The sequence below is a fragment of the Cryptomeria japonica genome, chromosome 10 (assembly GCF_030272615.1).
Source record: "Cryptomeria japonica chromosome 10, Sugi_1.0, whole genome shotgun sequence".
Classification (NCBI taxonomy): Eukaryota; Viridiplantae; Streptophyta; class Pinopsida; order Cupressales; family Cupressaceae; genus Cryptomeria; species Cryptomeria japonica.
In genome coordinates this window covers 481,559,456-481,631,544 of record NC_081414.1, presented here as the reverse complement: position 1 = coordinate 481,631,544, position 72,089 = coordinate 481,559,456, and positions in this window count along the sequence as shown.

Sequence of the window (72,089 nt, the reverse complement as noted above, 5' to 3'; positions counted from 1 at the left end):
AGTGGGTACTACTACTCAGGAGGAGTAGTCAGTGTGTGATTCCATTGTTCATATTTGTGAGTTTGTTCTAAAGGGGAGAGATTATCTGAGAGATAGAGAATAATTAATTGTATGTGTCTTTTCCATTGTTGTCAAAGGGGTGGAGAAGCATGGGAAAAAATGTCTTATCTATCCGAGGTTGAGAGCTATGTGTGCATGATCTCTGAGGGAGATTCCTGGAGTTGATTTCTTTCTTTGCATTGATTATTTTTCACATTCACATGTTTTCATCAATGCCAAAGGGGGAGATTGTTGGATATAAGAGTTGTTGAAATGTGTTGTTGTCATTGATGTCACCATATTTCGATGTTCTTGTGCTTTAGTATTGCAGAGAGTTGGTTTGGGTAATTTGTTGCAGATATGTTGAAGCGGATTAATGGGTTTTGAGATACTTATCTCTAGTTGAATCAGTATGAATTTTACTGTTCCAAAAGGTGATTTGATATAGCTATGTGATATGGTGTGGTGATCAGTTTTTCTTTTGGTTTCGTATTGCAAAGTTGTGATTTTGGGTTCGTACTGCTCTGAAATTGATTCTTTATGTTGTGTGTGTTGGATATTGTTGCTGCTAGATATGTTGTTGTCATTGATGTCAACACATTTTTGTGCTTTGGTCCTCCGGTGATTATAGAGAATTGATCTAGTTTTCTTATCTATTTGGGATGTTCAATCAACTAGAGATGATTCATTCTTTACTGGTTTCAGTGATCCAAAAGATTACTTGATCATATCATTTGATCTGGATTGAGGTTTGGTTTTTTTGTTCAGTGGTTAGCAAAGTTTGGTATTTCATCCATTATGCTTTGGCCTGATTATATCTTTGGCTACTAATTTGGGAAAGTGTTTTGGATGTTCACATGTATCTTCATTTCATTTGGTTTATGATTTGGTGCTTTGCAAGTTATCTTTATAGTCTGAATTGTTGTTGTTAAGTGTTCTTGAGTGTTAGCATGTTGATTGATGAAGATTTGATTAATTGGTGTTGGTGTAGCTATTACGGATGTTTCTAATGTGCTTGTTAGTGTTTCTTGGTCATGTCCTATCTATTTTGATGGTTCGCATTGATAATTGTGCATGGTATTGAAGATCTTTTGGGTTCGGTGATATTCTTCGTGTTATGTGGTATTTTTGGTGGTGTAGCGTGTTGCAGGTGATCTTGGCGAGATTTTTGGTGGCATAGCATTATCGAGGATTTGATTTAGGTCCATTCTATGTCATCTATTACATTGTATTGGTCCAGTGGTTTATTTATATATCGTGAGATGTAATTTTGTAATTATGTAAGTCGACCTTGTATTCAAGGTTGATGAACTGTATAAATAGGCATTAGATTCATGTAATTCAATTATGGTGGTTGTGTCTACATTATCAGATAGTGGTGTATGTGTGAATAATCGAATTCATCCTTCAGTGTGATGCATTGAGCAAAGATTGTTGCAGAGTAGACAAATGTGCTTAGCCGAAACTGTTATCAGGCATTAGGAGATGCTAATATTTTAGTTCATCTTAACCGAATTGTAATCTGAATATTATTATAAGGTAGTGAACCTTCCCTGAGGGTTGGAGCCTTCTTGGTCATTATATTTTCAGAAGTGAGCTCTAGGCAGTATGCCTGAATGCATGTGCATTCCCCATTGTAATATTTTCACATAGTACTGCATAGTATTATCTCATTGTGGGTAGGTTACCATCGTGGTTTTTCCCTTAACTAGGCTTTCCACATCAAAATATTGGTGTTATGTGTGTTGTTGTTATTATTATTGTGTTTATCTTTAGTCTTGTTGCATTTGATTTGATCTAAGATTGTGCTTAAATTGTTTAATCTAGTGAAAACGGATTCACCCCCCCTCTTAGTTTTCCTTGATTATTGTTGCCAATAATTAGTATTAGAGCTAGATCCTCTAGAAGAAGCTTGACCGCTTGAGGAAATCCATGATGGCAACTTATTCAAGAAGAAGAGTCTGGGATTTGATGGAAATAATTGCACTGTATGGATGGACCAAATGGAAGTTCACTTGAAATGTCTTCGAGAAGAATATCGGAAGATTACAAAAATACCTATAATGTTCCTCAGAATGGACCGGTTATTGCTGCTAAGATCAAGGATCTTGAACATAACATAACAGCTAACGAAGCATTGCTGAGTGCCTTGACTTATTCAGACATGACTAATGTGATGGGTTTGTTGATTGCATGTGAGATATGAGAGAAGTTAGAGACCCTATATGAAGGAGATAAACATGTAAAAGTTGCTAGGCTACAATGTTTGAAGGGTAAATATGAAATGTTGAAGATGGGAGATGATGAGAACATATCTACCTTTATGGCTAAGGTGAATGAATTTCTCCTAGGTACCATATGTGGCAGTGCAACTCTTGAAGAAGAAGATATTTTTCTAAAGTGTTGAGATCTTTGCCTCCTGCTTACAAGCCTAATTTAGCTTTCTTGGAATTTTGGCATTAAGTTGTCACTGATGTCAACCGGCATGATGGAAATTCACATAAGAGTGAGCAGACATAATGAAAGCTTATCGGTAAGGCATAAATCAAGATGAAGGTTGTGTGTGTTAACATGTTGAGCAATAAACTGATCTAGAGGTTGGCTTCTTGTTTATGATGAAGAGGCACAATGTTAAAGTTATCACAAACCACTGGAGGTGAATATGTGTTACCCGTATAGTGTACACTATCAGTTAGCATAAGAAGAAGGCCTTACCGGTAAAGGCGTGTACCAGTATGAGTTTTTTGAATGTTCAAGTTTGAACTGACTATGTGTCAATGAGAAGAATGTTTGACCATGGTGATGCCATGTGGAGCCAAGGTGGAAAATATGTTGTGGTCAATGAAGCCTCTATCGACACGGTTGGTGAGACTGTCAGTTGATATAAATGAAATAGCTACAAATCACAGGATTGTAACTGACCAATGCGGCTCGAGGAAAAAAGAATGACAGAGGAAGATCAGGGAGTAGTTGGCGTCTGGATCAATGCAAAGGAAATGCGATCACAAGAAGATCTCGAAAAGGAAATAACAGTGTTCTATGAGTCGACAAATTTCAAAGTAGGAAATCTTGTATGTGATTGCTATCCTTAGCAAGCATACATTGGGTAATGGGAAACATGTATAGATGCATCCCTGGAGTACAGGATATCAACCCATGACAGACTGGATCGAATCTCATGCAGATTGTGTCATGAAAAGGAAACCCTAATCACTCTGAATTTGAATTGCTTTTTGGTGGGAAACCAGGGTATAAAGAGAAAAGCTCGAGACATAGCAGTTTTGATGATATAGAGAAGAGGAAGAGAAAAGAGAGATTAAGTGAAAAAGAAGAATTGATAGACTTAGAAATTATTCTAAGAGAGTTGCAGAGTAAGTGAGCAAGCATACTGGTGAGAGGGTTCTATTGGCAGTGATTGAGTACTGGTATAACTATAGTTTCACAGTTAAGCTAAACTGGAAAGGTGTGGCAGAGCAGGCAGCATCCAAGTGTGACACAGTGTGTTGAGAGACTGTAAGATATATATATATATATATATATATATATATATATATATATATATATATATATATATATATAATAAAGGCCAAGAATTAGAGAGTGTAATCTCACAACCGGTAGTGTGAGATTTAGTGAAGGAGTAAAGATTGTCAACCGAGAGTAGGATATCTAATCAAGAGTTGTAGAATTCATTTGCAACAAGAATCCTTAACTATATTCAAATTGTATTTCAATATACATCACCAAGTTAGAGCTTGGTGCAGGGGCTGGTGCTCCTTGGGTTGGTGCCCTAAAATAGAAGGGGTTGGTGCTCCTTGGGTCGATTCCCTAAATCTTTGTAATTCAGTGTTTTACCTGTGAGGCTGGATTGGAGTAGTAATCTCCAGTAGCTTTTCTCACCAAGGTTTTCCCACATTGGTTTTCCTCGTACATCTGGTGTTGTGAGTTGCATTTGTGTGATTGATCTCTTTGGCTTTCCTTCTTGCTTTACTAGTTTGATTGTTTAGTACTTAAGTGGTTAACTGATATTCTGAAGTTGCTTTGGAAGTCAAAATATTTAGGAACCATTGATTCACCCCCCCCCCTCAATGGTACTATGTGTTCAACACTTGGTATCAGATCCAAGTTCCTGGTTATCATTAAACCTTGGGTATATTCTGGACTTTGAACACAATGGCAAGAAATGAGTCTTCTTCCTCAAAAGCCCCCATGTTTGATGGTTCTAATTATGCCTTCTGGAGAAGAAGAATGGAGACCTGCATTTCATCTTTGAGATTTGATGTGTGGATGTTTGTCAAGAATGGTTATATTGTTCCTAGTGTTCCTACCACTGATTCAGATGCCAAAAAGGAATATGAGAACAATGCAAAGGCCAAACATGTTATCTTGAGTGGGTTGTTTGATAATGATTTTGTCAAAGTCATGCACTGTGTTTTAGCAAAGGAGACTTAGGATAAATTGTAGAGGTTGTTTGAAGGAGATCCAAATGTCAAAGAGGCCAAGCTCCAAGCACTAAGGGGCCAACTTGAAAGCATCAAGATGAAAGATGATGAAAAGGTTGCAGACTATCTTCATAGATTTGATGAAACTGTGAACATCATCAGAGGACTTGGTGAAGAGATTGCAGATGAGACTCTTGTCAAGAAGTTACTTAGGTCTCTCACACCCAAGTATGATACTAAGGTGTGTTCCATAGAAGAATCCAAGGATCTGAAAACCTTTACAATGGATGAGTTATTTGGCTCATTGGCAGCCTATAAGATGAGAACAGTCGGTGACACATCCTCAAGGAAACAAGCAGCATTCAAAATCACCAAAAAGGGGAAAGAAGTAGCTACTCATGAAGAATCCAGTGAAGACTCTGATGCAGAAGTAGCAAACTTTGTCAAGAAGCTCAAAAGAGGATCTAACCCATATAAAGGAAAGCTAGCTCTTAAATTTTTTCTTTGGGAAAGTCAAACACTTTGCTGCTAATTGCCCTCATAAGGAAACAGGTGGAGATGAGTCAAGAGAGTTCATAAAATCTATCGACAAAGATAGAAAAAGAAATGACTATTGGCATAGAAGGCTACCAGAATCAGAACACTCTATATACTATTGAGGATGATACAACAGATGAAGAAAATGCATCAGAGGATGATTACCATGAGAATGACAGAAAAGTCAATCTCTTCATGGCACTTGGTGAGCCAACTGATGAAGATGAGGAAGAGGAGGACATTGAGGTTGAAGTGGACTTGGAGGGTGTGCTTATCAGTGCTCTTGAGGAATAGAGCAAAACAAGAAGAGAACTCAAAAAGGTCAAGTTTACTACAGTAAATGAACAAGATCTCTTGAAGCAATCCTTAGATGAGTCTGGTCAAGTTATAGCTAGCTTGAAATTGTAGCTGGAAGAAACTAAGAGGATATGTGAAGCTACATCCTCTAATCTAACAAAGAAGGAAAAGAAGCATTAAGAGTTGGGAGCAGAGATAGTGAAGCTCAGAAAGGAGCTTGAAGAAAGTAAGGAAGAAATAAAAATAAGGAGCAAATATGAAGGCAACACTGAGGCCTTAGACAAGATGCTGAGCAAACAGAAGCAATCCAAAGACACTGGTGGTTTAGGCTTTGAAGTAGGTCAAATTTCAACCCATAAAGATAAATCTGGCAAAGAAATAAAGTTCACCTCTTCTTTTGAAGGTGAAGAAAAGAATATATTAAATGTAGGCAAGGATACTGGCAAAAAGACATATGCAAATGTTGTTGGAAATCGCCACTCAAATCGGTATACAACAATGAATTGGAGGCCACACTTCTTGTATCAACATGAAAATCCAAGGAGAAATGCAAGGGTTGATCATGAAGGTTTCACTAGATCCAACAACATGAAGCGAAGACCCTCGATGAGGTAGTCCCATTCAGGACAAAGGCTACCTAACTGGTATGTTTCAAACTTTCATGGTTAATGTTACCGGTGTAACAAATTTGGGCATAGAATGGCTGATTGTAGATTAATCAATAATCCCCCTATGATTTATTAAAGTAGAAATCTATTTAATACACTCTATGATATGAATTTTGTCTAGTATCAGTGCAATTGATATGGTCATATGAGTTTTGAATGTAGGAAGAATAAACCGGTTTCCCAAAATAATTTTAAGGATGTTCCCTTATATGAAGATGTAAAATGCTATAACTATCAAGAGTTTGGACACATAGCAAAGTTGTGTAAAAACTAGAAGATCAAGCAGAAGAAGACAAATCCTGATCAAGAACCTTTGACCAAATCTATGCACAATATAGCAACTGATAAGAAGAAGGAAACCAAACCAGTATGGATTGAGAAAGAAAAGGAAAAGGCATAATCAAGTCTCATAGTACAGACTACCTTACATGTTGAAAGAAAAAATCTATGGGTTGTAGATAGTGGTTGCTCAAACCACATGACTGGTGACAAAAGGAAATTCATCAAACTTGATGACTAGAATGGTGGTCCGGTAAGATTTGGAGACAACTCCTCCATCAAAATAAAGAGAAAAGGCACTCTAAGTATTGATGGAAAGTTGAAGGCACATGATGTATATTATGTGGAAGGCCTTAAGCACAATCTTCTGAGTGTGAGCTAGATGTGTGACAAAGGTTACAAATTCACCTTTGACTCAACCGGTTGCCAGATAAAGAAAGACAGTACTGGTCAAGTTGTGGCAGAAGGAAAGAGAACAGATGGAATTATTTACAATCTGAAGGAGTGCTATGAGTCCCAACGTATGTTAGGACAAGTAGATGAAAGTTATCTATGGCACCAAAGATTAGGTCACATAAACTTTGATAACCTAGTTGCAGTAAGCAAAAAGGGGTGTGTGAGAAATATTTCACCCATCATCAAATTGGTAAGCACACTTTGTGATGAATGTGTGAAAGGTAAGAAAACTAAAGTAAGCTTCAAGACAAAAGAGCACAACACCTCAAGACCTCTTGAAATTGTGCATACAGATATGTGTGGTCCAACTAGGACAAGAGCACTTGCAGGTGAGAGATACTTTATGCTCTTCATTGATGATTACTCAAGAATGACATGGGTCACCTTCCTGCAAGATAAATCATAAGCATTTGAAAGATTCAAGATCTTAAGGAAGATGGTGGAGAAAGAAAGTGGGTGCAGGTTAAAATGCCTAAGATCAGACCAGGGTGGAGAGTTTACTTCAAATGAGTTTGAAGATTATTGTTAAAAGCATGGAATTAGAAGGCAATACTAAGCTCCTAGGACACCATAGCAAAATGGTGTGGTAGAAAGGAAGAACAGGATAGTCAAGGAGATGGCCATAACCATGTTAAATGAGGCCAGATAGCTGGACACATATTGGAAGGAAGTTGTTCATACTATTGCATATACTTTGAACCGGGTTCAATTAAGAAAAAACAACAGAATGACATCTTATGAGTTGTGGTATGACCGAAAGCCTTTGGTCAAATACTTCAAATCATTTGGAAGCAAGTGCTTTATCAAGAAAGATATGGATGGTCTAAGAAGTTTTCACTCCAGGAGTGATGAAGGAATCTTCCTCGGTTACTCATCTAACAACAAGGCCTACAAATGCTACAACAAAAGACTAAGAAGAGTCAATGAGAGTGTGCATGTAAAAGTTGATGAGGATATGCACAAAGGATGTCAACCACATATCAACTAGTATGATAACTTCGGTGATGAAGATGATGAAGCTCAGTCAGACATTGAACCAAAGGAAGCATCCAAGAAGGCCCCCAACCGATATGTACAGTTGAATCACCCGAAAGAGAAAATTCTAGAAAATAAAAGTGATGGTTTGTAGACTAGAAGAAGACTTGCCTGGAATGATGAACAAGTTAACCTCTGCCTCATGACCAAAGTTGAACCCAAAACATTCAATGAGACCAACAAAAGACAAGAATGGATGGATGCCATGGAAGAAGAACTGCAATAGATTGAGAAGAACAAGACTTGGGAATTAGTCCCTAGACCAAAAGACAAGAACATCATTGGCACTAAATGGGTCTATCGAAACAAGATGAATGAAAAAGGTAATATTGTTAGGCATAAATCTAGACTAGTGTGCAAAGGATACTCTCAGGTAGAGGGGATTGACTTTGAAGAAACATTTGCACGAGTAGCTAGATTAGAAGCAATTAGAATGTTTCTATCCTACTCTGCCTACAAGGGTTATAAAGTATACCAAACAGATGTAAAATTTGCCTTCCTAAATAGAAATTTGGAAGAAGAAGTATACATGGAGCAACCAGAAGGGTTTTTGCTGCATGATGATGAGATATTTATGTGTTGATTGAAGAAGGCCTTGTATGGTCTAAAGCAAGCTCCTAGAGGATAGTACTCAAGATTAGATCAGTATCTAAAGGAGCAGGGATTCAAAAAGGGAAGCGTTGATAGCAATTTGTACATAAAGAAACATGGGAACCACATTATCATTGTGGTTGTGTATGTAGATGACATTATCTTTAGAGGCAACAAGGACACCCTCTACAAAGAATTTGTTGATCAAATGCAGTTAGAATTTCAAATATCAATGCTTGGTGAATTGACTTACTTCCTTGGTTTGCAAATATTACAGCAAGATAAAGTAATCTTTATCTCACAAATCAAGTATGCAAAGGAGATATTGAAGAAATTTCAACAAGAAGATTGTAAACTGGTAAGTACCCCCATGGTGACCAATAGTAAATTGAGCAAGAATGATGAATCACCAGTGGTGGATCAAACTCTGTACAAATCCATGATAGGCAGTCTATTGTATCTAACTGCTTCAAGACGAATATATAGTTCAGGCAGTATGCATGGTGGCCAGATTCCAAGCTGCACCAAAGCAGTCACATATGAATGTTGTTAGCAGAGTCTTTAGGTACCTACAAGGGACGCTCAGTTATGGTTTGTGGTATCCTAAACAAGGAGATTTTATCTTGGAAGCATACACTAATGCTGATTGGGTGGGTTGCATTGATGATCAAAAGAGCACAAGTGGTGGTGCATTCTTTCTAGGTGACCAGTTGGTCTCATGGCATAGCAAGAAGCAGGACTCGGTCTCTCTATCTATTGCTAAAGCTGAATACATTGTTGATGCTACATGCTTCTCTTAGGTGCTTTGGATGAAGCAGACTCTCAAAGATATATAGGTGTACACCATTGATCCTATTCTCATCCGGTGTGAAAATTTGAGTGCAATCAACATAGCAAAGAATCCAGTCATGCATTCCAGAATAAAGTACATTGCTATCAAGTATCACTTTCTCATAGAGAAGGTTGAAGGACAGGAGGTAAGGATGGATTATGTCCCTATTAGAGAACAAGTAGCAGACATTTTCACCAAACCATTACTGGTAAGCACTTTTGAGTACCTCTGACACAAGTTGGGAGTTGTGTCATCTATCTAGGAAGGCTTTATGTGGTTCAAGGGGAGTTGATAGTAGTCAAAGGGGGAGCTCGGTATGGATCAAAGGGAAACTGTACAGTACCCTTTGTCATTGTGTCAAAGGGGGAGAAATGTATCAGTATGAAGTGTCTTTCGAGAAGTTGACATTAATACCAAAGGGGGAGATTATTGGCATTTTGGCATTAAGTTGTCATTGATGTCAACTGGTATGATGGCAATTCACATAAGAGTGAGCAGACAGAATGAAAGCTTACCGGTAATGCATAAACCAGGATGAAGGCTATGTGTGTGATAACATGTTGAGAAATAAACCAGTCTAGAGGTTGGCTGCCTGTTTATGATGAAGAGGCAGAATGTTAAAGTTATCACAAACCACTGGAGGTGAAGATGTGTTACCGGTATAGTGTGCATTGTCAGTTAGGAGAAGAAGAAGGCCTTACCGGTAAAGGTGTGTACCGGTATGAGTTTTTTGAATGTTCAAGTTTGAACCAACTGTGTGTCGATGAGAAGAGTGTTTGACCATGGTGATGTCATGTGGAGATGAGGTGGCAAATATGTTGTGGTCAATGAATCCTCCATCGACATAGTTGGTAAAACTATCAGTTGATATAAATGAAACAACCAAAAATCATAGGATTGTAACTGATCGATGTGGCTCCAGGAAGAAAGAATGACATAGGAAGATCAGGAAGTAGTTGGTGCCTAGATCAATGCAAAAGAAATCTGATCACAAGAAGATCTTGAAAAGGAAACAGTAGAGTGTTCTATGATTCGACAGATTTCAAAGTAGGAAATCTTGTATGCGATTGATATCCTTAGCGAGTATGCATTGGGTAATGGGAAATGTGTATAGATTCATCCCTATAGTATAGGAGATCAACCCATGATAGACTAGATCAGATCTTTTCATGCCCAAAATTTAGGGCAAAACACCACTGACAAAATTTTTTTTTTAAAACCCATAATTACATGCATTCATTCACTTTAAATAGTTATGACAACTTAACATGTGGTTCTAACAAATTATTAATTGATATTAAAAACTAACATAACAATTTACGACAGTTCCTAAAATCAAGTGGGGTGAATAAAATTTATAAGGGAATATAAATTCATCCCAAATTCTTTATCATTTCGCTTGCGAATATTAGAACATAAATTTAACCATTTCTCTTAACTAGACATTAACATAATTTACTTGGTTCTATATTAATTACATATCAATTTTCCTCCATCCTGTAAATACGTTCCTTCATAATAACTTAATTTTACAAGGAAAATGGCTTCTATTAATTTAATACCAAAGCTTATTTTATTGCGTTAATATTATCAAATGGAGCAATTACAATTAAAGTGCCTAACATCATTAAGATGTTTTAATTTACGTGATAAAAGTATAGGAGATCAACCCATGATAGACTAGATCGGATCTCATGTAGATTGTGTCATGAAAACCAAACCCTAACCACTCTGAATTTGAATTGCTTTTTGGCAGGAAAACAGGGTATAAAGAGAAGAGCTCGAGACAGAGTAGTTTTGATGTTGCAGAGAAGAGGAAGAGAAAAGAGAGATTAAGTGAAAAAGAATAATTTCTACACTTAGAAATTATTCTAAGAGAGTTGCAGAGTAAGTGAGAAAGCATACCGGTGAGAGGGTTCTACCAGCAGTGATTGAGTACTGGTATAACCATAGTTTCACAGTTAAGCTAAACTGGCAAGGTGTGGCAGAGCAGGAAACATCCAAGTGTGACACAGTGTGTTGAGGAGACTGTAAGAGAGAGAGAGAGAGAGAGAGAGAGAGAATCAGAGAGTGTAATCTCACAACCAGTAGTGTGAGATTCAGTGAAGGAGTAAAGACTGTCAACCGAGAGTAGGATATTTAATCAAGAGTTGCATAAATCATTTGCAATAAGAAGCCTTAACTATATTCAAATTGTATTTCAATATACATCGCCAAGTTAGATCTTGGTGCAGGGGTTGGTGCTCCTTGGGTTGGTGCCCTAAAACAGAAAGGGTTGGTGCTCCTTAGGTCAGTGCCCTAAATCTTTGTAATTCAGTGTTTTACCTATGAGGTTGGATTGGAGAAGTAGTCTCCAACAACTTTTCTCACCGAGGTTTTCCCACATTGGGTTTTCCTCGTACATCTCATGTTGTGAGTTGCATTGTGTGATTGATATCTTTTGCTTTCCTTCTTTCTTTACCAATTTTATTGTTTAGTGCTTAAGTGGTTAACTAGTGTTTTGAAGTTGCTTTGAAAGTCAAAAGATTTAGGAACCACTGATTCCCCTCTTAGTGGTACTCTGTGTTCAACAAGCTTCTATTGATGAGATCCAAAGTTTAACTACTATGACAAGGGACATGCTGGTTGGTAAGCTTGTTGTCTTTGAATTGAGTGAGTTTGGAGAATCACATGGTAAAACTGAGACTATATTCAAAGCCTTTGTATCCAGGAAGCAGAAGTATGATCCGGGAGAAATTTCATGTTGGGTATTCAGATATGAGAGAGAAAAGAGAGATGGAATACCAAGAAAGAGAATTGGATGAGCTTAAAGCCCTTATTGCTACAAGATTGCCTAAGGGAGATGGTAAGTACGATAGAAAGTTACCTTTGAAATGTTTCTCTTGTAATAAGATAGGACATTTTGCTTCTAGGTGTCCTTTAAAGAATGTCTAGGTATGATAAGCATGACAATTTTGAAAGGCATGATAAATCTAATAAGTATGATAGATATCAGAAGCATGATAAGAATGATAAGTCCTATAAGCCTAACTGGAAGTTAAAATATCAGAAGAGATGTTATTATGCTATTGTTGAAGGTGTGACAGATGAAGAGTCTAAGAATGGGAATTCAAAAGATGAGTTTGTATTTATTGCTATCAAGGAAGATGATCTGGTGCCAGTGAATTCTACAAGCTGCATTGTTGAGGAGAAATATTTAGCTATGAAGATTGAAGAGAAATATGACTGGGTAATTGACAACATTTATTCACATCATATTATAGGTGATAATAGAAAATTTGTGAATATGAAAAGGTATGATGGTGGTATAGTGAGATTTGGAGATGATAAATCTTGTGTGATCCGTGGTAGAGGTTCAATTTCTTTTGATGGTAAGCATAATACTGATGATGTCTTGTATGTTGAAGGTTTGAAGCATAATATTTTGAGTGTTAGACAAATGGTTGACAAGGGATATGATTTGCAATTCAAGAATGATAAATGCAAGATTATAAATCCCTCTGGTATAGAGATTGCATCAGGAACTAAAACTAAAGGTAATATCTTTCATTTGAATGCTGGTGAGAAAAGTTGTTTGATTGCTCAGATTGATGAAAGTTGGTTGTGGCATAGAAGGATGTGCCATGTTAATTTTGATTGCATGATAAGGATAAGCTCTACTCAAGCTATTAGAGATTTGTCTAAAATAAAATTGTGAAGCCATCTAATCTGGTATGTAAACAATATCAGTTGGGAAAACTAACTAGAACTACATTCAAGAGTAAGTTGTGTTCATCTAATGGATTGTTAGATCTTGTGCATACTGACTTGTGTGGTCCTACAAGAGTGAGAAGCAGGTAGGGTGACAGATATTTCGTGTTGTTAATTGATGACTATTTTAGGATTATGTGGGTTACCTTTCTAAGGGAAAAATCAGAAGCATTGGAGAAATTCAAGATATTCAAAGCTAAGGTGGAGATAGAGACAAGATTGAAGATCAAGTGTCTGAGATGTGATAGGGGAGGAAAATTTACATCTGGTGAGTTTGATGTTGGCAAATGCACACTCCAATGAGATATTGTAGGTGATTGAAGGTTTTGTCATTGATGACAACCTTGCAATCATATGATACCGGCAATACAATATACTGACACCAGCAACAACAGACTCTACACCGACACATAGAACACCAGCAGTAAAAGGAAGTATATCGGCACCCAGGCCTACAGGAATTTTGTTTATAATATATTTTGTAATTAATTGTAAAATCATTGTAAGCCTACTTGGCAAGTTGTAAAATGACTCATATATGTATGAGAGCATTATAGAATATTTTGTAAGCAAGAAGATAGGTGAAATAAGGTAGACCTATTATGCAAATTATAGGTTAAGGGTTTATGTATGAAGTAGAGCTAAAACTGGTACTGGATCTGGCATAGTAGATGCTATTTTGAAGCAGTGCAAGACATTGGATTTGCATAATCCATTTTGTAAGTCAGTGAGACTTCCCATTTTGTAATTGAGCAGTGAGCTCTAGGCACTTGGCCTTCCTGCATGTGCAGGCCCCTATTGTAGCAGTAATATTCTCTTATTGGCCAGTAAGTGAATATTGTGGGTCACAAATCCCACCAAGGTTTTTCCCACACTGGGTTTCCTCGTTAAACTACTCTGTTATGGTGTTATTTTCATGTGGTTGTTGTTATCTCTATTTATTGCATTACTTTTTGTTTGCCAATATACAGTATTGATATGATTTATATGTTTTATGTTAAGAAAATTATCCAACCGGCTAGATACTGATTCACCCCCCCCTCTCAGTATCTTTGGGAATCCTAACAATTGGTATTAGAGCTTGGTCCTCTATTTTCAGAAGCCTAACAACTTGGGGAAGATCTTGACACTGGTAGAGATGGAAAACTTGATGAAGCAATTAGAAGTAGCTCTCTCAAACTATGATACAAAAAAGTTGAAAAATATCAAACTTGAAGATGATCTAAAGGCTGCACAGGATATTATTCAAGCACTTCAAGAAAATCTTACCATTGCAAGAAACAAGAGAAGAGAACTTTGTGAAAAAATGCAAAATGAGAATGATGAAAAAGAAACTCTTAGTGATTTGATGAATAAGCTGAAACAAGAAAACATGACAACAAAGAATGAGATGCAGGATATCACTATGAGATTTTGTAAAGAAATTGAAGATAGAAAGAAGAATGAAGAAGACTTGACTAGAAGACTGAATGATGCTACAAAAGAAAACACAAGACTTAGTTATGAAAATGATATGTTGAAGATAGATCTGATGCATGCACAAAATGACTCAAATGAACTCATGAGACAAAAAGGTATCTTGGAAAGAGAATTGGCTACTGCAAATAAACACAAGGAAAAATTCAAGAATAGCTTAGAAGAACTTGGTGACTTGCTGAAAAATCAAAAACCAAATGGTGACACTAATGGCCATGGCTTTGAAGTTGGTGAAATCTCCACTACTACAAACACACATGATCATAGCAAACCGGTAAGACAACCAAATGCTTATAAATTTAATGGAAAATGCTTTAACTATAACAAGTATGGTCATAGAGCAAAACACTGTAGATCTAGAAATTATCAGAGCACTAATACACACACCGATCAATGCTCCAAATGCAACAAAACTGGTCATAATTCAAAAAATTGTAGAATGAATGTAAGATGTTATGTTTGTGGAAGATTTGGACACTTATCTAATCAGTGTAGAACACAAACCGGCATAGGATATGGGAAAGCTATTCAAAAAAACAATGTGACCTATTATGCTTGCAACAAGATTGGACATATTGCAAAATTCTGCAGAAGGCATCACCGGCAAGTAATAATGGTGCTAGTTTGAAAGGTAAAGAAAAGGTTAAAGAGGTAAAGCGTGAATTCTCAAAACAATGGATCAGAAATTCAGATCTAAATGTTGATAGGAATACTCCTCCACTGACAGAACAGAGTAACACTCCACCAGTAGGAGACTCTTCATCTAACTGAAGAAAATTCCATTGAGGGTTTAGTAACCAAATGTGAAACATGCTATTATTCCCTCGGTTGATGGTGAGAAGTTGAAATTACTTCTATACCGGCAGATAAGTTATCATTACTTAACCGGAAAGCATTAAATGTGGTGGTTGGCAAAATTAACATTATAAAGCAAGTGTTTTGGCTTCATTTTCATTTCACCGAGCAATCAAATCTTTGAGAGTGCGAAAATTCTAGAGCGAAGGCATTCCAAGCAAAGAAGTGAAACAATTCATCAAGCAATCATTCCTTAAGGAAGATAAAGGTATTTATATCCATGGCTTCTTCATCTGCTCCTAAATTCATTGCAAACCCTACCATTGTTGAAGTTATTAAATGCTCTAGACCTGTATTCCAGTTAGTTCCTGAAATTGCCAAGAAAGATGATAACATTGGTGCATTTCCTAAAATTCCTAAGGGAGTAGTTTTTGTTGAAGACCCTAGAATGTATATACATTGTCATATAGAGGAATTGGGTGATGAGGAAATTAAGAATATGTATAAATGTGTAATTTGTGATGAATCCGGAAATATCAAACCTGAAGACAAGATAGTTGAAACCCTACGTTTCACTAAAATTCTCAGTATCCCGGATTTTCCCAAGGATGTTATAAGGATAGAACTAAGAAGCTTACATGGTGCATTCTTCTGGTTGGAATCACTTCACAAAATCACAAAAGAAGCAGTAAAGGTTGTGACAGGGTTACCTTCCATTGGTAACAGACCTGACAAAACAAAGAAGGTCTCAAATGACCTAGTGATAAACCTAACCGGTGCAACATCTGATAAGAGTTCTTTAAGGGTAAATGATGTAATAGATATCAATGTGAAATTCATTAGTATGATCTTAGGCTACAAAACTACACATGCAAATAGGTTAAACTCAGTCTCTAGCCTATGCATTAAAAGTGCCTATGATATGATTAATGTTAATACAAGAATAGATGTGTGCGAATGGCTTAAAGATGAACTGATTGACAACTTGGGAAAGATAAAGAAAGACAAAAAGAGAACATTCAGATTTGGAAACCTACTTGTTTGTCTAATGTTGCACATAACCAAATAAGTACCCGGTATTGGTATAAGAAATTTTAGTTTTGATATACCGATAGGCAAACAGTTGTTAGATTTACTGAACAGCATGGGAGAGAACACATAAAAGAACATAAATGAGTATTTTCAGGCATTGAAGGCCTGAATGAAGACCAAAGTTAGATTGTCACAAGCAATTGTGGACAAGTATAAGGATGAAATATGTTTTGTAATAAAGAAGGATGAAATTTGGATGGAGGCAGTTATCCCAAGAACCATCTAGGTTACTGAAATGGGGTATGAAACTGATGACCACATAATAGAAACATATGCAAAAGCCCTCCTAGAAGCACCTAAGGAACCTAAAGAAGAGGTATTTGGTAGTGTTGAGTATTGAAAAACAAATTCAATCCAAGAAAAATGTTAAAAAGGTTGAGGCAACAGTTAGAAAAGGATCTAGGCAAGAAAAAGCTATTAAGGAAGATGTACTTAAACAAACTGGTATTACTGAAGATGAGTTAGAAGCACTTCAACCAGAAATTCACCTTTCACCGGTTGGAACTTCTTCAAAAAGTGACATTCCAGCTGCCTTCAATAGAGTTGTGAGAAAAAGGAAATCTTCACCAGTATCTTCACCTTCTCCTAGAAGAACAAGATAGAAACAATAGGCAGTAAGGCCCCCAGCAAAGAAATTAATTCCAAAGAAGAAAAAGGTGACTCCTAAGAAGAAGTCCATAGCTCCTATTGATAAATTACTAGATGAAATTACTGAGGATGGTAAATTGAAAAATATCAGCAAAATGTATAACACATTATCAGATGATGACAAAGATAAAGTAGAGAACAGTGTAATATTGCACTTAGATATTTTTAAGAAATTTTTGATGCAAGTTGTTGATGAAATACTGACAGATCTCTACAACAGACTTGAAGCTAGGAGAGTAGGTATTATTGAACTTGATAAGAAAATAAATATTGAAAAATTATTTTCTATACATCCTGTCAACTCACCTGATGAGATAGATAAATTGATCTCAAAGGCTAACCGGTCAATATTTTCAACTGCTCACCAGCATGTAACACTAATGGCAGGGAGAGTGAATGAGGTAATAGAAGAAATAGCTAATGCATGGGACATATTCCTTGTAGAGAAGGAAAAGAAAGAAGAGTATCGAAGTCCTAAACCCATCAAGGTATATCAAAAGGAAAAGGGAAAAGGAAAGGTTGGTGGACCACCCAGCATAAAAATAATAGAAAACTTATCCCCACCACCTCTAGATACTCCACCAGTAGTTACTACTGACAATCAACTGGCTAGTGAGAGTATGGACATACCACATGAGGACACAAATCATGATTCTGAGGTGTTATATACCATGAACATTGACACTCAAAAAGTCAATATTGTGGTAGATAAGGAATCAATAGGGTAAACAGATGTGGCAATTGGGCCACTAGCAACAGGTAGCACAGAAGAAAAACTGGCAGTGGACAACACTAAGAAATAGGCAGAGAAACAGGCTCCCTCATAGGAACAGGTTCATGCAAAGATAGTGCCACCGGCAACAGCTGAGCAACCCAAACCTTTTCTTAGAGAAATGCAAACACAAACTGACCTACCAGAGGTCACTACAAGCAAAGAAATTACTCACACCAGTGGAATACAGATTGTTTGTTCTTCCAATGCATAATTCAGACCAATACATGTGACAGAAGTTCTTTTGGATTCTATCAAGAAAACAACAGAGTGTAGCTCACAAGCATACAAAGCTATTGATGATACAATCCCAATTTTGAAAATTATATCACCCAAATGTAATGTGGATAATAAAGATTCTTTGAATCGACTTGACACATTGTCTAAGTATATTACTGACAACATTGTGACAGTTGAACAAATAAATAAGAAAGAATTCAAAGAGAAACTAGAGAAGGAAAAACACAAATTCTTTGAAGAGGAAATAAAGAAGTGCATGAGACAATTTGGCACTCTTTTATCGGCACTATGTAATACACTAAAAGAGTTTAAAACTTTGTACAGAGATACATGCAAAACAAACTTTTTGACAGTAGATATAGACAAGAAGATCAGCAAGGTACATGAAGAAATAAATTAATTAGCTAACAACTTCATTAATTCATCTGAACCATTATCAGTTTTTGAGTAGAAAACAACAAATTTTGAGGAGGAACTTCTAAAATTGGAAAGAGAGAAGGAAAGTATAAAAGGAAAGGCAATCCAAGATTGGACTACCTTGCTTCCTTGAGAAAAGAGATATCTAAGGCTCTAGTTCAAGGACACAAAACACCGGAATAGAAAATGCAACACCTCACCAGTACAATTTAGAGGATAGAGGCCACATTAAAGGACAGTGAATGGTTCACTGAGAGCCTGAATCTAGTATTGGCAGACCTTTTTCAGATTGTAACCAACCAGTTACAAGGATGAAGATGGAAACCACACTCAATTGAAACTTTGACAACCTTTGTCATTAATGCCAAAAGGGGAGTAGTGGTAATGAGAAAAATAATCAACAAATGGCTCATCAGCAGGGGGAGCACATATTTTTTTGGGTACACAATTTTTGGTAAGACAATTCTGGCAGATTCTTTTTGGGTGACACTTTTTAGATTTTTCTCATGAGTGTTGCCATCAATGCCAAAGGGGGAAATTGCTAGCAAATGCACACTCCAAGGAGATATTATAGGTGATTGAAGGTTTTTTCATTGATGGAAACCTTGCAATCATATGATACCGACAAGACAATATATCGGCACTAGCAACAACAGACTCTACACTGGCACATAGAACACCAGTAGTAAAAGGAAGTATATTGGCACCCAGGCCGACAGGAATTTTGTTTATAATATATTTTGTAATTAATTGTGAAATCATTGTAAGCCGACTTGGTAAGTTGTAAAATGACTCATATATGTATGAGATCATTATAGAACATTTTGTAAGCAAGAACATAGGCGAAATAAGGCAGACCTATTATGTGAATTATAGGTTAAGGGTTTATGTATGAAGCAGAGCTAAAATCGGTACTGGATCTGGCATAGTACATGCTATTTTGAAGCAGTACAAGACATTGGATTTGCATAATCAATTTTGTAAGTTAGTGAGACTTCTCATTATGTAATTGAGTAGTGAGCTCTAGGCACTTGGCCTTCCTGCATGTGCAGGCCCCTATTGTAGCAATAATATTCTTATTGGCCAGTAAGTGAATATTGTGGGTCACAAATCTCACCGAGGTTTTTCCCACACCGGGTTTCCTCATTAAACTAATGTGTTATGGTGTGCTTTTCATGTGGTTGTTGTTATCTCTATTTATTGCATTACTTTTTGTTTACCGGTATACAGTATTGATATGCTTTACATGTTTTAAGTTAAGAAAAATTATCCAACTGGTTAGATACTGATTCACCCCCCCCCTCTCAGTATCTTTGGGAATCCTAACATTTGATTCATTCTATGAGAGGAATGGAATTAGAAGATGATTATCTGCTCCTAGAACCCCTCAGCAGAATGGAGTTGTTGAAAGGAAGAACATAACTATTTTGGATGCTACTAGGACTATGTTTATTAAAGGAGATGTTGCACAAACCTTTTGGAGAGAAGTTGTTAGCACTGTTGTTTACAAATTCAACTAGGTGCATATAAAAGGTGATTCTAGTAAGACTCCTTATGAGTTAAGGTTTGGTCATGTTCCTACATTTAGATGTTTCAAAATTTTTGGAAGTGAATGTTATATCAAGAGAGATGAGGATATAGGAAAGTTTGATGCAAGATGTGATGAAGGAATCTTCTTGGGATATTCTACTAAGAGAAAGGCCTACCAGACCAAAGAAAGATGTGATGAATGTCATGGAAAGCAAACTAGAGCATGCAAATATGAATCTGATGATCAAGACATTATTTCAAAGCCTGTGCAAACTGAAATCTTAAAGAAAAATGCTCCGGTAGAGACAATTAATCCGGATATTGCTACTATCGGTGAAGAATTTCAAGAGCCTAATTGGTGTAGGAGCACCCTTCAGAGGGCTCCCACCATTTTCTTTTGATTGTTTTCTTGCTTCTTAATGAAGCCATTGTATATAAAATAAGAGCCATGTGCTCATTGGTCCTAGTTAGGGTCCTAGTTGAGGTCTTAGGGTCATGAGTCAAAATTGGGGATTTCTTGGAAATAGAAGGTATGTGTGCATTTGAGGTGTTTAGGGGTCCTTCATAGCATGGTGGTGTCCTTAGGTTAGCCCAATTTGGGTCTAGGAGTCAAGAAAAGCAACATTGAGAAAGTTGCTCAAAAGTTGCAAAAGTTGCATGACAACTTTTAAAAGTTGTCAAGCAACTTTTCCACCATGAGGTCAAAATATTTAATGTAGCATGGACAACCCTAATATGGACACATGGACCAAGGAAAAGGTGCTATAATTAATTTCAAACCCTAAGTTAATGGGTTGGATGTCAAATATTGTACAGCCCAAGCAAAGTGACCTGACTGTGACTACAATTTTGTTGCCAGTCGGCACAAATGGAGTAAAGGAAGATTGTTAATGGATTGATTTTCAAGAAAAACTATGTGGAGTGTCTTGTATGGTGTACTTACTTTCATTGTGAGCAATTATATTAGGTTTTATTTTGCAGGGTGTGTGTGTTTGTAAATATTTTGTAAATTGCCTTCTCATTGTCCAGTTTTGGACTGGTTTGTATCAATGGGCTCATAACTCCATTCCCCAATGTGGAATCACCATGAAACCATGGGGAATGAGAGTACAGACCATGTACTATAATTAAATTCAATAAAGGCCCTTGAAAATGCAAGGAGACCATCTAAGGACCCACTCCTAGGCGAGACTAGACAATGCCCGACTAGGAAGGGTTAAGTTGCAGAGATCTTGGAGAGCAAGGAAGGTCAGAGGAGGAGGCACCCTTTGGAGGAGCTATAGAGGGGTGAGTGAAGAACCATTGGTGTGAAGGAGGAGCTTCCACCAATCTATACAAGGTGGCAAGAGAACCAAACCTACACTGTGACCCTAGCAGGCCTAAAATCCTCCTAAAAACCCTTAAAAACCTTAAAATCCACCTAGGGCAGTGTACGGACACTTGGAGGCCTAAAACCTAAAAAATCCTTGATTCCTTGCCAAATTAATAGCAGGTCTTTTGGGAGGTTTTACAAGAAAATGCACCATTGGTAAGAGGGAGCCCTAAAGGACCGGGTAGGAGGCCTAATTGGTCACAATCCTTGTAGCCCTATTTTGTAGGCAAAACACAAAATAGTGAAATCGGTAAGGGGTTGAAAGCTTGAAACATCTTGGGGGCACATGAATGGGTGGAAAAAATTTGTATTAGACCTAACCTATCCTTTCTAAGACCTAGGAAGGTGTGGAACAAGCCAAGCCCTTATTAGCCTAAGTAAGGGTTTTTTGAATCTCATGAGTAGGTGAGACCTTAGGAGTAGTTTTTCAACTTGTTGGTGGGTGGATTGGGGAAGGTCAGGGGATTCCACAAGCAGGGGAAGTCCTAGAGACCCTAGGGTGTGGTTAGAACACCTATTGATCCAAGGAAAGGATCCAAGAGCATAGACTAGGCTAGTCTATCCCAAACCCCATCCCATCACTAACAGTCTAAACAATTAGAAGACTTCGAGGTATGTAAGATTAAATCATTCAAAAAATTAAATTATTGGTGATAAAAATAAAGGTGTGATGACTAGGAGAAGGATTGTTGTTGAAGAGATATGTTTGATTTTCAAAATTGAACCTGAAGGTGTTGTAGAAGCTTGTAAAGATGAGAATTAGATAAAAGCTATGGAAGAAGAGTTAAATCAGATTCAGAAGAACAACACATGGGAGCTTGTTTTGAGACCTAAAGACAAGAATGTGATTGGCACTAAATGGGTGTTCTAGAATAAGCTGAATGAAGTCAGTGAAGTGGTTAGAAACAAAGCAAGGCTGGTATGCAAAGGATGTTCATAGGTGGAAGGAATTGATTATGAGGAGACGTTTGCTTTGGTATCTAGAATTGAAGTCTTTAAACTGCTGCTTGCATATGTTGCTTACAATAATTTCAAGGTATATCAGGTGCATGTTAAGTCAGCCTTTTTGAATGGTGATTTGGAAGAGGAATTCTACATTGAAAAGCTAGATGGATTTTCATTATCAGGTGAAGGGAACATGGTATGCAAACTGAAAAAAGCACTCTATGGAATTAAGCAAGCCCCTAGAGCCTGGTATGCTAGATTGGGCAAGTATTTGATGAATTTGGGATTCTATAAGGTACTACTGATAGTAATTTATACTTTAAGGTTGATAATGACAACAATTTTATTATTGAAGTTTTTGTTGATGACATTATTTTTGGAGGAGATGATGATTTGAGTATGAAGTTTTCTGATGACATGCAAAAAGAGTTTGAGATGTCTATGATAGGTGAGATGAAATTATTCTTAGGATTGCAGATTACATAAATTGACAAAGGCATTTTCATTTTACAATCTAAGTATGTGAAGGAATTGTTGGAAAAGTTTGGGTTAGCTGATTCTAAACCTATTGGAAATCATATGCTAACTGGATGGAAGTTATCTAATAATGATGAATCTCATAAAGTTAATTAGACTTTGTATAGATCTATGGTTGGTGGATTGTTTTACTTGACTCAGACTAGACCAGATATTATGCATGTTGTTTGTCTTTGTGCTATATTTCAAGTTGATCCTAAAGAGAGTCATATTACTATTGTAAAGAGGATTTTCAGATACTTGAAGAGAACAATTGACTATGGTTTATGGTATTCAAAGAATGATGATTTCATGCTATTTTCTTATACTATTTCTGATTGGGCAAGTGGTGTTGATGACCAGAAGAGAACTATTGATGGAGCTTTCTTTTTAGGAAAGAAATTGGTTTCATGGTCTAGTAAGAAACAAGATGTTATATCTCTATCTACTGCAAAAGTTGAATACATTGTTGTTGCAAGCAATTGCACTCGGGTAGTTTGGATGAAGAAGATGTTGAAGGATATTAGAGTTGTTAATGATGAGCCTACCATCATATATTATGATAATTCAAGTGCTATCAATATTTCCAAGAATGCAGCACTGCATTCTAAAACAAAGCATATATCAATTATCATTTCTTGAGGGAGAAAGTTAGTGATGAAGAAGTCAAATTGGAGTATGTATCTACAAAGGATCAAATTGTAGATATTTTCACTAAGCCTTTGCCTACAAATACACTTGTCTACTTGAGAGACAAGTTAGGGATCTTAGCCCCTCCTGATGAGAGCTAGATGCATTGAGATGCATCAATCTAGTGGACTTCATAGTCTTATCTTCTTATTTGGATTCATGAGTTGGTGTTACTACTCAGTTGGAGTAGTAAGTGATTCAGATTTTTAGTTTGTCCTATGGAGGAGAGATTATCCTGTAAAGGGGAGAGAAGCATGATTTGTATTCTATCTTTGGCATTGTTGTCAAAGGGGGAGAGAAGCATGTAAAAAATTGCCTTATCTTTGAAGCTCTTTATGTGCATGATCTTAGGGGGAGTTTGCTAGTTATTGCTAATGTTGATTTATTCCTTTCCATTGATTATTTTTCACATTCATATGTTTTCATCAATGCCAAAGGGGGAGATTGTTGGATATTGTTGTTTCTAGGATATGTTGTTGTCATTGATGTCAACATATTCATGTCCTTTGGTGCTCTGGTGATTACAAAGATTTGATCTGGTTGGTTTATCTATTTGGGATGTTGAATCAACAATATATACTCCATTATTTATTGGTTTTAGTGATTCGAAAGATTACTTGATCATATCATTTGATTTGGATTGAGATTTGGTTGTTTTTTTAAGTGGTTAGCAAAGTTTGGTATTTGACCTGTTGTGCTTTGGTATGATTATATCTTTGGCTCTGGATTTGGGAGAGTGTTTTGGATTTTCACTTGTATCTTCATTTCAGATGGTTCATGATTTGGTGCTCCGCAAGTTATCTTTCTAGTTTGAATTGTTGTTGTTAAGTGTTCTTGAGTGTTAGCATGTTGATCGATGAAGATTTGATTAAGTGGTGTTGGTGCAGCTATTGTGGATGGTTCTAATGTGCTTGTTGGTGTTTCTTGATCATGTCTTATCTATTTTGATGGTCCGTATTGATCATTATGCGCGATATTGAAGATCTTATGGGTCTGGTGATATTCTTCATGTTATGTATTATTTTTGGTGGTGTAGCATGTTGCGATAGATATCGATGAGATTTTTGGTGACATAGCATGATCAAGGATTTTATTTAGGTCCATTCTATGTCGTCTATGGCATTGTATTGGTTTACTAGTTTATTTATGTATCATACGATATAATTTTGTAATTAAGTATTAAGGGTCTGAGTCGACCTTGTAGTCAAGGTTGATGAATTGTATAAATAGGTGTTAGATTCATGTAATTCAAGTATGGTGGTTGTGTTTGCATTATCAAATAATTGTGTATTTGTGAATAAGAAAATTCATCCTTCGGTGTGATGTATTGAGTAGAGATTGTTGCAGGACAAACAAATGTGCTCAATCGAAACTGTTATCGGGCATTAGGAGATGCTAATCTTTCAGTTCATCTTAACTGGATTGTAGTCTAAATATTATTGTAAGGTAGTGAACCTTCCCTGAGGGTTGGAGCCTTCTGGGTCATTATATTTTGAGCAGTGAGCTCTAGGTAGTGTGTCTGAATGCATGTGCATTCCCCATTATAATATTTTTCACATACTACTACAGAGTATCATCTCATTGTGGGTAGATTCCCGCCATGGTTTTTCCCTTAACTGGGTTTTTCACGTCAAAATATTGGTGTTATATGTGTTGATGTTATTGTGTTTATCTTTATTCTTGTTGCAGTTCATCTGGTCTAAGATTGTGCTTAAATTGTTTAATCTGGTGAAAACTGATTCAACCCCCCCTCTCAGTTTTCCTTCATTATTATTGCCAATAGTGCAGATTTTGGAGAGTGTTTGGGACATTCATGTGTGTCCTCAGTTTGATTGGTTCATGATTTGAAGCATCACAAGAATATCTTTCAGTTTGTTGTTGGTTTTCTTAAGCTCTAGTGATGAAATGATGATGATTCTTGTTATCCAAGTTGTTGTGGTTATTGTGGTAGAATTCATGTTGCTTGTTGATGTTCTCTGATAGTGTGCTATGTGTTTTGGTGGTCCGTGTTGATCGTGGTGTGCGTTATTGAAGATTTTATTGCTCTGGTGGTATACTTCATGCTATACGACCTTTTGGTTGACCTAATGGCTCTTGCGTGTTGCGGATGATCTTGGTGAGATATTCAGTGGTGTTGCATGTTTGAGGATTTGATTTGGGTCCATGTTATGTCCTTGTTGACATTATATTGGTCTGCATATTTATTTATGTACCGTGTTATGTAATTTTGTAATTAGGTCTTATATGTTGAGCCGACCTTGAGGTTAAGGTTGATGAATTGTATAAATACATGTAATATTCATTTGAGAGATGTGATATACACGTGTGAATATTGTTTTGATCCTTCAATAGTAGAGGAATAAAGCGAAGAAGTGTGAAAGAGTGTGCAAAAGTGTGAAGAATAGAGTTTCAGTATATGTCACAACCCTCCTTTATCACTTTTGGATTTAAAATACAAACTCTATTATATTTTTGGATAAACTATTTAAATGATTGAATGAATATCATAAAAGGATAAAATTATAAAACTCACACACACGCATGGAAAATATACTTTTTTCTTAATTATTTATTTAATTTTCCTCACCCAATTATGGCACATGTTGTAGGAAGAATAAGAAGCTTCTAGAGGATTCTCCACCACCTTGCATGTAACTCCTCCCACTAAGTCTAATCAATTTTGCATGAAGTCCAAAATTGGGAAAGAATCTCTTTTTTTAATTAAAAATTTAGGTAGTGGAATAGAGGGATTTTAATGATATGCAAGTTTTCAAAAATGGGAGTTCGTTATTCCATAAAGAAATTCTTCTCTCAAGTAAATTTTTCTTTTCTAGTCATATTTCATTTTGAAAATAACTAAGATTGCTTTGGAGGACTTCTTTCAAGTTTGAAGGATCAAAGGAGACTAATTGAAGGATTCATAGGGGATTCTACATCAATTATGGTGGGTTATTACATGTGGTATCAAAGCAAAGATTCAAATCTAGGCCTTGTGCTCACTTCAATTTATTCAACTAAGGGAGTGTTTTGCAATGATAGGAATTAAATTTTAAAAACCTAAGCCAAGAACTAACTACATAATTTAACTTTTAGGTAAAACCCTAGAATGGCAAGAGGAAAAGGAAGAGGAAGAGGAAGAGGAAGAGGAAGGGGTAATGGAAGATGTACTAGGAGTCAAAGAGAAGAAAACCATGAGGAAAACCATGAGGAAAACCATGAAGAAAACCATGAAGAAAACCATGAGGAAGACCATGAAGAGGATCGACACAATCCAAGAAATAATGAAGATGGGGTCCAAGTTATAATCGATCTTCTAACCGAACAAAGAGATAAAATTAACTTTCTAGAACAATCAATGCAGGACCTTAGGGAAAAGCAGAACGACTTTGAAAATAGAAGTGGTACCGAAAATGGAAACCCTAGTAGCAATCAAGGGAATATGGTGGGTAATAGAAAGGAAAATAACATATTGGAACTCTCCAAGGACTTAAAGAAAATCACCCCTCCTAAGTTTGATGGGAGGCAGATTGGTGAAGGGGCTGAGAATTGGCTAAATGAAATGGAAAAATATTTTGAGCTAAGAGATTTTAGTGAAACAACCAAGGCCTTATGGGGTTCCTATCAACTCACAAGGGAGGCAGCTAGTTGGTGGACCAACACCAAGGAACGGAATGGGTATAGCAGGGATACGGTCACATGGGATCAATTTGTTCACCACTTCTGAGATAGGTGGCTCCCTCAATTGTTCTTCGATGAGAAGGTGACAAAATTTCATAATCTACGTCAAGGGTCCCTATCCGTTCAACAATATTGGGATAAGTTCACCAAGTTGCTTAAATATGTACCTATGTACCAGAAAGATGAAGAAGGTCAAGCAAGGAAGTTCATTTTGGGGCTAAATACCAACATAGGGGAAGAGGTTGGCATGCATGGACCTAGAAACATGAATGAAGTACTTGAAAAGTCCCTAAGGCAAGAGAGGAAGATTCAAACACTAGCAGGGTGGAACTATAATGGGAACCACTCATTTAAAAGGAAGCAAGAATTCAATGGAAACACTAATTTCAACAAGGGTCAAAGGAATAATTCTTCCGAAAGAAGGCCACCTCCTAATCAATATCAGAGAAATGGAAATAATAAAAATAACAGGGGCAATAATAACATAGGCAACTATAATAGGAATGACCAGCAAAACAAGGTAACTTATCCACCCAGGGTCAATGAAACAAGGAATGATCCCCCTAGAAATCAAGGTAGGAGGGGTCCTCCAGGTGGATGCTTCATGTGTGAGGGAAACCATTTTTCTAGAGAGTGCCCCAGGATGCAAGGACAAATTAGGGACAATCAACCCCAAAAAGGGCCCCAACAAAGGATTCATGCAGCGGTTAGGAACCGAAGAGGAAGATACCAGAATGTTCCCGTGGAAACTACAGGTACACTATTTGAACAACCAATATCAATTCTAATTGACACTGGATCATCTAAATGTTTCATCTCACCTAAATTAGTAAACAAATATGCATTAAAATTTAATCAAATGGAGTCATCATGGATGGTTCAATATGGGGATAAGGCAACTAGGGAAGTAACTAAGTGTTTACCGAGGGCAAGGGCACAATTTCCTGAGTTTGAAACAATGGTAGATCTCTATGTGGCACCCTTAGGATTATATGATATAATTATTGGAATGAGTTGGTTAACAGACCATCTAGCTAATGTAGATTGCTATAGCAAAGTTGTTGAATGTTTGGATGATGGGGGGAAAAGGGTCAAAATCCAAGGAAAGTTTAAACCCATTAATATAGAAACCATCTCAGCAATGCAATTAAAGAAGGAAAGGAGAAGAGGAGGCCAAATCTATATGGTTGAAATTGATGAAGGAAAGGAGGAAAATACACCAACCTTTAAAAATGCCCCTTTCTTAAAAGAATTTAAGGATGTTTTTCCAGAAGAATTACCTGGTTTACCCCCTAAGAGGAAGTTTGACTTTTCTATTGAAGTACTACAAGGAGCTGAACCAGTATCATGGGCACCTTACCATATGAACACAACTGAATTACAAGAGCTCAAAATGCAATTAGACGAACTCTTAGCTAAGGGATTAATAAGGCCAAGTGTATCACCATGGGGAGCACCAGTCTTATTTGTTAAGAAGAAGGATGGAACCTTAAGGCTATGCATCGACTATAGGATGTTGAAAAAGGTCACAATAAAGAATAGGTATCCCTTGCCTCGCATAGAGGATCTTTTTGACCAAATGAAGGAGTAGTAGTTTTCTCAAAGATAGACCTCCGGTTAGGGTACCATCAACTCAGAATTAAGGAGGAAGACATTCCAAAAATAGCTTTCAGGACTAGATATGGGCATTATGAATTCACAGTAGTTCCTTTTGGTGTAACCAATGCCCCAGCTACATTTATGAACCTAATGAATAGTGTACTCCATGACTACTTGGATAAATTTGTTTTGGTATTCTAGATGACATATTGATTTACTCTAGAAATGAAGAGGAACATTTAGTGCACCTACAAATTATTTTGCAAAGGTTGAGAGAACATAAGTTATATGGGAAATTGTCCAAATGTGCCTTCTTTGAGGAAAAGATTCACTACCTTGGGCATATAATATCAAAGGAAGAAATAGCAGTTGATCCAGATAAAATAAAGGCAATAGTAGAATGGCCAATCCCTAAGAATGTTTCAGAGGTAAGAAGCTTTATGGGGCTAGCAGGTTACTATAGGAGGTTTGTGGAAGGATTCTCTAAGATAGCAAACCCCATCACCTCATTACAAAGGAAGGGCAAAAGGTTTGTGTGGACCGAGCAAAGTGATAAGGCATTCCAAATCTTGAAGGGAAAACTAACTTCAGCACCCATTCTAAAGGTACCAGATCCAAATGGACACTTCACAGTCGTAACTGATGCTTCTATTGAAGGGTTAGGAGGAGTACTTGTCCAAGATGAAGGGGTACTAGCCTATGAATCCAGAAATCTAAAGACTCATGAAGTCAATTATGCACCCCATGACTTAGAGTTGGCTGCAATTGTGCATGCCCTACAAAAATGGAGACACTTCTTACTAGGGAAGCCCTTTGAGCTAAAGTCAGATAACCAAGGACTAAAATACATCTTTACCCAACCCCACTTAAATGTCAGACAAAGAAGGTGGTTAGAGTTTCTAAGTGAATACGATTTTGAAATTGAATATATTAAAGGGAAGGAAAATAGGGTGGCAGATGCCTTAAGTAGGAGGAGACACTTGATGACTCTAACAACATTCAAAACTTCTTTCAAAAGGCAAGTAATGGATGAGCAGAGTCATGACCCATGGTATGAGCAAGTAAAATTGACTTTAGAACACAACCCAACCGATCCTAAGGTTGAAGGGTATACATTAGATGAAGGGTTGCTCAGATACAATAATAGAATCTATATTCAAAATTCAGGAGACTTAAGGGAAGTAGTCCTGTCAGAGGCTCACAATGCCCCTTATTCAGGGCACCCAGGAGTTAACAAACTTTATGCAGAACTAAAGAAGTTATACGTTTGGCAAGGGATGAAGAATGACATTGTCAAGTATGTGGCTAAATGTTTGGAGTGTCAAAGAGTAAAGGCAGAACATAGACATCCAAATGGATTGTTACAATTGCACGATGTACCTCAACACAAATGGCAAGTTATTAGCATGGATTTTGTACAAGGGTTACCCATGTCACCTTCTAGGCATGATGCAATAATGGTGGTAATTGACAAACTCACTAAGGTGGCACACTTTATACCAAGGAATCTGACGGATGATGCACCTACATTGGCTAGACGCTTTGTTAAGGAAATATTTAGGTTGCATGGAATACCAGAGAAAATCATATCAAATAGAGATGCTAGATTCACTTCCAGGTTTTGGACCACTCTTCAATCAGCTCTAGCAACTCAACTAAATTTTAGCACTGCATACCATCTTGAAACCGATGGTCAGACAGAAAGGACAAATCAGATTATGGAAGACCTACTTCGCATGTATTGTATGGACCAACAGAGGAAATGGGAAGAATACCTACCTCTAGTAGAATTTGCTTACAATAATACATATCAAACATCTTTGGGAATGGCACCTTTTGAAGCTTTGTATGGTAGACCATGTCAAACACCTTTGAGTTGGGATAGTCTTGAAGATAGAGTGATTATTGGGCCAGATATGTTGAAAGAAATGGAAAGGAAAACTAAGGAAATTAGGCAACGATTGAAGGAAGCCTCAGATAGGCAGAAAAGTTATGCAGACAAAAACAGGACACCAAGGGAGTTTGAGGTAGGAGAGAAAGTCTTCCTAAGGGTTAGGCCACACAAGAGTTCTATAAGATTTGGGAAGAAGACTAAGCTTGCACCTCGTTATGTTGGACCCTTTGAAATATTGGGAAGGATTAATCCAGTTGCATACCGGTTGGCCTTACCTCCCCAATTGAGCCGAATCCATGATGTCTTCCATGTATCTCTTCTTAAAAAGTATGTACCTGATGAGAAACACATTTTGAATTGGGATGCTTTGTAGGTCCAGGAAATGGGAGGAATAATGATAGAGCCATTCAGAATCTTGGAGAGGTGCCAGTGCCAGTTGCGCAACAGAGAGGTTGATCAGTGCAAAGTGCAATGGGACCAATATGATGAAAAGAATGCCACGTGGGAAGATACTAAGGAGATGCAGCAGGTGTTTCCTTTCTTGTTTTAAACATAAACTATAGACTCTTTTGGATGCATTTAATGAGTGCATCGGGACAATGCACAAATTAAGGGGGGGAGGATGTCACAACCCTCCTTTATCACTTTTGGATTTAAAATACAAACTCTATTATATTTTTGGATAAACTATTTAAATGATTGAATGAATATCATAAAAGGATAAAATAATAAAACTCACACACACGCATGGAAAATATACTTTTTTCTTAATTATTTATTTAATTTTCCTCACCCAATTATGGCACATGTTGTAGGAAGAATAAGAAGCTTCTAGAGGATTCTCCACCACCTTGCATGTAACTCCTCCCACTAAGTCTAATCAATTTTGCATGAAGTCCAAAATTGGGAAAGAATCTCTTTTTTTAATTAAAAATTTAGGTAGTGGAATAGAGGGATTTTTCTTATAAATGATATGCAAGTTTTCAAAAATGGGAGTTGGTTATTCCATAAAGAAATTATTCTCTCAAGTAAATTTTTCTTTTCTAGTCATATTTCATTTTGAAAATAACTAAGATTGCTTTGGAGGACTTCTTTCAAGTTTGAAGGATCAAGGGAGACTAATTGAAGGATTAATAGGGGATTCTACATCAATTATGGTGGGTTATTACAATATATATGCTTAACTGGAACTATAATCAAACATTTGGAGATGCTTTCTTTCAATTCGTGTAATTTAGATTGTTGTCCAATATTTGTAAGGAAGTGATCCTTCCCATGGATGTTTTCCTTTGTTTTTTTTGAGCAGTGAGATTTAGGAAGTGTGTCTGAATGCATGTGCATTCCCCATTGTAATATTTACACATACTATTGTAGAGTATCATCATATTATGAGTAGGTTCCCACCATGGTTTTTCCCTTGACTGGGTTTTCCATGTCAAAAATCCATGTGTTATGTGTTTTGTTGATGTGGTGTTTATCCTTGATATTGTTCTTCCTGATAAGATCTAAAGTTAAGGTTAATTTGTTTGAGTTTGGTGAAAACTAATTCACCCCCCTCTTAGTTTTCCTACATTGTTGCTGCCAACATAAATAATAAATCAAATTGATTAATTAAATTAATCTCAATCAAATAAATACAACCCTCATCAATAAATAATTATCCATTAATTAATTAACCAAATAAATAAACAATAGTCATACTATAGGATAAATTAATTCAAACCTTAATAAACATTATCCCATTAATTAAATAAATAATAATCATTCACTCACAACACTTCAAGCAACTCAAAAAAATGGAAACATTGACACAAGAATATAGCCATCAACTTATGCCACAACACAACTCACAAGGTGAACAACTAACCCTAGAGTGAGTCAAATAAACTCATGCCATCTCCAACAACTTTCCATTGGGATAGGACACACTTAGACCTGTGAGACCGGGTGGAGTTGATGTCTGGTACCTGCAATACTATAACTACCATCACACACAACACAATACATATACAACATATATACATCATAAATGGTCAGGCAACTGATAGAGAATCACAATGTCATATCGTGCTCACAATGAGTGATATGACATCATCTCTAATCATGAAGACACTAGAAGAAAATCACAACATCATTGAATAAAATCATGTTGTAATCAATGAACACTAAGAAGGGCGGTGAATCAGTGTTCTGCAATTTACTAATTTATTAAACTAATTCTTTAACCACCAGATACAAAAGAAGGAAACTGTAATGCAGAAACACAAAGAAAATAACCACACAGCCATGACACCAAATTTTTTACATGGAAACCTAGAAAGGTAAAAACCCATAGTGGGATTGAGTACCCACAATATTATTATACTATGGCCAGTAATAAAATAATATTACAAAAGTGGAATGCACTTGCATTCAGGCTCACTACCTAGAGCTCACTGGTCAATTACAAAACATGGATGCAACCCCGAAGGACTCATTGTCCTACAATTGAAATTTAGAAGCAAATGCAATGTCTGAACTATAATATAGCATCTAAAAATGTGAGGAATCAGTTTCGGTTAAGCTCAGAATGATCTGTTGCCACTTATCTAAAAAACTGCTCTGTCCTACTCTGTTGCCCAATATTGGATCACCAAAACTCAAGATGCACACATGAAACTATGCTCACTCACACCCATAACTATTTCTCTCACACCTTCTATATGAAAAATTGTGATCCAAGTTGACCTTATATTTTTGCACCACCAAAATAGATTTCCAACAAGTCTGCTTCACAAGACTATAAAAATGTGAAACGTGTAGTCTCATATCAGCTCAATCCACCACAAATCCATGTACCGGACCTAACACATGTGATCACAATATTCACATGCAATGACACAAATTCCTCATACACAACACCAATCACCAAAATAATCCCTTCAATTCCGCAATACACATTACCCAATTGTCCACACAATAGCTCTTCTCTTCTGGAATCACTGGATACCCGACCAAGAATCATGCACTAGAATCACCACTGAAGGCTATAATTACAAGATGGTCTTTCTTAAATAACCAATCAACTATCCCAATCACCGCAACCAAAACTGCATCATCAGAAATGAATTATGCTCATTGAATCTATACACTATGTTCATACTCTACCGGACTAATGCCTAAAGTCAATATGACTTCCAATAGATCAAAATTACAGGGACCGAATATGATTACTAAGTTGAGTTACCATCGATGATAACCCCTAAGTAATATCCATGCATCTAACATCACCAGAACATTATCTCTTGCCAACAATCTCCCCCTTTGGCATTGATGGAAACACTATGAAAAATGACAAGTGCTCCAAGAATCCAAAACTATAATTAAACTAAAAATTTGTACACTCAATTGAGAATCTCAATTGACTCCCCTTAAGAATGTGTACCATTTTTCACTTCTCTCTCTCCCCCTTTGACATCAATGGAAAATGATAGTAATCCACCAAAAATTATATACAAAATAATGTATACGGTGATCTACAGAAACTTGAAAATATCTACATAATTTACCTTCAAGGATTTTAGATACTCATTCCATCCTCTTAGAAAACAATCTAAAACATTAATTAAAGAACTAAACATGTATGCATGAATGTCTACACCCTTAAGATCTACCACTACACCTTTTCCCAAAGCAGTAACTTCATCCTGTTGAGGCCCAAGCAAAGTGTCGAGTCGGGGAGTGATTAGACTTCTTAATTCTCCCACTCTGCCTAATAACTGCTCCTTCTCTACACTCAAGCTCTTTCTTTTGTTTGTTAGATTCATAATTTGGGCTTCAAAACTGCTAGCAAAAACTAAAAGAGGGGCAAAAGATTGTGAAATTGCAGCTAACTGCCCTTCATATTCCCTTATCTTTTTGTCAATGTCTACGGTAAATTTGGGTAAAATGAGACATGACTTAAAGAACTTACCACCTTTATCTAAACCATCCTCAACACTCTTTACCGTAGATTTCAAAACTGCCTTATCAGCCTCAATTATTTCCAAAAAGGTTTGGAATCTCATCTCATTAAATTTGTTCATAACTTTTATATCCGTTGCTTTCTCTAATGATACAAAATTTGATTCAACTTTGTTTGGCATACCCTTAAGCTTACCGAATGGTGTGTCACTAAAATCATGCTAAAGGTTAGGCAATTTTTTTTCTAAAACTATAGTAGCCAGAGATATAACCTCTTTTTCTTCACAGTGGACTTAAGTCCTCACTTGCTTGATTTGAGAAAGGGTGGCTAACTTTAGTACTTGTATAGGAGATAGTGTGCACAAATCAATCAGTCCATGGGAAAATTCATCTTCTTCATTAGCAAAATTCTTCTCTTTATCAGGAATAGTGTCTCTTGCCATGATCATTGATGCCTCTTCAACCTTTTTTTCTCCTTTATCTTTCTCAGCATCAACACTAGCATTTGTGTCACCCTTTGCTACATCAACTTCTTCAATATCTTTCCCATTTGTCCTCTTCTCATCTGCAATCTCCTTGGTTGCTTCCTCCAAGTGTACTTCCATAACTAGAGAGTCTTGCACAGCTTCACCAGAGTCCCCAACTACCTGATTATCAATTGTGTCATGTGCAATTTCTACCTGATCAATCTATACAGATGGTTGCTCATGAGAAAGTTTTGTCTGAACATGAATTACCGAAGGAGAAGTATCTTTTCTTGAATTTCCTTCCGGTTGGGAATCTTCCTTCTCCGGATTGATCTGATACTTATTTTTTTTCAAAATTTTCTTTAGAATACCCTTTGTATCTTTAACTACTTCATCGACTCTTCCAAACATTATTTTATTTACTTTGTTTTTTCTCCAAAAAAATTCCTTAGCAAGTCCTAAAATTCTTTGTATTTCATTTTTTGTTACATCGGGACATAGCTTTACTAAGATATATTATTTTAACATCTCATCTTCTAAACTAGTTGTGTGTCTCCGGGCATCCAAAATATCATATAACTCTTTTGGGATTGTGGATGACAGCTCAATCAATGCTTTACTAGAAGAGTTCATATAATGTACAACTGCTTCCTAAATAGTTCTCTAAACTTTTTTCATTAGAATGTTCATAATATACAGAAAGGTTTGTCAAATTGCCTTCTTTTACTATTGTGTCTATAATCTTTTTTATCAGAGGCACAATAGTGTAAGGGCCTTCAATCTTACCCGACTTGAGAGATTCATCTATTTCTAATTTTTGCTTCTTGCTTGGTTGTACTTTACCAGATGGCTCACTTTGATTTTTAGGCTTCTTTGTAGGAGGAGCTTCATTGGAGGGAGGTTTTCTCACCACTCTAGCATAAGTGGTTGTCTTATTTACTTCTCTAACCTCTTTATCTAACTCAGTTTCCTCTTCTGCAGCAACATACTTTCTCATGAGCTTCTCTTTCTTTCTCTTCTCTGCTCCATCGGTTGATGTTGATTAAGGTTTAGTTGGAGGGACTGCCTTCTGTGCACCGGAGGTAGGTGCTGACTTGCTCAGATTAGCCTTAGCTTGCTTGGAAGGAGTGGGAACCGGTTTAGCCTGTTGCTTCACCATATCTTCCTCCTTCAATATGTTTTTCTCACGGTCCCTCTACACAACTTATTTTTGTTATTCCCATATGCTCTACCAACTGTTCAACTTCCTTCCTCACCTTTCTCTTTCTTCTGGATTTAGTAAATTGCTTGTGTAGGCTTAAGTCTTTTTCTTTGAAAGTTCCAAATCTTTCCACCTTCTCATCCACTAGCTTACTGAGGAGGTGTTGTGCATATGTGTCAAGAGTGATTTCATCCACCTCATAGCCCATTGGCAAAATCCAAACAATCCTAGGCTCTACTGCTCAATTACAAAATAGGGCTGCAACCCCAAAGGACTCACTATCCTACAATTGAGATTTAGAAGAAAATACAATGTCTAAACTAGAATATAGCATCTACAAATGTCAGGAATCAGTTTTTGGAGCACTTGTCTTTTTTCATAGTGTTGCCATCAATGCCAAAGGGAGAGATTGTTGGCAAGAGACAATGTTCAGGTGATGTTAGATGCATGGATATTAACTAGGGGTTGTCGTTCATAGAAACTCAACTTAGTAATCTTATATGATACCTATAGTTTTGATCTAATCTATCAGTGTTCTGCAATTTACTAATTTATTAAACCTAATTTTTAACCACCAGATGCAAAAAAAGGAAACTGTAATGCAAAAACACAAAGAAAATAACCACACAACCATAACGCCAGAATTTTTATGTGGAAACCCAGAAAGGGAAAAACCACGGCGGGATTGAGTGCCCACAATATTATTATACTGTGGCTAGTAATAAAATAATATTACAAAAGTGGAATGCACTTGCATTCAGGCTCACTACCTAGAGCTCACTAGTCAATTACAAAACAAGGTTGCAACCCCGGAGAACTCACTGTCCTACAATTGATATTTAAAATCAAATATAATGTCTAAACTGGAATATAGCATCTACAAATGCTAGGAATCAGTTTTGGTTAAGCTAAGAATGATCCATTGCCACTGATCTGAAAAAACTGCTCTGTTCTGCTCTACTGCCCAATATCGGAGCACCAAAACTCAAGATGCACACATTAAACTATGCTCACTCACACCCAAAATGATTTCTCTCACACCTTCTATATGCAAAATCATCATCCAAGTCAAGATTATATATCCGCACTACCAAAATAGATTTCCAACAAGTCGGCTTCACAAGATTGCAAAAATGTGAAACGTGTAGTCTCATGTTGGCTCAATCCACCACAAATCCATGTACCAGACCTAAAACATGTGATCATAAGCTTCACGTACAATGGTACAAACTCCTTGAACACAACACCAATCACTGAAATCATCCCTTCAATTCCACGGTACACATTACCCAACTGTCCACACAATATCTCTACTCTTCCAGAATCACCGGATATCGGACCAATAATCATGCACTAGAATCAACACCGGAGACTAGAATTATAGGATAATCTTTCTTAAACAACCAATCTACTACCCCAATCACCGCAACCAAAACTACATCACTAGAAATGAATTATGCTCACTAAATTTGTACAATTTGTTCATACTCTGTCAGACTAATGCCTAAAGTCAATATGACTTTTGGTTGATCAAAATTACAAGTACTGGATAGGATTACTAAGTTGAGTTTCCATCAGTGACAACCCCTAAGTAATCTCCATACATCTAACATCACTGGAACAATGTCTCTTGCCAACAACTCATTCATCATAATCAAAGAGTAGGGTTAGCATAATCATAATGTCATCAAAATCCCATAAGCAATATGATCCATCATGAATAAAGAACACATATAAACCATCAAATATAGATCCATCATCATCCATTAAAATCATGGAATAGGATTAGTACATAACACAACACCATCAAATCATCATAAAGTAGACTAGGCTAGATCAATACAATCATTTGATGTACAAAAGACAAGATGAATCAGGTAGGGGCACTAAATCCTCCCCCCTTGGGCTCGACTTACTCCTAGAAGTCACCAAGGGTTAAGTTGAAATCATACACACATCAACTCGAAACTTCCTAATTCAAACATTTCCTAGCTCAAAGTAAGATAATAACTATAAAAGTTTATTTTCTATGCTTCAATTATCCAAAGTAAATACACTACATAAGAGATAAAACAAGTCACAAAACTCTTACTAGTTACAATAAGCATGCTAAATCATTAAAATATATTCAAGAGAAACTTTATTTAACCATATTTTGAAAGACTAAAACTATAATTCTCGTATCCGAGTTAGCATCTATAAGAAAAAATCACAACTCACACCATTCAAATATGGCAACACTTCTTTAACATCTAGTTGAATGCAATTAAGAGGAAAAATTACATTACACAATTTTCTACACTTAGGCACATCCTAAAGAAGCCACATGGCATTCACCTATATGAGGAAAGTTTGAATAAACTTCCTTCAAGACCAAATAATATGAAGAGAATCTCGTAATTACCAAAATTCCATATCTTATAATCTCAAGGGAAAGCAATATTTACAACATTCAACTTCTTAATCCCCTACCACACTTTCGCTATGCTACTCTGATGTTGGCATTTACGCATCTATTATCCAATCATTTTTTTGTAAAGGCACTCTAATCCATTAATTATGCATGATATATATACATAAGCACTCATTGAAAATATGAAATCACTAGTTTCCTTTGCTTTTATCTACTTAATATATTACAAATTCCTCAATTTGAATGCACTTTTATCTAACTTTTCATAATGTCCAATAAGTCACCAGTATATTTCATCCCATTAACATGTTTTTTTTTTTCATTTACTCAACTAATAATAGCAATTATTATTTTTTTATTAATGCTAGTGCACTTCTCTTTGGTGCCCTCCCTTGCACACACTATCAGAGGTTCAAAGTGAACATGATATAGACTACACTCAACACAAAATGAGGGCCCACAATACTCAACATACGGAATGACTACTACGAACAACAAATAGGAAGTCAAAAAGAAAGATCCTCAAATCCAATCATTAAATTACGAAAAGAAAGAAAATTTGTCTGTGAAATCGATCAAGAAATAAAGTGTGACAAGTGCCACCACAAGAACAAAACAAACGAAAGAAGAAATTAGTGGCTAGTCCTAGACAAAAGAGATCCAAAATCAAATTAACTCCAACGATACTTCACAAAATCACAAAATAACTCAGAACAAAATAACCAACTTTTCCAAATCTGCATCACGAGGTAAGCAATATCAGTCACACTAAAGGGAGTGACCGCTACACAACACTTGAGGGTACAATGCCCTGAATGTGTTAGAGAGTGAGCACAAAATATTTAAAATCACAAATTTATTTATATATCCATATTCCTTTATTATTTTAATGCAATACAATCCTTTACGATAATCTAGACAAATATCCTTCATGAAAAATAACATATGCGAGGAAATAAAGTGTCTCATACACACGCAAGAAATACACTCGTACAAGACTAATGTTCAAGATATCATATCTATGAAATGATCACATTTACCGAGTTATAATAGAAACAAATGTTAGAACTTCAATTAATCGCTTGATGATATACTTTAACATGCATACACCATTTCAATGCTCAATCAATAGTAAGCAAATGATTAGAATGTTCTGCATGATATCATTAAACATTTGGTCAATTATATATTTACTCAAACTCATTACTCATAAGAAATAAATCTCATATCTTAAAGCAGAATTTAATATCATATTTCTACTTCAACCACCTATGGTCATTTTCCAATCATTAGCCAGTCAATTGTCTATATTAAGCATAAAACTAGATATCATAACCTTACTTTCCACCACTTAATTTTTATTTTCATTTAATGTCACACACAAATTCAAATACATATACTACCTTATTCAATCTCATCTCCTACCATTCCTTAACTATAATCATTCATAAACGAAGTATTCCTCGTGATTCGAGAAGCACAGTCATCTAGAAATGCAATACAACCTCATACAATACTTTATCAATTCATCCTACTATAATTCTTGGAGAAAACACTTTATTAAAATTTGAATAGGATAAGGAGATAACATCTTGTCTTAATCTATCCATTTGATCAAGTAGAACATTTCATCAAAACCACTTAGCTCCTACTCAAGACTAAGACTTTTATCTTACCAAACCAAATAAAGACATAATGGTATGATTTCAAATTTTCTATGCATACAATGCACCAAGTTTTTACTTCACTTAACACACATATTATAACATTGTCTTCTAACCTATTAGTTTGTAAGAACTTCCTACATTATTTATGCAAAAGAGATTCTATCTAATTAATTCTTCCTTTAAATAAAAATCATGGATGCAATGCACAAGTCTCAATATTCAAACAATTTCATTTTATCCAAACTTCTTTAATATATGCAATACCTCATTTAATCAATGAGTATCCAATGCTTTTACTCATTATCAATATACTCCTAAGCACTACGACTATTTTACCTAATGGAGAGAAGAGGGAGGAATAACACTGCCAATCAACCAATGTATGTACACAAGAATTATGCATGAACAATTTGAAATTCCTATACATGTCACATTTATCATACCATGCAGCCAATTACATCATTTCCTAAGATATACAAATTCAGCTTCCCATGAGGTCTTCTAACATTACAAATGCAGCTAGAAATCTCAAGTCCTTATTGAAAGATAAGATTTACTCAGACAATCTTTTCTTAAATGCATAATCACGCACATATAAAGACACCCGATAGTTCTATTAAGTACCCATAATTCACTAGTTAACTTCCTTACATTTTACATAGAAGAATGAACGAAAGAGAAGGGCATCATTAAATTACTATTTTCTTATATAGGTGTATCACATAGAAGTTCTTCATTCTTCACATAATGATCTACAATAAATCATTCTTATATGCATAATACAAACACTTTACCTTACTAATCATAGGAAAATCAACGTAACGAGCTAATCCAATAAACATAACATTAGTTAAGAGAACACACACATTATTGATTTCTAGGAAGGACTAGAGAAAAATACAAAGCATAGACATATAAGATATCAAAAGTTTCAATGACATTTTTTTTTCATCACAAATCTCAAGGAACAACTCAAGTCAAGAGAACATTATAGTACACCACGCAAGACCAAGAGCAACAACCTTAACTAGAGATCCTAGCATTTACAACACGAGCTCTGATACTAGATGTAATGCCCACAAAAATACCCTAGAGAAAATAACTAATCTAACTAGCAAATATATTTTCTTTTTTCTTTTTTTAAAACATCTACTAAAGAATCACATAGAGAAATAGCATAACTTCATTGCATATAATATCTTCACAAGATCCACTAAAGAATCACTTAATTATATTTTTAACTCATGTATAAATCATAACATAACATGAATGCATAAATAACTTAAACATAACCAATCTTACTACGCAAATGGAAATAACATTATATCCATAAACATATAACCATTCATTATTTCCCTAGGGTATCTTAACGCCACTACTTTCTAACAACCTATCAATAACACATTCATATCATGACATCATTAATATTCATTCCATTTAAGATCTACTCAATGCTTTTCCTATCAAGAGGTTATGAATCTTCAAGCATATTTTCATATCCCCATTTACCATCTAAGTTCGTTTTAAGTACCAAATCAATGTTCCTATTTCCCATCTTTATTCATTAATCACTTAACACATCATGAATGTAAATGTATTTAGCCTTCTCCTACATATGGAACTAGATTATTTCCTTAAGCACAACCATTACACAACTCATCAATATTTCTAATAGATAAGAGTACATGGAATAGGCACATAGTCTCTTTTGCTACATCACATCCTAATTCTTAATAATAAGAGTTATGTAAGTACATATTCGTATTCAACATTTACAAGTCATCATAATAAAGTATTATCTCTAATACATGGAACTTGGCTCCATAGGTCACCCACAAATTGAAGAATCGTAGAATCCATAAAAATCCACAAGTACTCATTTATTTCCATATCCCAAAGATAACTAACATTCAAGATTAACATCTTTCAAAACAAGGCATACATGATCGTTAACATATTTAGTACCATCCACAAGATATACATAAGACATTGAATTCATATCTCTCAATCATTTAATTAATTTCTAATGAATAATTACATATACAATTGAATATCCATTTACAAAAATCTCATTCAATACATCTCATTCTGAAATTAATCTGCTACAAGTCCTATTATACATGTTCTCAAGATATTGATTACATAGTCTTCTTTACAATTACATCCCTCTTGAGTTACATAACACATGATATCAATTCTAATTACATAGATTATGCTCCAAGATCCATCCACATGAAGAGATAATATAAAGCCATGTCCAAGCACGCAAGCATCCAATGAAGAGCATCCCAATGGAAGAAGGCATCAAACCACCTGACCATGTGGAACCAAATAGGAACCACCCCCATGCTAGGAGATGACATATGGTTCCAAATCACACTCAATACATAGGCTGAGACCTAACAACCAAGCAACTCAACATGACATCCACAATGATAACAACCATGAACAATGAATCATAACACAGGACTAATCATAAATCAATAAACTCCCAGAGGCATAGTCAACAACAAAGGCATAAGGATAATGGACACATGTAGGGAAGATTGTCATCACATGCTAACCTCATGTGGAATCCATCTCAACCTTGGAGCCAAACAAGGGAGATCGGTTTACCGCTCCAACGGTCTTCCCAATCTAAGATCCCAAAACCACCTCCCTAAGTCTCTCCAATTGGGGCATAACAACAACAAATTCTTTATCTTAATTATGTTAATTACTAATTACCCAAACCCTCTAATTAATTATTATGGTTATCACTTGTGGTTAATCATTAACTCTTCATGTGGCTCCTTAGGTCTATACCTCCTCCTAGAGATCTATTTCTCATGACCTAGGTTCTAAACATGCAAGAGCCCACACTCCCAACCATGGACCATAACCTTAGGGTAAATCATAAACCAAGGATAACATCATAGCCACATAAATAAGGCTTCCAAATGATATAAAACAATCATATCATCACTGAGAACATACTAAACATAGCAAGGTACACATGACCATATACATGGAAAAGCCTTCACCAAAACAATGCATAACAACCAAAGATCCAAAGCATAAACATGAATCAAAGATCATTCCAAATATATTTCTAATCCTCAATAGTGAGGTAATATGCATCCCATTGGAGCTCTGAAAAATCATACCTCAATAGCAAGAAATTCTCCCTCTTGCTGGAGCAAAACATATATATGCACCCTCCTCAACGGTAAGGCACAAAACCTCTTATCGGTGCAGAAAAATCAATATGAAAGATCAATTTAAATTAAATAAAACTTAGATAATCTCAAATAAATCTAAACATCCCTCTGGAGAACGTACAAATCCTGGAAAACCACTCACACAGGTCAAACTGACATTCCCTGAACCTCTAAAGCAATTCAACGCTCTTGATGCACTATTTAGCACCCTTGGTACATAGATTGGCATTTTTGGTTGATTCCCTAGAATTTTGGGTTGATAAAATAGCATTTTGGATTGATAAGATAGCATTTTGGGTTGTTCTGGTAGCATTTTTGGTAAAAGTGCAGAAAATCAGGTAAAACTCGCAAATGAAGAAGGGGCACTTGCCCAAGTCTGCATAGGAGCTCAAGACGACACAATAGCACACCCCATAAGGTTAGGTAACTCAAAAAATCATAAAGGAAACACAATATTAAGGATTTACATACTCACAAAAAGAAAATCACATCAAATACACTCTCCAAAAGTGCTCAGATTGACACCCCATTTGCAAATCAACAAGGGGAAACCTAATAAAACTACAATAGATACAGAGAAGCATTAATAAGGCTATCCCAAGACCAAATACATTCTCTTACCTTCACAAATGGTCTTTGCCAAAAATACAAATCACAGTGAAAACAAATGCAACTCCCAGGAAGCTACAGGAGGCCCAAAACTTACCAATTCAACACTATAATAAGGGAGATGTAGAAAGAACAACAAAGAAGGAAATATAACTCTATATCAAGGATATTAACCCATCTAAATCATAGGAAGATGAAATCATGATAACATGTAATGCCCACCAAAATACCCTAGAGAAAATAAGCATCTAACATATTAAATGGAGATGTTTTTTTTAAGATCAACTATTACAACACATAACATCATCTTCTAATTATATTCATTAATTAATTAACCATTATTAACATACATCATAGCACAATGATTAAATTACACAAGCGGAATAAACATAACATCATTAACTTCTCCCTAGGGTACATAAATGTCATTACTTAATTAACTACCATAATGACATCCTACTCGCATGATAATCTCATCTAATTATAATCACCCTTTAATCTAATATATCATATTCATTTACTAACCATGATATATGCAACCTATTAGATTAATTACCAAATATGATATGCAAGCAAATATACCATTCACTAATACATTTTCTCTTTCAATGCAAGGTTAATCCCCTTAATCCTACATTCATTTTATACACCAAATCCAAATGTGTTTTAACCCATCTTTTCCTATCTACATTTTCTTTATCCATTTCCATGATAATGCACTACTAATGCATAACAATTTTGATCCTTTCTTAACTACTTAACCATGCTATACATGCATACAAATTCTAACACGATCATTTCCTTCATCTTAAATCCTAAATGCATTAATGCAAGTATCCTAATTCTTCCTTTAACCTTATATCCTATTCATAGTTCCTAACTTCCAATACAGTCACAAGAACAACATCTTATCTACGTGTTATCATTAATTATCCATAATTCCTACATTATATGCATTCCATTTTCTTAAGGCTTTTCACATATAAATCTACTTCTACATAATAACCATGGAATCTAAACTAATATAACAATAGCATGAAACCATTCTATTACAAGTGTAATTCCATTGCAATATCTAAGTACATGAAAGTCATTTTCATTCATTATACAAGAACAACACCGAACATTTCATAGTCTCATTATTACAAATCATGTCATAATCCTAAAAGTCATCTGCAATACAATTACAATTATATGAATAATACATCTTGGGTATTTCTCCTTCCTAATACATGATTCATCTACATCTTACATAATAAAACACTACATGAATCCAAGGTATCCATTACATAAATATGATACAAGTGTTGGCATTATAACAGACAAGAAGAAGGTTGGCATTCCAATTACAATGAGAGATTGTTGGCATTTCAATAAGGATCTATGGATATAACTGATTAAGGATGATTACTGTCTTAATATTATTATTTTGTCATTGATGTCAAGAAATTGATTTTCTAATTCAGTATGATGTTTCCATATCTTAAGAAGTATGATTTGATGAGTATAAAGATGTCGGTAAAAGACACAGAAAGAATATGGTGAATAAGGGGATAAGTTATTCAATGGGCAACTATTACCAAGTTAGACAATGATGAGATCATGATGTTTAGTTTGTTTTGATATCCTATATATGCTATTGTTTGAAAGGTTAATACTATACTATGTTACCGAGCAAAGTACCTAGTTGGTAAACCCTAAGGAACCTAGTCGGTAAACCCTAAGGTTATCGCTATTGGTTAATGAAGGCAGAATGTCTACCGAGTGAAGTTTAGTATTTACCGAGTTACAACCGAGCTATAACAGAATGCATTAAATGTTTACATGTGATATTTAATGAAGGAAGCTGATGAGCTAGAGCGGATTAAATGATTGGTAAGCCATGTATGAAGATTGTTAAAGAATATATGGTAAAGAAAGATCGACAGGAAGATCTACAGCTTAGATTGAACCGCAATACCCTAACACAAGTTCCAAGGTGAAAATGCAAGTTCCAAGGCGGGGTAAAATGTTTTTAGATCGAAGGATACATTGAACCTAGACAAGATTGAAGATCTGATGGCTATGATTGATCATGGGAAATGTGATCAAGGAGATTAAGCGGTTGGAAGATTGTTTATAAATAGGAAACTGTTCATAAACAATGTATGCGGGCAAGTGTATGCACAGGGATGCTACATAGTGATTACCAAGCACAGAAGCTTGAAGACCTATTTTGATAACAGAGTATAGAGCCCAGCAGAGGGACAAGATAAGTCCTATGAATTGATTGTATTGATCAAATAAGAATCTGCTTCAGCATTTTTAGATGTGAAGTTGTAGACATATTTTTATTACTGTTATTTTGAGAAGTAGCAGAAAATCTCTTAACTGAGTGGACTTAACAGTCTTATTTGTAAAATCCTCTAGCAAGGTGACATTCTTATTGAGTGTTTGAAATCCTTTAACAAAGTCACTTCTAACAAGGTGAAGATCCTAACAGATCTAAGGGAAATCCCTTAACCGGGTCACATCTAACAATGTGTTTGTAATCTTTAACAGGATTTGCTTTTAACCAAGCATACTCGAGAAGAGTATATTTCTTAGTGGGTCTGAAATCCCATAGTGGTTTTTCCCTATTTGGGTTTCCACATTAAATTTGGTGTTATATGTTTGTGATCTTATCTATTTATGGGTCTGCATGCATTATTGTTTTTCTAATAAGGTTACCGAGGTTGAATCTGTTGTTTTTATTGAAGATTAAATTTGAATGATTCACCCCCCCCCCTCTCATATTGTTAGCTTGGCATCTGTACTAATCATATTTAGTATCAGAACTATCAATTGGTATCAGAGCTTTGGACTCTGGAAGAAAAGTTTAGAGGCACTTGAGTTAAAGATCCAAAAGATGTATAAGAGGGATGCACCGAAGCTGAATAAGTCAAGTTTCTCTAAATGGCAAAAAAGGATGAAGCTGCATCTATCAGGAATTGGAGAATATGTTGTTTATTATCTGGAGAATGATTTCATCACACCAAGCACCTATCCATTGACAATGGAAGAGATAAAGGCAAAGTAAGAACATATTCAAGCAATGATTGAAATAACATCTGCATTGACCGACTCAGAGTTTAATGATCTAGAAGAATGTACTGATGCAAAGGCAATGTGGACTAAGCTCATATCTGTGTATGGTAGAGATGAACATGTTCAAAGAGCAAAAGTGGATAGTCTAAGAGGACAACTTGAATCTATGAGGATGAATGAAGGTGAGAAGATAACCCAGTATAGTACAAGACTAAAGGAGATTGTAAATCAAATCAAAGGAGCAGGAGGAACTATTGAAGAAAAGGATGTAACAAGTAAGATGTTGAGAACCCTTCTACCTGCCTATGTAATCCGAGTCTCTGCAATCAATGAATTGAGGTTTGTACCCAATATGCTAGTTTCTTTAGATGCTACTATTGGTAAGCTACATGCATTTGAGTTAAGTAACTTTGATAACAGTGGGTCATCGGTAAATAAAGTTGAATCTGCATTCAGTTCTTTTCATATTGATGAAACTGATGATTACAATGATAGAAAGTATAAGTACTCTGAAGGGAATCATAGTGGAGCAAGTGAAAGATTTTGCAAAAACAAGGAGGAGGTACACAAACTGTATGAGGAAATCAAAAAGCAAGAAGAGTTTGAAGCACTATTAGCCTGAAGGCTACTGAGAGGAAAAGGTAAGTATAAAGGAAAGCTACCTTTAAAATGTTTCAATTGTGATAAGATAGGACATATGGCTTCTAACTGTCCTGACAAAGAATCTAGTGAAAATAGAGATTACCGAGATGACAGACAGAAAGATAATCATTACAGAGGACACCGAGACTTTAGGAGAAGAGATAAAAAGACATGCCTAATAGCTGATGAGGAATCAAATGATGATAAATCAGATGAAACTGATACAGAGGAAGTTGTTTATGTGGCTATCAAAGATGGATCAGATGAAGAAAGGTATGAAGAAAAATCATTAATATCTCATATAAATACTAATGATTCTTGCATCATAGATAGTGGTTGCTCACATCACATGACAGGTGATAAACACAAGTTTATTAAATTAGATGATTATGATGGAGGCTATGTAAGATTTGGTAATGATGCACCATGTCCGGTAAGAGGTAAAGGATCCATAACACTTCTTGACAATGCTAAATGTAATGATGTTTATTGGGTTGAAGGTTTGAAATACAATTTGTTGAGTGTAGCACAGCTAAACAACACAGGTTACCGAATAGAGTTTGAAAAAGGAATTGCCAAAGTTCATAACAAGCGTGGAAAGTTAGCTGCTACCAGGACACAAACAAGAGGTAATACATTTCATCTTGACTCAACTCAGAATAAATGTCTATATGCAAGGATAGATGATACCTGGTTATGGCATAAAAGGTTTTGTCATGTTAATTTTGATAATCTGATCAAAATAAGTAAGAAGCACCAAGTAAGAGGTCTACCGAGTCTTGAAAAACCTGAGAATGCTATGTGCCGAGGATGCCAGATGGGTAAGATGACAAGATCAAGCTTTACAAGTAAGTCCTACACTTCTAAGGGAATTTTAGATCTTGTGCATATTGATCTTTGTGGTCCTATGAAAGTTCAGAGTTATTATGGTGATAAATATTTCATATTATTTGTGGATGATTACTCAAGGATGATGTCAGTAATGTTTTTAAAAGAAAAATCAGAAGCTTTTCAAATGTTTAAATGGTACAAGGCTAGAGTTGAAAATGAAACAGGAAGACAACTGAAATGTCTCAGATCAGATAGAGGAGCAGAGTTTACTTCTGATGAGTTCAACTTATTTTGCAATGATCATGGTATAAAAAGACAAGTCTCTGCACTGAGAACTCCACGGTGGAATGGGATAGCTGAGAGAAGGAACAGATCTATTGTGGATTGTGCCAAAACCTTGATGATTGAAAAGAAAGTTCCACAAACATTTTGGAGAGAAGCAATAAGCACATCAGTTTACACCCTGAACTGAGTACAACTGAAGAAAGGAACTTTGAAGACACCTTATGAAATTTGGTATTACAAGAAACCTAATGTAAGTTATTTTAAAATCTTTGGGAGTAGATGCTATGTTCACAAAGATGATAGAAATGGTAAGTTTGATCAGCAAAGTGAAGAAGGAACATTTCTAGGTTATTCTTCTAGAAGCAAAGCATTTAAATGTCTGATCAAATCATCTAAGAAAATAGTAGAAAGTGCAAATGTGAAAATTGATGAATTTGCAGAAAGAAATGATGAAGGAAACTCCAAAGAACCAGAAGATCATGAAGGATTTGTCTATGTTCAACCGAGAAGTCCTACCGAGAAGACTGCTGAAGAAAATGAAGAGAATATCCAGTTACCGAGTGATGAAGAAGATCATACAGAGCCTACCGAGCCTGTATTAGCCAAGTATGTCAGAAGGAATCATGCACCAAGTCAGATTATAGGAGATAAGAATGATCCAGTCATGACAAGGAACAAACTGAGACAGAACACATATCTAATATCTGAATTTGAACCGAGAATAGTGAAAGAGGCATTTAACAGTGAAGATTGGATAAATGCTATGACATAAGAGATTGATCAAATCAAGAAGAATGACACATGCAAACTGGTCCCAAGACCGAAGGACAAAAATGTAATCGGTACAAAGTGGATCTTCAGAAACAAGCTAAATGAAAAAGGTGAGGTCATTCGAAATAAAGCAAGACTAGTTTGCAAAGGGTATGCCCAAGAAGAAGGAATTGATTATGGTGAGACTTTTGCACCTGTGGCAAGACTTGAAGGAGTAAGAACATTGTTGGCATATCTTGCTTACAAGAATTTCAAGGTATATCAAATGGATGTCAAATCTGCATTTCTGAATGGTATATTAGAAGAAGAAGTTTTCATTGAACAACCTGAAGGATTTGTTGAAGGAGAAAATAATGATAAGGTATGTAAATTGAACAAAGCTTTATATGGTCTGAAACAAGCACCTAGAGCATGGTATGAGAGATTGCACTCATATTTGATCAAAAATGGTTTTATAAGAACAAGTGAAAATAGCAATATGTACATGAAGAATGATGAAAATGGAATACTTATCTCAGCCATATTTGTTGATGATATTATCTTTAATGGAAATGACTCTCTATGCAAGAACTTTTGAAATGAAATGAGTAAAGAATTTGAGATGTCATTAATCGGTGAGATAAAATATTTTATAGGTCTACAGATACTGCAAATGAAAGATGAGATTTTCATTACCCAATCCAAGTACATAAAGGAAATCTTGAAGAAATTTGGAATGGACGATTCAAAACCAGTAAGTACTACTATGACTACCAACTGTAAACTATCAAAGAATGATGAATCTGCATCTATTGATGAGACACTTTACCGATCTATGATTGGAAAGTTGCAATATGTTGTTCACAACAGGCAAGATATAGAACATGCAGTAGGTATTGTTGCAAGATTTTCTACAGATCCTAAGGAAACACACATGACGGAAATCAAAAGAATTTTCAGATACTTAAAAGGCACTGATGATTATGGCTTAGTATATCAAAAAGGAAATGTTTTTTATTTAAAAGTTTATATTGATGCTGATTGGGCAGGCAACATTGATGACAGGAAAAGCACAAGTGGAGGAGCTTTCTTTTTAGGAGAAAGACTAGTGAGTTGGCTTAGCAAGAAACAAGGATGTGTTTCTCAGTCAACAGCAGAAGCTGAATATGTTGTTGGAGCACTGAATTGCACCAATATAGCATGGATCAAACAACTGTTGGAAGGTATAAATGAGCAAGTTACCAAGCCAGTAACTATATTTTGTGATAACACTAGTGCCATTAACATTTCAAAGAATCCTGTTATGCACACTAAGACAAAGCACATTGTAAAGCGGAAAAATCGCGATCGAACCCTAGTTGCTCTCCCCTCTTCCGACTCCGAGGAGAGAGAAGGGAGGTTCGCTAGGATTCGATGGTTTTTCACTTAGGGGAGAGACTTTACATTCAAAAGAGGGGTTGAAACTCATAAGATCCAATCCCACACAATGTAAGATTGGATGCTAAATGAATTTCAAGGGTTAGGAAAGCAAGGCTACCCTCTTTTGTAAAGAATGTTGTTAAGGAAATTAAGCTAGGAATGCATAGAAAGTCATAAAGATTCGCTTATAAACTGAGTTCGGGTTATAGGATGAAGCTGCGGACCTGGAATTAGCAGTAAAATGTTGATACGGTGCTGTCCTGCAAATTTGAGCAAAAGTTGTCGGGACGATGGCGCCCGGCGCCACGGTCCTCCGAAAAATCCGCGAAACGAAGGGGGATCTGTTCGTCTCTGCACAAGGATTCCAGATCTTCAATTTCAGCCGCATACCTGCAACCTACACACAGAAAAGCGAAGACGATTGGGGGGTTAGGGATTAGAGGTTTGCCTTTAGGTCAAACCCCGATTTTGGAATTAACCAAGAAATGAGCAAGAGCTGTAAATGTAAATGACTGTAAAACAAGTACTAATACCTTGTTCTAAGGATGTTTGTATCCTTATGTGTGAAGGTTTAGATGTTGTATGTTGTATGTTGTATGTTGTATGTTGTATGTTGTAGCATGTAGTATGTGATCTCCTCTTCAATGGTTGAATCCTTGTCTTGAATGCAACACTTAGCCTTGAATGGAGACTTGAAATGATCAATTGCTTGAAGGAATGCTTGAATGCTTGAATGCTTGAGTATAATTTCCACGCTTTGTACACATATCCTCTTCATCCAAATGAGAGAGAAAAATGTAGTTTATATACTTGTCAATTAGGGCTGATAGACTGATTTTCCCGACCTTAGGCCGACCAGGAAAGTTAATTTCCAATTTGCAAACAAAAAGACCCGAGACCCCTTAGGAGACCGGGCCCAAAATAGGACCCAAGGACCAGGGCGCTAGGCGCCATGGTCCTGGGGACCAGGGCGCTGGGCGGCCTGGTCCTGAGGGACCAGGGCACTGGGCGCTCTAGTCCCACCTCCCGGGACATCAGGGTGCAAGGAGGTTCAGGTCAGGGTACTTGAAAAATGCAGTTTTCAGTATCGTGAGCAAGTTTCAGGGTCTCCATTCAGGTTGCGTGTTGCGTTGCCATCGTGAAGACCGAAATGCAATCGAAATTGCTAGTGTCGCAATTTTAGGATGCTACATTTAGCCCCCACTTTAGCGGGAGTATGTATGCTCATACTTCCGGTAAAGTACAAGGAAACAACATTGAAAGACTTTCACCACGTCAAGGAGGCAAGACACACCAAGCCCCCAGTGGACTAAGGATCTTACGACTTCGATTGACAAAGTAAAAGGGAAGATCATGAAGGAGAACCATGACTGTCAGTAGTAAGGCTCCCTCACTATGAGTCATGCAAGAAAGATATCAAAAATTTTCAAGGCAAGGCTGAATTTGCCAAGAAATTTTCAAGTATCTTGAAAAGATATGAACAGGATGTATGCCCCCCTACGTTAAAGCGATCGCACATGCCTCACCGGGGGTGATTGTTTTAACGTAGTGATACACATAAGAAATGAGAAAGGAGCACGTTATCGCAAGGATTTAGCCCCCAAGTGTGAGATAAACCCAAGGATAATAGACACAAAACACAAAGCACGAGGTGACTTCGCTTTCCTCGGGGTCAGTATGCTGTATGATAAGTCATGTATATATATCATATGTATGTATGCATAATTGTTCTTCATTCCCCAATCAAGGAAGGTCACCTAGAAGAAGGGAACACATGTGTCTTTTGAGTCAACATGAGAGAGATCAAGAGATCTCAATGCTTTGCATCGTCCTCAAGTAGACAACACTAAGGACAACAAATAGAAGAATGAGAGTACACATAGAAGAAGTGACAAAAGAGAGGAGGAGAGAATCTGCTATGCTAATGTAACTAGTCTAGCACGTCATCTACCCCCCGATCTTGCTGATCAATGTTTCGGGAAGGCAGGGAACACGCTAGAGGAGGAACATCCAACACAGCAGATGGAGCTATCACAAGATCCAAACAAGGGCTATGTTCATGTTCCGAGCCACATTGTTCTTGTCTAGGAGCTAGGATAAGTGCTTTAGAAAATTCATTAGATAAATGGTTATCAACATCAACAAGTTCATATTCACTATCAGAAGCAAGAGGAGTAACATTTTCATCATGAATAACATTTTCATCTATATCATCATCAAGATTTATAAAAATAGGATCTTTAACTCGCACCGGATCAAGACCATCATGCATCTTATGTTTAGGAGATTTAGGCTCAATGTCCGGCTGAGGAGAAAATGGAATAATGCTTGTTGAAGGTGTTTTTGGAGATTGTAAAGTTTGAGCTCTAAGACGACGCTTTCGTCGGCGTTCACGTGCAGAACGATTTCGTCTAGTCTTAGTAGGAAGTGAAGAAGACTGAGGAGGAGGAATGTTCTCATCCTTAGCACTTGGGTGTTTAGGTTGTGGCCTCTTAGGTTGGATAATAGGAGAAGAAGAAGGTCTCTTCTCTCTATAAAAAGAAGGAGGAGGAACTGCTCCATATAAAGGAGGAATTTTTGGTTTAGGGAGAAGACCAAGTCCATCATGACGAGGAGGTATAGGTCTACTCTTAGGAAGTTTATTGGGTATAGACATAGTCACATCCATAGGGATGGGTTGAGAATCTTCTTGAGGAAAGACATTAGTTTTATCTTTCAAAGGAAGAACTTCCTTCTCAAGAATGATAGGAATATCAAGTTTAGGTGCTCTAGGTTCACTTAGAGATAGGATCATATCTGTTTTCCACTTTTGATCAGATTTGAAAAGATGATCACTTCGCGGAGGAAGAGATTGGAATTGTTTAGGCCAAAAGTAATCAATAGGAACACTAGAGGTTCTTTCAGCTGGTTTAAAGAGACTATGATTGACAGTAACAACTTCACCATTATGGGGAAATTTCAAACACTTATGAATAGGAGAAGCAATAGCTTTCATGGAAGATAGCCAAGGATAGCCAAGCTTCACACGAAATTGTTCGGAAGATGGAATAATAGCAAAGTTCACATCAAGAGATTTGTTATGGACCTCAATAGGCAATGTAATAGAACCAATTGCAGGAGAAGAAAATGCATCAAATAATGTCACAATCACATCTGTTTTGTCATATATCACTTGATTCAATTGCAAAGTAAAAAGAAATTCTTCAGTAATAACATTAACCATGCACGAAGGATCAATAAGCACTCCACGGCAAGGTGTATTCTTAACTTTTGCAACTATGTATAAAGGACCATCAGGTGCCCTAATGGTTTCGCTAGAATCAAATGTGATGGAAGGTTCTTTAGGGATTTCTTGCTGCTCTACAAAGTTAATCACATTCGGAGTCATAGACACAAGACCATCAGATGAGAGAGAGGAATCATTAGCCTCAATTGCATTAGAGGTATGAGAAGGCAATGGATCAGTGAAAATCTGAAGATTTTGGTTAGGAGGAGCTACAGATGTGTTGCCTTTATCATTTACTCCAGAAACAGAGATAGTATTGTTATCAATCAAATCTTGAATTTTACCCTTTAAAGGAAAACATTTTTCAGTATCATGCCCAGGCTGACGGTGAAATTGACAAAAAGCTTTGTTATCAAAATAAGGTGAAGTAATCTTTGCAGGATCAATTTGTCTTATAGGAGGAAGAGTAAGCACATTTTGTTCCAATAACTTATTCATAATACTATGCAATGATTCATTCAAAGGAGTATACTGTCTTTCTTTCTTGAAAAATTTAGAAATAGGAGGCACACCTGATGCTGCATTCACATTGTTGTTGATGATGTTTTCATTGAATTTGATGGAATCTCTATTCGGTTTAAACTTCCCAAATGATTGTTGACTGCTATCACCCTTATCACTCAGAGCCATAGGATGTGATTGTTCCATTTGACTCACAGTCAGTTGATAATTGTGAAGAGTTGCACACAACTGTTGGAAAGAAGTAAACTCAGAAAATAGAAGTTTGTCTCGAATATCTTTTTGTAAATTAGAAATAAAGATTCTTTGAATATCATTATCAGGTACTAGAAAAGAAATTTGAGCATACAAATGCTTATATCTACCAATGAAATCAGTCACTTTTTCTTTAACACCTTGTTTACAATGCATTAAATCAATCAAAGTAACTTTAGGACTTATATTGTTTTGAAATTGTTGAATGAAAGCATTTGCAAGTTGTTCAAAAGAAGTAATAGAATAAGACGGCAACGAGCAATACCATTGTAGGGCTTTGTCTCTTAATGTTCTCGTGAATAGTTTTGCAAGCAACCTTTGGTCATAAGCAAAATCGGTACATATTGTTTGAAAAGTCTTAACATGTGTTAGAGGATCTCCTTTACCATTATAAAGTTCCAAATGCGGGATTTCAACATGTTTAGGAGGGATAGCTCGAACAATGTCAAGAGAAAGTGGGCTCGCAACATCAAATGTGGGCACACTAAACTTGGATTGATTCATAGAGGCAATTTGTTGCTGTAAAGAAGAGACAGTTTGTGCAAGATTGTTAATGGTCGCTTCAATCAAAGAGTTCGTATTGGATGTGTTAGATTGAGATGGAGGTGTTATGTTATTGAAAAAAGGCAAAGAGTAAGGTGGTGGGACCCTATGATAATTAGTCATAGGAGATGATTGGACAGGAGGAACACTACAAGGAGGAATGGAATGATTAAATGAATTGCCCCCTTGCGTCATGTTCATTTGTGGAGATGTAATAGGAACACTCGTTGAAGGGACGAATGAAGAAATCGGATTGAATGAAGGAAGAGGGTTAATTGAAGAAGAAGGGTTGCCCCCATGACTAGTAATCACAGGAGAAATGTCTTGTATAGAAGTAGCCATGATGTTTGATGTAAAGGTAGGTATACTAGCAATAGGAGTCATCAAAGGAATAGAATGATTGACTTGTGTAGGAGGTTGTGTATAACCCAAATTTTCAGCACAACTTTTCATAGGCATCACATTCGAATTCACAATGTGTGAAATACCACGCAAAATATCAATTCCATTCTTATCACTTTGAAGCATACGTTTTAGACCCTCAATTAAAGGAAGAGCTTGACTATCAGGGTATTCTTGAGACATCCATTGTCAAAAATCGTCAAATTGGTTATCCAATTTTGAAAGTTGTTCTTCAGAAACCTCATGGAGAGCTTCTTCATCATTAGGAGGATTAGAGGAACTACCCATGTCCTCGTTAAAAAGGCTATTCAAATTAGGTTCCATCTCCTCAGTAGTTAAACCTCGGAAAGACTTAATTCTACGGCTTCGTCTAACGGGAATAGTGTAAGTAGGGCTTATTGTTGTAAAACTCATGCACTAGAAAGAGAGAGAAGATTTTGAATTTAGAGGTAGCAATTTTCAGTAAAATCAACCAATCTTCTGGATTTAAGCTGTTAAATGCAATCACAACAGTCTCCCGAAATTTCAGAAAAAATGTTCGGGACCGTGGCGCTCGGAGTGCAACACGGTCCTTGCAACTTTTTTCGAAATTTGCAGGGATGAAAGGTATGATGATTTTAGAGCTAATCTGAAAAAATTGAGTGATTTTACGATCTGTAGATAGGCCAAATTAAAGTTGTAATCTCAAAATTGAACCCTACCAAGATTGTCGAAAAATGCAAAATTTGAATTTTGAAAAAGAGAGGGAAACTTGAAATTTTGAATTTTATGATTTTAGAGGGAATGTCAAGAGCAATGCAAATTTTGAATTTTGAAAATTGACTCAATTTCACGCAAAATTCAATTTTGAAAGCGGAAATCAAAGTTGTTGTAATTAAGAACTTAATTTCAAAAGTCACAAAATGCAAGAATTTGAATAAAGCACTAAAAATTTTAATGAATGCAAACACACTTTTCAGATTTAGGACAGTAAGAACACAATTTTGACACAAAATTTCAATTTCAATGATTTTTAAATGTTTAGAAGCCTTAATCCAAGCAATCACAAGACCAACTTTGACTGTTATTTTGAAGGTGTTAAAATTGATAAAATCAGCCAAAATTCTGGATTTTAGCAGGAAAATACAGTAAGATCTCGCTCCCGAAATTTCGGAAAAAATGTCGGGGACGATGGCGCTCAGCGCCACGGTCCTCGCAACTTTTTTCCAAATTTTCAGGGATGAAAGATATTGTGATTTTATTGCGGAATCCAAAGTTACAGCTGATTTGGAGATGTTTTGATCAGTGAAATTGTCGGACAAAGGTTGAATCAAGAGGGTTTCAAAAATTAGGGTTTTGACACTTAACCACTTAATTTTCAGAATTAAAGCATAAATATGAATTAAAAATTTGTAATAGAAGGGCAGATCTGAAATAGGCATTAACATTTAGACATTTCGCAGGCTTAATTACTAAAAAGAAATTTTAGGGTTTTTATGCAATCACCTCTAAAACTTTGCAAAAGATCAAACATGGAAATGTAATCAATTTTTTTTTCAGATCTAAGCATGAAAAATCAGAAAGGATGTTCACATCAGGTTCACCAAAATGTAAAGCGGAAAAAATCGCGATCGAACCCTAGTTGCTCTCCCCTCTTCCGACTCCGAGGAGAGAGAAGGGAGGTTCGCTAGGATTCGATGGTTTTTCACTTAGGGGAGAGACTTTACATTCAAAAGAGGGGTTGAAACTCATAAGATCCAATCCCACACAATGTAAGATTGGATGCTAAATGAATTTCAAGGGTTAGGAAAGCAAGGCTACCCTCTTTTGTAAAGAATGTTGTTAAGGAAATTAAGCTAGGAATGCATAGAAAGTCATAAAGATTCGCTTATAAACTGAGTTCGGGTTATAGGATGAAGCTGCGGACCTGGAATTAGCAGTAAAATGTCGATACGGCGCTGTCCTGCAAATTTGAGCAAAAGTTGTCAGGACGATGGCGCCCGGCGCCACGGTCCTCCGAAAAATCCGCGAAACGAAGGGGGATCTGTTCGTCTCTGCACAAGGATTCCAGATCTTCAATTTCAGCCGCGTACCTGCAACCTACACACAGAAAAGCGAAGACGATTGGGGGGTTAGGGATTAGGGGTTTGCCTTTAGGTCAAACCTCGGTTTTGGAATTAACCAAGAAATGAGCAAGAGCTGTAAATGTAAATGACTGTAAAACAAGTACTAATACCTTGTTCTAAGGATGTTTGTATCCTTATGTGCGAAGGTTTAGATGTTGTATGTTGTATGTTGTATGTTGTAGCATGTAGTATGTGATCTCCTCTTCAATGGTTGAATCCTTGTCTTGAATGCAACACTTAGCCTTGAATGGAGACTTGAAATGATCAATTGCTTGAAGGAATGCTTGAATGCTTGAATGCTTGAGTATAATTTCCACGCTTTGTACACATATCCTCTTCATCCAAATGAGAGAGAAAAATGTAGTTTATATACTTGTCAATTAGGGCTGATAGACTGATTTTCCCGACCTTAGGCCGACCAGGAAAGTTAATTTCCAATTTGCAAACAAAAAGACTCGAGACCCCTTAGGAGACCGGGCCCAAAATAGGACCCAGGGACCAGGGCGCTAGGCGCCATGGTCCTGGGGACTAGGGCGCTGGGCGCCCTGGTCCTGAGGGACCAGGGCGCTGGGCGCTCTGGTCCCACCTCCTGGGACATTAGGGTGCAAGGAGGTTCAGGCCAGGGTACTTGAAAAATGCAGTTTTCAGTGTCGTGAGCAAGTTTCAGGGTCTCCATTCAGGTTGCGTGTTGCGTCGCCATCGTGAAAACCGAAATGCAGTCGAAATTGCAAGTGTCGCAATTTTAGGACGCTACACACATCTCTATCAAATATCATTATCTTAGAGAAGAAGTTCAAGGGAAGAAAGTGGTTTTGGAGTATGTTAGCACAAAGGAACAAATTGCAGACATCTTCACCAAGCCACTGCCAAAGGACACTTTTGAGTATCTTAGAAGTCAGTTAGGGGTCCTACCCCTATCTTCCATTCACTGACCGAGTTTGGTGAAAGCGTCAATTCGATGACTCTACAGAATATCTTTTAGGAGTTGATGCTGATTTACACACTTTAGGAGGTTTTCTAAAGGTGTGCAGGAAACAATAAATAGGGAACAGGAATTGAAGACAAAATGCTCTAACCGAAACTGAATTGATACATAACAGCATGGAATTCACTTCTCAGAGGAAGAAATTATGTTTTTATTTCTTTTCATTTTTGGCATTGTTGTCAAAGAGGGAGAAGACTAATGTATGGGGGAGAAGTCTACTGACCGAAGGAGAAGACTAATGACAGAGGGAGAGCATTTCAGAATTTCATGGCAATCTAAATCCAAATCAATAAAGTCAAATCAATTGGTTTTGCCATCAATGCCAAAGGGGGAGATTGTTGGCATTATAACAGACAAGATGAAGGTTGGCATTCCAATTACAATAAGAGATTGTTGGCATTTCAATAAGGATCTATGGATATAATTGATTAATGATGATTACTCTCTTAATATTATTATTTTGTCATTGATGTCAAGATATTGATTTTCTAATTCAGTATGATGTTGCCATATCTTAAGAAGTATGATTTGATGAGTATAAAGATGTCAGTAAAAGACACAGAAAGAATATGATGAATAAGGGGATAAGTTATTCAATGGGCAACTATTACCGAGTTAGACAATGATGAGATCATGATGTTTAGATTGTTTTGATATCCTACATATGCTATTGTTTGAAAGGTTAATACTATACTATGTTACCGAGCAAAGAACCTAGTCGGTAAACCCTAAGGAACCTAGTCGATAAACCCTAAGGAACCTAGTTGGTAAACCCTAAGGTTATCACTAATGGTTAATGAAGGCATAATGTCTACCGAGTGAAATTTAGTACTTACCGAGTTACAACCGAGCTATAACAAAATGCATTAAATGTTTACATGTGATATTTAATGAAGGAAGCTGACGAGCTGGAGCGGATTAAATGATTGGTAAGTCATGTATGAAGATTGTTAAAGAATCTATGGTAAAGAAAGATTGACAGGAAGATCTACAGCTTAGATTGAACCGCAATACCCTAACACAAGTTCCAAGGTGAAAATGCAAGTTCCAAGGCGGGGTAAAATGTTTTTAGATCGAAGGATACATTGAACCTAGACAAGATTGAAGATCTAATGGCTATGATTGATCATGGGAAATGTGATCAAGGAGATTAAGCAGTTGGAAGATTGTTTATAAATAGGAAACAGTTGATAAACAATGTATGCAGGCAAGTGTATGCACAGGGATGCTACATAGTGATTACCAAGCACAGAAGCTTGAAGACCTGTTTTGATAACAGAGTATAGAGCCCAGCAGAGGGACAAGATAAGTCCTATGAATTGATTGTATTGAGCAAATAAGAATCTGCTTCAGCATTTTTAGATGTGAAGTTGCAGACATATTTTTATTACTGTTATTTTGAGAAGTAGCAGAAAATCTCTTAACCGAGTGGACTTAATAGTCTTATTTGTAAAATCCTCTAGCAAGGTGACATTCTTATTGAGTGTTTGAAATCCTTTAACAAGGTCACTTCTAACAAGGTGAAGATCCTAATAGATTTGAGGGAAATCCCTTAACCGGGTCACATCTAGCAATGTGTTTGTAATCTTTAACAGGATTTGCTTTTAATCAAGCATACGCTAGAAGAGTATATTTCTTAGTGGGTCCGAAATCCCACAGTGGTTTTTCCCTATTTGGGTTTCCACGTTAAATCCGGTGTTATATGTTTGTGATCTTATCTATTTATGGGTCTGCATGCATTATTGTTTTTCTGATAAGGATACCGAGGTTGAATCTGTTGTTTTTATTGAAGATTAAGTTTGAATGATTCACCCCCCCTCTCATATTGTTAGCTTGGCATCTATACTAATCATATTTAGTATCAGAACTATCAACAAGACATCCATAAGCTGCAATACTGAGAAGAATCCACATCCACACATGAAGAATCCAAGAGAATATCCCAATGGTTGAAAAGCACCAACCACCAAACCATGTGGAACCAAAGGAACCTTCCCCCATGCTAGGAGATGACACAAGGTCCCAACACACACTCTACATCTAGGCTAACACTCAACAACCAAAGAGACCCAATATAACAAGGACTCTCAAGCATGAACCTGTATTGTCATAAAATTGTGACCCTAGCAATTTTTTACTGCATTAGGGTCCTCACGTATGCGAACTCGAATCCTCTAGCCTGATTGGAGACTGGAGATTGCTCGACTTGCAGAAACAGCTTCTTCCTTGGCCTTTGCATCACCCTAGAGAAAGGGGTAGGACAGGGGCATGGCGCCACTGTCCCCCCTTGGATAGGGGTTTGGTGCCCTTGTCCTCCTAGGATAGGGGCGTTGTGCCCCTTTCCCTGTCGTATTTTGGGGCAGGACCCTTCCTAGAGCATGCATTATGGGTTGTGCCTTGGGCGGGAAACTCCCCAGATGTCGGCCCGTGATAAAATTCAAATCCACCAACATGTATTTAAGGGGGCATTTTCTCTCTCATTTGCATAAGTGGTATAAGTTGGATGAGTGGTAAATTCACAAGTGATCAAGCATTTAAGAGCATTCAAGCATTCAAGCATTCAAGCATTCCTTTCCAACATTGAGCATTCTCAAGTCTCCATTCAAGGCTAGGTGTTGCATTCAAGTCAAGGATTCAACCATTGAGAGGAGATTGATTTCAACATTCAGTTCCACACAAACATTTCTATCAATATTGCTACCACAACCTCCCTTGAGGTGATTTACAATTCAGTCTTTCATTTACATCTACTTGCAAATACTTTCTTTCATTACTTGGTTAATTCCAAAACTGGGGTTTGACCTAAAGGAAAACCCCTAATCCCAACCCATTTTCCTCTCTTTTCTGTGTGTAGGTTGCAAGTGTGCAACTATACTTTTGGATCTGGGCTTCATTTGTAGAGGTGGAAAAACCCTTTTCATTTAGCGGATTTTTCGGAGGACCGTGTACATTCGCGCCACGGTCCGGGCAACTTTTTCTCAAATTCGCAGGGCGACTTCTTCTCGACATTTTATTGCCAGATCCAGGTGCACAGCTTCATCCCATATTCCGATCTTAAGTTATAATCAATTCTTTGTCACCTTTGCACTACATAATTCAATCAATTTCCTTTCTAAATCAAACAAAGAAAAGGGGGGTTCATCCTAACATTCTCAATTCATTCAAAATTCAATCTGTCATCTTTGTGTGGAGAGATTGAATCTAGTGAATTATCCCATCCCCTTCTTCCTAATGTAATGGGGAAAAGTGCTTGAAGGATAATCAATAGTGAAACTCTCATCTCTCTTTGAGGGAAAGGGTAGTTTTCTTCTTGATCTATCACTCATTATTTTCCAACCATTACAGAACCAATCACAACACTCACAAGTAAGAAACTCCCAAAGGCTTACAAATCAACAAGTCATAAATACAAATCACAAGGGGACACATGTAGGAGTGGAGTGTCATGACATACCAACCTATAACAAATACTATACATAAGGCACAAGCCTGATGGACATGTGGAGCCATCTCAACCTATGAGAGACCAAGGGAGATTGACTTGCCATCGCAATGGCCTTCCCATGCCTATCCTAAAACATCCTCCCTAGGATCAAGTCATGGGGCTCACAATTATTCATTGTCTTGATTAATGAAGTATTTAGCCCATCCTACTAATTTATTATGTTATCACTTGTTTACATCATGGTAAACTTCCAATGTGTCATGGCAGTCTAGACTTAATGCATCCTTGCAAGGAGCCTCATGCAAGCCTATCTCTCATGACCCCAATCATCACAAGGAATCCCAATCCTCCTAACATGGCCCAAAACATAAATGCAACAAGATTCTCATATATAAATCTGAAACTATCATCATGCAGCCACACGCATACATGGACATCCAATAGTCATATTACCAAGTAACATCAAGGAGCCTCATAGCATAAAATACATCAAGATAAGATAACCAATCTTCTCAACAAATGAAATAAGCATCAACAAGAAGGAACATCATCATGTTGGACTGAACACAATAAAATAATCCTCTCTACCATGGCTTCTCAACACGATAGAGGCATAAATTCAACATAAAGATTTTTCCACAACATAGAAGGAAAATCCATAAAGATTCATCAAATAGATCAAATGCAGAATATGGAAAACAACATATAATGTCCAAAATTGCCCCTGGTATGAAATCAGACCCAAAAATGACATCAAAAATCAACAAACTGGAAAAACACTAAAAAGACCAATTTAGCGCATTTATCCAACAGAATGGCACATTTGACAATTCCTAAGGCACATTTATCTGATTCTAAGGTGCATAAGACAAATTAACTAGTGTATATGTAATTTGTTTTGGCACGTATGCCAAAAAGATTAGCGCATATGCTAAAATAAATGGCATATGTACTAAAATGTTTAGCGCATTTGTCTCAAAATACAAAAATGACAAAAAAAAATGACTAAGTTATGATTCCAAATTAAAAATCAGATAAAAATGACTAAGTAAGTACTAAAACCAAAATGCTCATAGACGCCCAAACAAGACAAAATGAAAGCAACAAACGTATTGCAAACCCACTATCACATGAAGGAGAAAATGCAATTCGAAACACAAGGATATTTCACTCTACAATCACAGAAAAACTCTCACAATGAACTCAATCCAAGTCCAATCTACATTCTCCAGATAATACAACTCTCAAGCACAACAAAGGCACCCAAAGAGAACCAAATAAAAATAAAGGAAGTAAGAGATAAATCTCTTCAACCTCCTTACATGACAAGACCAACCAAAGAAACTCACAACAAACCCAAATTTGTTGGGCAATATAAAATTTCTCCATAAATCCTCCAAGCCAAACAACAACAGGAATCCAAAATAGAGATTCAGAATAGAAGAAATTGCACAGTATCATGCGTTCACGACAACACTCTCTCAGCTAATGAAAACAAAGTATTTTCCCAAAGCCTAAAGTTTTAACTATATACTATATTTTATGCATATAAATATTTCCCATGAACCATAGTCTAAACTATATAATATTATTTTTCCCAAAACAATTGCACCTAGTCAATTTTGCATACACGACACATACATAGGTAGAAATGAAAATATACAAGAGCAAGGATTTCCAACCTGCAATTCATGTTATGGAAGAAAACTGATGAAGAGCTCCAAATCCAAATTGCAAAACCACAAGCTCCAGCAAAATCCCAAATGCAAGGCCAAAATCCAAGAGTCGAGAAAACTTGGAGAGAAAATTTCCAGAAAAAAGCAACTCGAAAAACCTCTTGGCAAACAAAATAAAAAAAGCCATTCAAAAATGCTAAAACCCTAGCCTCCATGAGAACCAATCAAAATATTATATTTTAGAGTTTATTTTACCAACCCACCTTATATTATATTTTTACCTCCCATTTCAAATTCAACCAATGAGAGTAAAGGGTAGGTAGAGTAAATATAAAATTTGTTTATACAAACAAGTGGGGATATATATTATTGTTGTATTTTAAAGTGTTTATACACCCCACTATGAATAAAAGTCAAACTATATAAATAAAACATAATCCAAAAATAAATAGTCAAATGGGGAATTAATAATAAATGACCAAAGGTTCATAAATTAATTAAAGAACCAAATAAAATATTGAATACCGAATAAATATAAAACCATAGGAAAATAAATAAATAAAAATCAATCTCAATAAATATTAAACAACTTTGTACCACATGCCATTGGGATTTAAAGACACGCTCAGACCTGTGAAGCTAGGTGGAGTCAATGTCTGGTACCTACAAATCGTGCAACCACAAAGCAATGATAAAACATATGCATATATCTAATAACAAACAAGTGATTAGAAATCGCAATGGAACATCGCACTCGCAATCAGTGATGTGGCATCGTCCCTCTCACAAAGACAGTCATACAATAGTCAAACACATTTCATAAACGTCTCATCATATATAATCATGAAATAGGGTTAGTGTAATCATAATAGCATCCATGATTAATATAATTATCAATAATCCATCAACATAGTAATGCATATAGAATCCATCAAATCACATGATCAATAATGATAGTGTCATCATCCATATAAACCATCAAAATAGCATAGGTCCAAATAATGTCTAGCATCATAATGAGTATAGAAATACTTATATAATCATAATCCAAAACACCATAGGAATATAGATATGTCTATCAAGCATGAAATAAAAGTCAAGTCAAGGGTGGACACTACACAACACATGGAGAGACGACACGGGAAAAACACTCCCAGTAGTCGCATTTTCAGAATTTTGCAAACAACCAAATGCAAATGTATTTTCCAAAATCTCTTCCCAAACCAGAATTTTATCCTTTAAATATAAATTATAATCCCTCAAGAAATCTTTAAACAAATACTGAATGCAATCTTTAAACCTGTACAATGCAGACAAGTTTTCTTTCTGAAAATCAAATGTGAAAGATGAAGAAGCCAACCTGGAAATAGCAACCCAAACAAAGGTAGATTCAAAGAAGAGAAAATCCAAAATTCCAAGCCATCCAATCTTCAATCCAAGCTCCCAATCAAATTCAAAATCCAAAATGCAAATCAAAGTCTTCTAGATGGTAACCCAGCAGCATTCACAGAAAGCTCAATAAATAAAAAATTAAACTCCAAACTATAGAGGAATCTCGACCAATCAGAAAATTCGATAAAACATTATATTATACCTACCAAGCATGATTTTGAGGCAAATATTATTTACTTACCCATTCAAAAATAGCCAATGAAGTAGAAGGGTAGGTAAACTTTATATTATATTTTATTATGAATAAGATAATAGTTGCATAAACACAAATAAGTAATAAATCATTACCCAATAATAATGAAATAAATGAACCGATAAAAAAAAATCAAATAAATGAAATAAATGGGTGAAGCCATAAAAATAGAAATTCTTAATAGAATATAAAATAAATCGATAATAAACAATAAATAAATAATACAACTATATTAAATAAAATAAATTAATAATTAAATAAATCAAAATAATTAATAAATAATAAATAGGTCACTAAACAATAAATAGAATAAATCAAATAGATTAATTAAATTAATCTCAAGCAAATAAATACAACCCTCATTAATAAATAATTATGTATTAATTAATTAACAAAATAAATAAACAATAGTCATACTATAGGATAAATTAATTCAAACCTTAATAAATTATATTATCCCATTAATTATTTAAATAATAATCATGCACTCACATTGATGAATAATGATGAACAGTAAATACCCAACAGATACTGAGAGGGGGGGTGAATCAGTATAGACAAAAACATCTTTAACAACTTAAACTGCAAAGACTGCACTAATTGGTAAATAGAATCACCGATCTAAATCAAGGCAATACCGATAAAGCATAGTGACTATAAAAGTCATGAATCGGTAACATTTAGATCTTCACAAAACCTAACATCTCATTTCCACTTCACCCATATGCTTAAACAAGTAATACATCAGAAATATAATGACCACTGGATCAGCTTGCATTGCCGCTTAACAGAAAACACTAAAACATCACATGAAAAAGCATCACACATGACACACTTATTTTTCACGTGGAAACCCAACTGGGAAAAACCACTGTGGGGATGAATACCCACAAGTTGTTCTTGAACTCTTCTAAAGTTCACTCTGTTAGGATCCTAGTCCGGTTAAAGACTTTACAACAAGTTCTGCTAGGAACTGATCCTTCTAGGGATAACCCGGTTAAGGGATGGATAAATACCCGGTTAGAGGTTAAAACCCTGTTAAAGGTTACCTTGTCAGAGGATTTGAAGAACTCAATGATTTTGAGTCACCCTGTTAAAGGATTTACAAAAATCCTATTAAAGCTACCCGATAAAGGGATTTTCCAACTACTAAAATGGTTAGAAGTCAACAAGTAATACACTGATCTGATAACAACACTTAATGCCAAGGCAGATCCACTTCAGTACCTTTACATCTTCTTACACTCTGCAAGTATCTACTCACTTCTCTGGTCTGGCAAGAATCACCTCACATAAAATCATTTGCCAACAACTTCAAATAAAAATTAGCATCGACCTTATAAACAACAATTAGGTCAGTAGCCAAAACCTAAAACCCTAAGCATCTAGGTTAACCATGCAGTCGGTCCAATCTTGGCCATTTAAACACATTACATAGGGCAAAAAAATCTTGAACAAATCTCAAGACGTTCTCCATTGTCCGTTCTTCACCACTTCTGGAAGCCGATAACCCATCACACGCTCTCCACCGTTTACTAAGATTTTGCTCATTCTCGAGGTGGATAGAATCACTATTCTTCATGCAAGATCCTTAAGAAGATCCTTCACGTGCACAAGGTTGATGTGGCAATGCGATCTAATCTTCATTTCAATGCTAACTCATCACAGGATGTCGTCAGTCGAATCACACAAACTTGGAATGCATCAACCAGAAACCCTGAAGGTGAGACTACCAACCGGTAGTCATATCAAACAAAATCCCAATACAAACTTTGCATTTACTAGTTCACCACTTTGCATATACCGGCTCACAACTTTGCATATACCGGTTCACACTCCAACATACCGGTTCACCACTTTGCATATACCAATTCACTTGCCAGTTTGCTTACTTCAATATACTGGTTCATACTTCAGCATATTTACATCAATGATAACATACAATTCCATCATGTCATCAAACTCTGCATATATGCCAACAATCTCCCCCTTTGGCATTGATGGCAATACACAAAGATATTTCTACATCTTCTTCTATATTATATGTCTTCAATACTGCAGATATCTTCTATGCTTCACATCTTCTCCCCCTTTGAGAACAATGCCAAAGTGGAGGCACAAACACCCATGATCTACTATGTTGCTCCCCCTGAGGAGTAGCATCCTTCAACACATCAATCCTAAAAAGATTTGACAATGCAATACCTGACTGATGTGGAGCACATACCTTTAGTTCACCTCTTGAAGGGGCAACACCCCTAATTCACCTCTTAAATAGGTAAATGTAGCCTTCGGTAGAGGCTTGGTGAAAATATATGCTAACTGCTCCTTATTAGAAACATGTTCCAATACAACCTCTTTGCTCTAAACTTTCTCCCTCAAAAAATGATACTTGAGCTCGAAATGCTTGGTTCTAGCATGCAATACTGGATTCTTGGAACTATTAATTGCACTTGTGTTGTCACAAAATATACTCACCGGTTCAGATACAGGGACTTTGAAACCACTTAATACATGCTTCATCCAAATTGTCTGAGTGCAGTTCATAAATGTTGCTACATATTCTGCTTATGTTGTAGACTGAGAGATACAACTTTGCTTTTTGCTCATCCATGAGACTAGTCTACCACCAAGAAATAATCCACCACCGGTTGTGCTCTTCCGGTCATCCACATTACCAGCCCAATCGGCATCAGAAAACACTTTGAGATTGAAATCATTGTTGTATGGATACGACAATCCATAATCTATAGTTCCCTTCAGATATCTAAGATTCCACTTGACTACTACCAAGTGGGATTCTCTTGGACTTTTCTGAAAAATGTGCAGCAATGCCCACTGCATGTGCAATGTTCAGTCTGTTGTGTACTACATAGTGCAACTTACCAATCATTTACTGGTATTCCTTCTCATTCACCAACGTTGAGTCATCCTCTTTTGACAATTTACAACCGGTCATCATTGGTGTACCAACCGGTTTGCTATCTTCCATGCCAAAGGTCTTCAACACCTCTTTGACATACTTGGACTGGGTGATAAAGATACCATCTTTCATTTGTTGAATCTATAGTCCAATGAAGAACTTAATCTCTCTGATTAGTGACATCTCAAATTCCTTCTTCATTTCATCTGCAAACGCATGGCTCATCTTGTCATTTCCACCAAAAATTATGTCATCAACAAACACTTCACAGATCAGAATCTGATCTTCTTCTGACTTCAAATAGATATTGGTGTCTTCACTTGTTCTTTTAAATCCAATCTTCACAAGATGGGAGTGTAAATGTTCATACCATTCTCTAGGTGCTTGTTTCAATCCATACAAGGCTTTATGTAGTCTACACACCATATCATTGTCTTCTGATAGGGCAAACCCATCTGGTTGCTCTATATACACTTCTTCTTCAAGTATTCCATTCAGGAATGCACATTTCACATCCATCTAATACACTTTGAATCCCTTGAAGGCTACATATATAAGAAGCATTTGAACTCCTTCCAATCTAGCTACTGGAGCAAAGGTTTCTCCATAGTCTTCTCCTTCTTCTTGAGCATATCCCTTACATACCAATCTTGCTTTGTTTCTTACCATTGTGCCATCTTCATTCAGCTTGTTTCTAAAAACCCATTTGGTGCCAATAACATTTTTATGCTCCAGTCTGGGTACCAAAGACCATGTACCATTCTTTTCTATCTGGTCAAGTTCTTCTTCCATAGCCTTAATCCAGTCTTCATCTTTGTGTGCCTCTTTAAATGTTTTGGGCTCAAATTCAGAAATCATGCAAGAATTTTTCTAACCTTTCTTCTTGTAATAATTCATGCATCCTTATCTCCTATGATCTGCTTTGGATCATGATACAACTTTACATACCTAGGAATGATCTTGGTTGATTCCTCTTTCTTTTTCTCTTCATCCTCATCTTCATCTTCATCTACATCAACATCTATTGGTGTAGGAGCACTTTTACTTGTATTTAGTTGTTTTGCAACCAGTTCCCAGAAGGTTACAATTGATTCATCTACCGCTCACTCACTTTCGGTTTCCTCGGGTTTCTCAGCGGTCTCATCAATTCTAAAATTGATACTTTCAACAATTCTCTGAGTCTTATTGTTAAAACACTTCAAAGATTTTCTCTTGGTGGAATATCCTAGGAATAGTCCCTCATCACATTTTGCATCAAACTTGCTCTAGTATTCACTTCTCTTGATATAACACTTCCTACCAAACACTCTAAAGTAACTTAGTACTGGAGTCTTACTAGTCCAATACTCATAAGGAGTTTTATCCTTACCTTTCTTGATGAGTACCTGGTTCATAGTGTAGACTGCAGTGCTCACCGCTTCTCTCCAAAAAGTGTGAGCAACCTTCCCTTGAATCAGCATTGTTCTGGTTGCTTCAACTACAGTCTGGTTTTTCCTTTCTACTAGGCTATTCTATTGTGGAGTCTGGGGGGCAGACAATTTCCTCTTGATGTCGTTCTCTTCACAGTACTTATTGAATTCACTAGAAGTGAACTCACCTCCTTGGTTAGTTCTAAGGCATCTAATCCTCTTACCACTTTCCTTTTCAACTAGTTCTCTAAAGGCTTTAAACTTTCCAAAAGCTTCAGACTTGTCTTTCAAGAATGTGACCCACATCATTCTTGAGCAATCATCAGTAAGAATCATAAAGTACCTATCTCCCTAAATACTCCTAGTTTTCATAGGACCACACAAATCAGTATGTACAAGATCAAGTAAATTATCTGATGTGAAAGATTTACCTTTGAAGGTTGAGGAAGATAGTTTCCCCAGTTGACATTCTCTACACAAAGGATTCTCTGGTTTGTTCAGCACAGGCAATCCTCTAACTGCCTTGATCTTACTAGCCTTCACAATATTATCAAAATTTACATGGCAGAGTCTCCTATGCCATATCCAATTGTCATCAAACTTACCATTAGACATTGACTAATATTTGTATTTAACTGAAATAAGTTACCTTTGGTTTGCATACTGGTGGCCATCAGTTCACCACTCTTTCCTTTTATTTTGCACACTCCATCTTTGAACTCCAAAGTGAGTCCTTTATCATTTAGCTAGGCAACACTCAAAAGGTTATGCCTGAGACCTTCTACCCAATACACATTATCAACATTGCATTTTTCGTTTAGAGAGATGGACCCTTTTCCTTTTACCATACATGGTGCATCATTACCATATCGAACTACACCTCCATCATACTCTTCTAGAGACAGAAACTTTCTCCGATCACCAGTCATGTGGTGAGAACAACCACTATCAATAATCCACTCATTATAATTATCAAAGCAAGAGACAAGAGCCTTCTTGTCTGACACATCTTCCTTAATGGCTACAAACACTATGTCTTTGCTTTCTTCATCTTTTTATTCATCATCAGTGACACCTTCATCAACTACAACAAGACAGTTTATCCTATTTCCTCCTTTGAACTTTTTAAACTTCTCCAGTTTGTCCCTATTATCACTATTGTGACAGTTGGCAACAATGTGTCCTATCCTATTGCAAGAAAAACATTTCAAAGGGATCTTACCTCTGTATTTCCAGTTCCCTTAGGAAATCTTTTGGCAATAAGAGATTCAAATTCCATCAGGATCTCCTCATTATCCATATCCCTGTATTGTCTGGGTTCACAACTGGTACCAACCTCTTTTCCCTTTCTGGATAATGCAGCAGATGCTCTAAAGGCTTATTCAATCTTTTGAACACTGCCATCATAACTGTTTAGCTCATATGCAGTCAACTTAGCAATGATAGAATCAAGGGATACTTTTGCTTTGTCAATATATCTCAACTCTTGAATAGCGGCAACCCTTATTGCATAGACTGGTAATAAGGTTCTCAAAACTTTGCTAACAATAGTGGAATTATCCATTGTACCTCCTGCACTCTTGATATCTCCAACAACAATTTTAATTCTTATCCCATATTGTTGAATGGTCTCTCCTTCAACCATCTGCATGTCTTCAAATTTTCCTCTAAGGCTTTCTTCCTTAGCTTGCTTCACATGCTCATCACCGCCATAGATAGACTCTAGAGTATCCCATACATCTTTGGGATTGTCTTTATCCTGAACATCTATAAACTCAATATCAGATAGACTGCTGATAAGAGCTTCCATGACTTGCCCATTCTCCTAAATTACTCTTCTTTGATCATTGGTGAGAGTACCGGTAGGGACAACA